Source organism: Rana temporaria, chromosome 13 (assembly GCF_905171775.1).
Source record: "Rana temporaria chromosome 13, aRanTem1.1, whole genome shotgun sequence".
In the NCBI taxonomy this organism is placed as follows: domain Eukaryota; kingdom Metazoa; phylum Chordata; class Amphibia; order Anura; family Ranidae; genus Rana; species Rana temporaria.
In genome coordinates this window covers 5,702,354-5,774,442 of record NC_053501.1, presented here as the reverse complement: position 1 = coordinate 5,774,442, position 72,089 = coordinate 5,702,354, and positions in this window count along the sequence as shown.

Genomic DNA, 72,089 nt, shown 5'->3' with positions numbered 1-72,089 from the left:
CTATCTATGCGACTGATTTATAGAATCAGTTACGCATAGATAGCCATAAGATCCGACAGGTGTAATTGTTTTACACTGTCGGATCTTAGGATGCAATACCGCGGCCGCCGCTGGGGGGAGTTCGCGTTGTAAACCAGCGTCGGGTATGCAAATTAGGAGTTACGGCGACTCCCGACGGATTTTCGCGTTCGCTACGTCGCCGCTAGTCTAGTTTCCCGTCGCAAAGTTAGTCGTTTTTTTTTGTACCCTAACTTTAGACAGCAAACGTATTGCTGTGTAAAGTATGGCCGTCGTTCCCGCGTCGAAGTTTAAAAAATAACGTCGTTTGCGTAAGCCGCCCGGGAATACGGGATTACGCTACGCGCGTCACCGTTCGAAAAAATTACGTCACGGCGCGCAAAGCACGGCGGGAGTTCGGAAACGGAGCTTGCGTGGTAGGTCCGGCGCGGGAGCGTGCCTAATTTAAATGGCACACGCCCATTTAAATTGGCCCGCCTTGCGCCGGAGGCCGCCGGCGGAGGATTTCATCGCAAGTGCTTGGTGAATCAGGCACTTGCGATGAAAACTTGCGGCGGTGTAACGTATCTACGATACGTTACGCCGCCGCAGTTATATGTGAATCTGGCCCTATGATCTTGCCACATCTTACCTCTGGGATCTTTGCCCGTTCCTCCTCCTTGCAAATTATCAGGTTTTTATTTCTGAAAAATAGCTTTATGTATTTATTTTTCTAATTTTACTTCACCAACTTAGATTATTGTGTTCTGATCCATCACATATAATTCAGATTGAAAAAAAAACATTGAACTAAACTCTGTAATGTAACAAAATAGGTAAAAAGCCAAGGGGGGGGGGGGGTGAATACTTTTGCAAGGCACTGTAGCTGTGGGGGGAAAGCACATTCCATTCCTGACTAATAGGCTGTAAGAAAGATGTTTAGAAGATCTTGGGGATTTTTTTAATTTTTTTATTTATTTCTATTTTTTTTAAAACCATTTATTACATTTTTTTCATTGTCAGTGCTTCAGTGCTATTTTTTTTTTTTGTCAATTCCCTTGAAAAGAAAGCACACAATGGAATAAAAAGCCTTTATTACATTCGTAAGTAATTTTACAATTCTTTATGCCAGAATCATAATTTAGGTGTCATTTTAAATGGAACAAGATGATCAAATAAAATGTATTATTTTTTTTTCTACAGTAACAGCGTTTGTCATTTTTACCAACATTTATCAAGGGAAAAAATAGATTTGTTGTAAAAATTTGTCTATGATTGCATTAAAAATGAAAATCATTTTTGCAACACAATTTCATTGTAGGAAAGACTTGTTTGAAAAAAAAAAAAAAGTAATATATATTATTTTATTATCTTAAGTAATGATAATATACACCCATAGGAGAAATGTAAAATTTGTTCTCATCCAAAAGAGGTAAAAAGAGTAAAAAAATAATAAAGGTTAAAAGTAACACCGTACACCCTCCCCATCCCACAGGTCCCCACTCTACCTACCAGTGAAGGCTGGTGCTCCATATTTTGTGTGTGTGTGGGGGGGGCTAGCAAACCAATGCCAACGCCATTTTATATATTTTTTTGCTTTTTAGCACTACGCTACCTTAATTGGTAATTTTTTCGGTCAATTCATTTTTATTCTATTAACCACTTAAGACCCAGACCAATATGCAGGTAAAGGACCAGGCCCCTTTTTTGCGATTCAGCACTGCGTCGCTTTTACTGACAATTGCGCGGTCGTGCGACGCGGCTCCCAAACAAAATTGGCATCCTTTTTTCCCCACAAATAGAGCTTTCTTTTGGTGGTATTTGATCACCTCTGCGGTTTTTATTTTTTTGCGCTATAAACAAAAAAAGAGCGAAAATTTTGAAAAAAATTCAATATTTTTTACTTTTTACTATAATAAATATCCCCCAAAAATATATATAAAAAAACATATTTTTTCCTCAGTTTAGGCCGATTCTTCTACCTATTTTTGGTAAAAAAATCGCAAAAAGGGTTTATCGATTGGTTTGCGCAAAATTTATAGTGTTTACAAAATAGGGGATAGTTTTATTGCATTTTTATTAATAATTTTTTTTACTACTAATGGCGGCGATCAGCGTTTTTTTTTCCGTGACTGCGACATTATGGCGGACACATCGGACAATTTTGACACATTTTTGGGACCATTGTCATTTTCACAGCAAAAAATGCTATAAAAATGCACTGTTTACTGTGAAAATGACAATGGCAGTTTGGGAGTTAACCACTAGGGGGCGCTGAAGGGGTTAAGTGTGACCTCATATGTGTTTCTAACTGCAGGGGGGCGGGGCTGGACGTGTGACGTCATTGATCGCCTTTCCCCATATAAGGGAACACACGATCAATGGCAGCGCCACAGTGAAGAACGGGGAAGGTGTGTTTACACACAGCTCTCCCCGTTCTTCAGCTCCAGGGACCGATTGCGGGACTCCGTCGGCAATTGGGTCAGCCGGTCCCGCGGTCACGGAGCTTCGTACAGGTACGTGATTGTGCCCAGCCGTGCCATTCTGCCGACGTATATTGGCGTTAGACGGTCCTTAAGTGGTTAATGAGCAATTGGAAAGGAATTGATCCATCCGAATTACAGTTTTCTAATCCAAATTACAGTTTTCTAATCCAATCAGTTGATTCTTTTGTGTTGGGGGCTGGATGGATCACAGGCACGGCGTAAATCCCACAGAGTAAGTCAAACGACTTTCCAAATTACGAATCGTTATCACTTTTATATATACATACATAAATAACGAATTCTTCAATCTGAAAACAAAACCATTAAAGCAGTGGTAGCTGGTGGTATATATGTATATTTTTTTTGGGGGGGAGGGTAAACAATCCTGTAGCCACCCTCTCTTGTTTGCTCTCGGGGTAGTTTAGGGCCTACGCTTTCCCCGACTTGTTCATTCCCCGACTTGTTCATTCCCCGACATAGTGGGGGTGTGTCAGCCACGCCCTGTGACCTTTGACCTCTGAGAACCCGCCTTCTGACCTTTGACCTTTGGGGGAGGTCCCTGTTCCAATTCCTGAGTCCTAGCCATATTATTCAATGGGAAACCTTAACCCTAACCCCCTAACCTAACCCCTAACCCTAACCCCCTAACCCACTAACCCTAACCCCTAACCCTGACCCTGACCCTAACCCCTAACCCTAAGCCAAACCCTAACACTAACCCTAAGCCAAACCCTAAACTGAACCCTAACCCTAGCTGAACTTTGACCTTTAACCCTAAGTGCATCTCCACCTAGTGATTCTCCCCACCCTAAACCCCTACCTTTCCCAGATCCCGCTCGGTTTGTTGGAAAAAAAACATAAGTGCATCTCCACTTAGTAACTCTCCCCACCCAAAACCCCTACCTTTCCCAGAACCTGCTCGGTTTGTCGGAGAAAGGGGGAAAATTTTTTTTTTAGGCTCGCTCGCTTCTCTCGCCGTGGTAGAGGTAACCCAAGTGGAAACTCATAGGACGCGTGGCTGACTCGCTTCGCTCGGCAGCTTTATAAAAAACATTTGCGTCAAGCGCGCGCAAGAAGCTTTCCCCGACTTGTTCATTCCCCGACTTGTTCATTCCCCGACTTAGTTGGGGTAGGCGGTACACTTTGAGGGTGGTGGGTCAGCAACGCCCTGTGACCTTTGACCTCTGGGAACCTGCCTTCTGACCTTTGACCTTTGGGGGGGGTCCCTGTTCCAATTCCTGAGTCCTCGCCATATTCTTCAATGGGAAACCCTAACCCCTAACCCTAACCCTAAACCCCTAACCCTAACCCCTACCCTAAACCCCTAACCCTAACCCCTAAGCCGAACCCTAACCTGAACCCTAACCCTAGCTGGCCTTTGACCTTTAACCCTAAGTGCATCTCCACTTAGTGATTCTCCCCACCCTAAACCCCTACCTTTCCCAGATCCCGCTCGGTTTGTTGGAAAAAAACATAAGTGCATCTCCACTTAGTAACTCTCCCCACCTAAAACCCCTACCTTTCCCAGAACCCGCTCGGCTTCGCTCGCCATGGTAGAGGTAACCCAAGTGGAAAGAGTAGAGGTAACCCAAGTGGCTGACTCGCTTCGCTCGGCAGCTTTATAAAAAACATTTGCGCGAAGCGCAAATGCGCACGCGAAGCGCGCGCAAGACGCTTTCCCCGACTTGTTCATTCCCCGACTTAGTTGGGGTAGGCGGTACACTTTGAGGGTGGTGGGTCAGCCACGCCCTGTGACCTTTGACCTCTGGGAACCCGCCTTCTGACCTTTGGGGGAGGTCCCTGTTCCAATTCCTGAGATGGGATTTGAAGTGCACACGACCGCATCTAATGTACATTGCTCGTTCCAAAACAAACAGAGGTAAAGGGGAAACGGAGAGGTTCAGAAGCTCATGTGTAAGGAAGGGCGAACGTGAGTTCGGACCGAACATTGGACTGTTCTTATGTTTGCCAAACACCCAAATTTGCGGGGTATTTACCCCGATGAACAACCTGCAATGCACTGAGAGCGCGGGTGTTACAATGTGTTTTAAAGCTCACCACAATGCACCAAAGCACACGTAAAATGCATAAAAACGCACGTAAAAATCTTTTAAACGTAGAGGTGTGAATGGGCCCTTAGGGGTTTATATTGGTATGACAATTGTTTTTAATGACAGGTTCACTTTAACAGCAGTCTACAATATAATGTAATAAAAAAATATTAAAAAAAAGGAACAGCAACCACAAAGAATGGCAGTAACTTGGAGCCGGGCGAAGGCGTTCTGACAAAGGAACGGCGAAAAATGTTTACTCAAGCTGATACAAAAGTTTATAAGCAGTTTTTTGTGTTATTCTTTCTCTGAGCGGTTTATGTGGTTAAGTCAACTTGCGGCGCTCTCCTCAGATCCCGGAGACTCCGGCTATTATTATACCTCAATACAATAAACACATTTAGGAAAAAAAACAAAAACAATAGGGAACCAAATATTTGCCGAGTGCCGGCGAAAAGCAAATGTCTGCCACCCCCAGGGGGGGTCTGTCGGAGGAGAAATGCAAATAATCGGCGCGCTTTGTTGCTGGCGTGCTTGTCAACACGTATCTATCTGTACAGCGTTCATCTTTATTTAAACTGTTTTGATGTGCAAAATTAATGACGGTTCTGTTAATCTTCAATTTATTTATTTGTGTCGGGATAGTTCGGAGTTACGTCTTAATCTCTTATTGGTTTAGGTAAGTCATGCATACAGAAAAATTATACATTTCACAACCGGTATGTAAGCTCCGTGAGCTGGACCCTCCTATTCCTTCTTCTTGTAAAGCGCTGTGCAAACTGTTGGCGCTGTATAAATTATCATTTGGGCCAAATGTCGCAAATACATGGACGTTAAACGCGGCACATTGCAGTGAAATCCCAGAGGTGAGATGCTCCTTGACATGTGCAATTCTTTTTGGTTCCGAATTCGTTTTTTAACGAACTTCTACAAGTTCTTTAATTTGGAAATATCCGAATTAACGAAAACCAGTTTAACCAATTTCTCCAAATACTTGTGTAGCGCCTGGCTACTTTCATAGCCGGTGCTGCTGTGAATTTAGAGGGTGGTCAGAGATAGACATGTGCAATTCGTTTAGTTTATAATTCGTTTTTTAACGGAAATTCGGAAATTCGTTAATTCCGAATTTTCGTATTAACAATATTTTTTGAATTTCCAGAATTTCCGAAAAAATAAAAAAAACGAAAATAACACAAACGAAAAAAACTAATTTTTTGGCAGTGCACATGTCTAGTCAGAGAGTTAGTTACCTCTGACCGTGTTTATTTGGCCAAATTGAGGGCCTCTGTTCCAGCTTTGGCTGTACTGTGTGTGCACACTGTCGTTGTCTGGGGAGTTGGTTCCACCCCAGACCAACAGGTGGCAGCAGTAGAGTCAGGGTAGTGTGGATATTTCTCCTCGGCAGCAAATCAGGAGGGTTGATGGCCTCACTGTGCATGCTGGGGAGGGGTATTTATTGGTTCGGGCGTCTTCACTGCCATCCGCCTGGGCAGTCGTCCCACCACCCCCGTGTGTGGTCCTCCTGGCCGGGGTGTGTGTGTTTCAGTGTTCCTGGCTCCGGGACCACGTTGGTCCAGAGCAAATAATCTACCTTGTAGGCTCAGTGGGTAGACTGAGTCTGCGGTTGCAGAGTTCTCATGTGCTGTCCGTCCCGATGAAGAACCTGTCTGAGGGAATACCGAGCACGAGGCTGGTGTCTCAGGAGAGGCCTACTGCTTCATCGAAGGACACATCGTTTCTGAGAGGCTGGACGATGGTCGCCTATCAGTGCCGAGAATACTAAAGTTGTTCAAGGGAGATCCGGGTGCTAAATCCAGTGTTGAGAAGGATTTTGGACCGAGAATATCTCCACCTTTGGGAAGGTCTGTGGCAGAGACTTTGCTAAAGTTCCGAGTGACACTCTGGCTGCTAGTCCGGTGAGAGCGGCCTATCCAGATGCACAATACCCACTCTGGCTAGAGTGGCGACAAAAGTTGTCGTTGGAAGCAGGACTGTTTCCGAAACCCAGTTATATGCCTGAATCTATTACCTACCACTTCTTCTACCTTCTCACCTAATACTACTTTTACCATTTTTACCCCGTTGGGCAATAAAGCACAGAAGAAAGATACCTACAGTGTGGACATTGACTTTCTTACAGCTCTCATCCAGTACCCTAGATGGCGGAGAATTAGAGGTAATATGCCACCCAAATCAAACCAGCAGCTCTTTCGGGGGTAGTGCTACACTTAAAAAAAGTTGTAAATTCGAAAATTTGTAGATTTTTAAATTCGTAAATTCCTAAATTCGATAATTAAAAAATGTATAAATTTGTAAAATTGGTCAATTTGAACATTCGTAAATTCAAATATTCGTGAATTTGTAAATTCGAAAATTCGTGAATTCATAAATTTGAAAATTCGTAAATTCGATAATTTGTAAATTGGGAAATACGAAAATCTGAAAACCCGTAAATTTGTAAATTCATAAATTCGAAAATGTGTAGATTTTTTAATTCGTAAACTCGAAAATCCGTAAATTCAAAAATTCATAAATTTGTAACATCGAAAATGTGTAAATTTGAACATTTGGAAATTCTTAACTTCAAACATTCGTAAATTTGTAAATTCAAAAATTCGCAAATTCATAAATTTGAAAATTCGTAAATTCGATAATTTGCAAATTTAAACATTGGGAAATACGAAAATCTGAAAACCCGGGAATTCGTAAATTCGAAAAGTCTTAAATTCGAAAAGTCAGAAATGTGCAGATTTTTTAATTTGTAGAAACGTAAATTCATAAATTTGTAAACTCGAAAATTCGTAAATTTGAACATTGGGAAAATCGAAAATCTGAAAACCCGGAAATGCAAAAATCTGAAATAATAACTAACTAATAATTACCTGACTATTACTAACTATTAAATTATAGGTATTGGAATTCCCTTTCAAATTTGGCTGTTAATGAACGTAACGAATACAAATGTATCCAAAGTTACGAATTATCCAAAAACGAATGTCGCATTTAAACAAATGGAATGGAACAAATTAATAATTAATAATAATAATAATACAACGTTTTTATTATTATTTATTATTATTAATTTATTCTAGTCCATTTGTTTAGCTACGTCATGCGCTATTTCAGAAAATGTTTAACTTCACATAACTTCATATTGTTAGGTTCATTAACAGCCAAATTTGAAAGGAAATTCCAATACATATAATTTTATAGTTAGCAATAGTTAAGTTATTATTGGTTAGTTATTATTTCAGATGTTCGAATTTCTGGATTTTAGAATTTTCAAATTACTGAATTTTCTCATTTAGAATTTCTGAATATTCAAATTTTCTAATTTAGAATTTCTGAATTTCCGGATTTTAAGATATTAGAATTTAGTAGCCACTGATAAGATGGCACTGATGGGCCCTAATGGGTGACACTGTTGGGTGGCACTGATAGGTGTCACTGATGGGCACTAATAGATGGCACTGATGGGCACTGATAGGTGGCACTTATAGGTGGCACTGATGGGCACTGGTAGGTGACACTGATGGGCACTGGTAGGTGACAATGATGGGAAGCTCTGTTGATGAGGCACTGATTGGTGACATTGATAGGTGACACTGTGGGCACTGATAGGTGGCACTGAGGGTACTGATGGGTGGCACTGTGGGCACTGGAAGATGGCGCTGGTGGGCACTGGTAGGCAGCACTGGTAGGTGGCACTGGTAGGTGGCACTGACATGGGCACATATGTCCCTGTGTCAGCCACCGGTGATCAGTTTTTTTTTCTCCTCACACTATAAGTGTGAGGAGAAAAAATGTCCGATTACCGGCTCTGTTTACATCACATGATCAGCTGTGCAAATAGGAAGAAATTCTGGACAGCCGCACTCCAAAAAAAGAGTTTTTGCCTTTATTCAAAAAAAATTGATTCAAAAATACATGCCACAGCAGATCAGAACGGACAGAAGAACTGATGCGTTTCACACTAAGTTAGTTACTTACGCTCTTCTGTCCATTCTGATCTGCTGTGGCATGTATTTTTGAATCAATTTTTTTGGAGTGCGGCTGTCCAGAATTTCATCCTATTTGCATTGCTGCATGCATTGCCTGCACCTGGGGCTTCTAATCTGGAGGAGAGGCTTTTACCTTAATTTGACCTGCCTGGAGCGGTGATATCCCTTTGTCAGGTCACCTGTGGCCAGGTGACAAGTGCACCCCGTTGGGGTCAGGGGTGCACCACAGGGTAGTGAACCTTATAGCCGACTGCTGCGGACGGACCACAGAGTGGATATGGAGGAGAGGTTCGCTGGGGCACAAACAGGAATCCTACAGGCAGCTTGAGCCCAAGATTCCCCAGGGCACGGAGTCTAAGACCCAGCTTGGTGTTCACCAGAGCCTCTAGTGGTGAGGATGGCCTTTGCTGCAGCTGGATCCAGGTTGCGGCCCCTGGAGTCCCCTAGGTCACTCTCCGTAGGGAGAGAGGGGAAGCAGCACACAGGACACAAGTGATAGTCGAGGGTAAGCCGAGGTCGGGGGAAACAAGCAGACGTGGATTAACCAAGGGACAGGACAAGGGTCAAGGTCACAGGCAAACAGGAGTAGTTGTAGACAAGCCAAAGTCGGTACACAGAGATATTAACGTAGCACACGGCAAGCAGGAACACAAAGCTAACAAACAACGTTGAACAGCAAAGCAGACCTGCAGTGCACTAGTTAATATAGAGTTCCTGGGATGGCCTGGGGTGGAGCCATACAGGGAGGAGAGATGATAAAAGGCATCCAGATAAGAGAGTTAGGCCTTCGGACGCGAAGTGGTTAAAATGAGGTTACTGTGTTAGATCTTACCTGAGATTTTAGTGCTTGGGTTCTATCTACGGGTATCTATGGGTTCATATCTACTTTAAGTAAAGAATTTGTGTAGGAGCAGTGCCTAGTCTACATGCGCCCCCCCATACACCAAGTCAACAGATCTACGCTCAGACTATTAGATCTTTCTCTATGCAGATCTATAATGTGCCCGCCAAACATGATAAATCCCCTGAATGACTTTAGAACTCCCTCCTCCAGCCCGTTCTTCAATTAGATGAAAATAACATTTCACACGGAGCGTCCTCTCTTCCTCAGATCACGGCAGTCGGGCAATTATCGTTTTTTTCCCCGACATCCCAAACTGTGAGACTAAATGACAATCAGCATTATAGAGCAAGTGTTAAGTAGACATAATATGCATTACTTAACCGCATCGCAATTCAGCGCGGGACGCGGACAGCCGATGTAATCTTGTGATTATATGTAAATTAATAATCCGATCTTTTATTCATAACAAATACTGCATTCCCAGCATGTAATGAAATCCTCGGGCTAAACTGCTGCCTGTTTATTACGATCTCTTGACCTTCTAATAAGAATGAATCCATTGTATGAGCAGCGAGGGCCCCGGGAAACTATAGTCTCCATAGAAAGTTTCTTAAGACAGGTATGCAAGGAGGCAGTGACTAGGGATGAGCCAAATGTACCTGGGGACCTGCCAAGGGTGTATGTACAGGGGTCACAGGGGTCGCAATTGCAACCCGACCCCATGCTTCAAAGGACCCCCCTGTACACCTGGATAGGAGGGGTGGTGTGGGCAGCGGCATATATAGTAACCAATCTTTCCATGCAACCACTGAATACCCGCTTCTCCTCCTCTCCCTCCTGCAGACGTTCAGCGGCTGTAGGAAGAAAATGGGGGGCATCAGTTGCTCTACCCTCCGCCGCCTCCCTATCCCTGTCCTGCTGCCCTGGGCATCTGTGTGCTCCCCTGGCTCCCGTCCAGGGGCGGACCGACAACTCATGGGGCCCCCGGCCAATAGGAGATTATGGGGCCTCCGGGCAATAGGAGATTATGGGGCCCCTAGGCAATAGATTATGGGGCCACACAGTATACACACACATACAGTATACACACACAATATACACACAATATACACAGACAGAATACACACACACTGAAAAGGTACTAGAGAGGCAGGGCAGCTATAATCTTGGGAATTTTTTAAAAAAGACAGTTTTTTACATACTGTCCCTGGTTTTACTGAGGCTGGCAACCCTGATGGGGCCTCCTAGTGGCATGGGGCCCTTGGGCACTGCCCGAATGGTCAGTCCGCCCCTGCTCCCGTAGCGCTTCCGGGTTTCCCCCTCCTACCGGCTGCCACAGGGGAATACTGTCAGGTTGGAGAGCGGGGAAGGAGCTGGCACCTTTCTTGGCTTTATAAATAGTCAGTGGTCGGTAACAATTTTTTTTCCATAGCTGAGGTATAGTAAACTGTGTTTGCTATGCTTCAGTATATGAATAAACAGGATTCCCTGTATAGAGCTATTCCTGTTCATTCATTCTGTGCAGCTGAGGCTGCAGAGATGGAGATTGAGGACTCCTCAAACTCCTTTCTGTCTCAAAGGTGAAACATCAGAGATCTGTTTAGACCAAAGTCCCCCAATGGGGGTCCAATTGTTTTTTGTTTTTATAATAAAAAATAAATTTTTAAACAAAATAATTAATAAATAAAATGGGGGGAAAAAAACTACTGACACCAGTGGTGGAACTGCCGAGGTCACAAAGAACACATTTGCGACCGGGCCTTGTTGTTCCACCACCATGGGGGGACCCCAAGGCGGTAGGAAGGGAAACCACTGCTGGACCATAATAAAGGGTCCAACGATGGGAGTAAAGGGCCTCAGGATCAGTGGGAAGGGCCCCGGCCAGGGGGGCCCTTCATGGTTTCTTGCATCAGGGCCCTGATGGTTCTAGGTATGCCTCTGGCACCTGCTGATTCCTTAACAATCATTAACAGTAGAAGAAGGAAGCTGTCATTATTGTGGTAAACAGTTCCTGCAGAGTGAGCAAATAGTTGCACCAAATCTGGTCAAAAACTGTGTGTTTTTATTTACACAGCCATGGGGGGCCCAAGACCGCAGGAAGGGGGCCCCTGGGATCAGTAGAAAGGGCCTTGAATATTCTAATTATGCCTCTGATTGGCAGGGTCTTTATCTTTGGGTATCTATATCCCAGCGACCCAATTGTGTTCTCTTATGAATATTTTTCTTCCAGAGGTGGAAGGCAGACCCAGAATCCCCTGCAGGTCATTTTGGAGTCGCGGCTCCTGGCTTGCGGTGTATATGATTGCGGTTTACTCTTTGCCAGTTTTCAGGAGCAGGGAAAGGCCAAGCCATGAAGTGGTAGATAGAGACTTTCATGCACAGTGAGGCACCTCCATAACCAATGGAGGTCAAATCTATATCCCAATCAGCCCCCCAGAAACCGCCATGTTGTGTTGATTCTGAATATCAAGGACACAAACCAGAATCATTCTGAATAAACGAGCCTCAGATGTCGCCATTTATGCAAAAAATTGTTTCATCGCTTTCCAAAGGGGGTCAGCCAACCTTGTGGGCAGATTAACCCCTCGATGGCCGCCCCCGCCGCGCTACAAAACTGTCTAATTTTATTGGATGTCACATCAGGATTTCTCGCTGAACTGTAAATCATTGGTTACCAAATCCAATTAATTTAAGTGATCGGAGAGGAGTGTTGCCACGGTAACGACGAGCTTAAACACGTCGCCATAAAGCAGAGTTTAATAGCGGCTCTCCTCTATCCAGCGCCTTCCCCTCCATCAGCCCTCAATTAGTTTTAAAATTGAAAGCTTTAGACTGTTACTTGCGATTTTTTTTTGATGATGATTTATCTAGAAGTAGAAGAATTAAATTAATATCGAACAACCCCACCCAAAAATATTCATTGTGGGGCTAATAGTGTGAAGTTTTTGAAGCCCGCTTTATCTCATTTTAAAGGGTAAGTCCATTTTAAACTGGTATTTCCTCTATAGGTGGATTCCAATGGGCTAAGTCATCTCCTGATTACATGGGGACTTCAGAGTTCCCGGCTTTGCCCATCATGGGGTTTTGGTGTTCCCATCACTCCATCTGTAGCATTCTCCATGATATAAAATAAATGATAAATTGAAACAGTATTCAAATATATATATATATATATATATATGAAAATAGTTTTACTTTTTAAAGCCTTAGGTATCTGTCTATTCAGTCCTGAGATTTACACAGCTCTGCCAGATAACAGAGCAAGCCCGGAGACCTGACTTTGCTCTACTGCAGTAAAGCAAAAGAGCTAGGTCACCTTACCACCCCCTATCCTGTGATTGGACAGTGAAGGAACAACAGAAGACCGATGAGATATGGTTCTGCTTTCTTCTCTTGTCAGAACATTACATGACTGCAGCAAAACTGATTGGCTCCCAGCTGCCCCTACTTCTGGTCAACTAATTCTGGTGATTCTGTCATTTTAAGTCCTCCCAAGTTGTAAGATTTGAGCCCTCAGGAAGGGGGATACCTTTGAACCCCCTAAATGTGTTGGGATGTCTTGGATTGTGTTGCTGAATGAATACCGTTTTTCTTTAACCCTCAGCTTTTGGTCTGTCGCTCTTGTTGGGCTTGATATACTAAGGTTTCAAACTTGAGGTTCCCCAGTTTTAGGGGCACCCTGTTTGTGTTTCACTGAAGCCCTTGAGCCCCATATGAATTTGTTTGATCCTTTGAAATCAGGATCCAGGTAGGTAGACGAGGAGCAAGTTGCAATAGTCAAGGTGGGAGATAACAAGGGAGTGAATTAGTAGCTTTGTAGTGTAGGGGTCTCCCCCTCCCTGGAATGGATTATAAAGTAAAACCCATAAAATATAAGAAAAAAAAAGCATTGGGGGGGGGCCTCCATTATCAATAGCAGACCCTTATCTGAGCATGCAGCCTGGCTGGCCTGGAAGGGGGGGGGGTTTGAACACACCAGGCTAAATTTTCTCAACATGGGGGGAACCCTCCTGGTAAGGCAGCCTGTCCCATGCTGAAGATGGCAAGAACCTACTCCTCACAACCTTAGGTAGACGAGGAGCAAGTGGCAATAGTCAAGGTGAGAGATAACAAGGAAGTGAATTAGTAGCTTTATGGTGTGGGAGACCCTCCCAAAAATATTCATACCAGGTATTTTGGATCTGGTATGGATTATAAAGGTAAACCCCTTAAAAAAACAAAAAAAAAGCTTGGGGGTCCCCACCTATATCCATACCAGACCCTTATCCAAGCATGCAGCCTGGCTGGCCTGGAAGGGGGGTGAACACATGACCCCTTCTCCTCCTGACCCATACCAGGCTACATTTTCTCAACATAGGGGGAACCCTCCCAGTAACGCACCCTGTCCCATGTTGAAGAGGGCAAGAACCTACTCCTCACAACCCTAGGTAGACGAGGAGCAAGTGGCAATAGTCAAGGTGAGAGATAACAATTAGTAGCTTTAGTAGCTTTATGGAGTGGGAGACCCCCCCAAAAAAAAAATCATACCAGGTATTTTGGATCTGGTATGGATTATAAAGGTAAACCCCATAAAAAACAAAGAAAAAAGCATGGGGGGTCCCCACCTATATTAATACCAGACCCTTATCCAAGCATGCAGCCTGGCTGGCCTAGAAAGGGGGATGAGCACGTGGTCCTCTCCTCACAACCCTGGCCAAGTGGGTCTGTTGGCGGGGGGCATATCAGATTCTGAAAGCCACCTTTGAATATGAAAGGGCCCCCCAGATACCGCCCACCTTACATAAATGAGTATGGTGTACTATGTTAATTATGATGCCCAATGCATGACTTTGCTCTTTGCTTTCTGGATGTTTTGTAGACCTCACCCTCTCTAAAAGCCTACTCTATGTCCACTACAACATGTAATATCTCTGTGCGGTTATCATATACCATGCCATATTGTGTAACTATTAACTTTAGCCCCACGGGGGAATGTATCACCAGCTTTGCTACAAATGCCATATGTCATGAAGGAACCTGAGATCTTAATAAAGAGCAGACGCCAGAGGTGGGAATCCACCTGCGAATCAGATCCTGACCTGGATCAAACGGGATGCCGAGACTTTACCTCCTAAATCTAAATGAAGATGCACTCAGACTTTGCCTGCATTATAGTATATTGAATTTCACCATCTGGATTCGCTATTATACCCCAGTGACTGCAGGGATAGCAGACAGAGTTTAGCATATGTACCAGACGGCGACAAGAGTATGACTCATCCGAAGATGTTTTGGGGCACACTGAGCAGCCAAGAAGAGTCTTGAATAATCTGACAAAACTCATGGTTCTGACGTTGCTTTTCCATGGTAGCCCAACATTTCATAAATCTCAGCCAATCCTAAAGCCTTTCTGCCCCCCACAGGATCTTCAATTGATAATAATAATGATGCTGGAACTGTCCCGAGTTCGATTCGTGAACTGTTTTATGAATCGACCAACTTGGACTTTGCGGCAACATTGAAGTCTACAGTCAGGTCTATAAATATTGGGACATCGACACAATTCTAATCTTTTTGGCTCTATACACCACCACAATGAATTTGAAATGAAACAAACAAGATGTGCTTTAACTGCAGACTTTCAGCTTTAATTTGAGGTTTTTACATCCAAATCAGGTGAACGGTGTAGGAATTACAACAGTTTGTATATGTGCCTCCCACTTTTTAAGGGACCAAAAGTAATGGGAATCAATTGGCTGCTCAGCTGTTCCCTGGCCAGGTGTGTGTTATTCCCTCATTATTCCATTTACAAGGAACAGATAAAAGGTCCAGAGTTCATTTTAAGTGTGCTATTTGCATTTGAAATCTGTTGCTGTCAACTCTCAATATGAGATCCAAAGAGCTGTCACTATCAGTGAAGCAAGCCATCATTAGGCTGAAAAAACAAAACAAACCCATCAGAGAGATAGCAAAAACATTAGGTTTGGCCAAATCAGCTGTTTGAGACAGTGAGCTAAGCAACACCAAAAGACCCGGAAAACCACGGAAAACAACTGTGGTGGATGACCGAACAATTCTTTCCCTGGTGAAGAAAACACCCTTCACAACAGCTGGCCAGATGAAGAACACTCTCCAGGAGGTAGGTGTATGTGTGTCAAAGTCAACAATCAAGAGAAGACTTCACCAGAGTGAATACAGAGGGTTCACCACAAGATGTAAACCATTGGTGAGCCTCAAAACAGGAAGGCCAGATTAGAGTTTGCCAAACAACATATAAAAAACCCTTTACAGTTCTGGAAGAACATCCTATGGACAGATGAGACCAGCGTGATGGGAAGAGAAGAGTATGGAGAAGGAAAGGAAGAACAAGCAGGAACTGAAGACAGTTGCAGTAGAGGCCTGGCAGAGCATCACCAGGGATGAAACCCAGCGTCTGGTGATGTCATTGCGTTCCAGACTTCAGGCTGGAATTGACTGCAAAGGATTTGCAACCAAGTATTAAAAAGTGAAAGTTTGATTTATGATTGTTAATCTGTTCCATTACTTTTGGTCCCTTAAAAAGTGTGAGGCACATATACAACCTGTTGTAATTCATACACCGTTCACCTGATTTGGATGTAAATACCCTCAAATTAAAGATGAACGTCTGCAGGTAAAGCATTTCATTTCAAATCTATTGTGTTGGAGTATAGAGCCAAAAAGATTAGAATTGTGTCGATGTCCCAATATTTATGGACCTGACTGTATGTATGGTAAATCCTGCTATTTATTTCTTGTCATTTGAGGGCTATATACCACCTATGTCCAATAAAGGGTATGAGAATTTTTTGTCGGCAGGTGTAGTCCACTTTTTCCACTGTAGGTGGCACTTGACCCAAGCGTTACCACAGCCTGGAGAGAAAGTCAGGAGAAACCTGGCTTCTCTATGGTTTACTGGTTGACCTCTGGTGGCCATCTTGGGTCAGCAAAGGCTTTATAAGTCCCTGTCCCCAGGTTTTGGCATGCTGCATAGTATAGAGTAGGGAAAGAGCACTAGTATGTGAGAGAAAGTATTAGCGGCAGGGAAACAATCCTGACAAGTACGGATAGGCTAGGGACATACAATTCTACTATGTAGGCCTCCCCTTTGGGACTGGACCGGCCCTGCCGGGCTGGGCCGCATTCCACCGTTCAAGACAGGTGCTTTCAGTGGATCTTTACTGCTGTATCTCTGCATTGAACAGAATTGTGAGTCTAAGGCCTCGTACACACGACCGAACATGTCTGCTGAAACTGGTCCGCAGACCAGTTTCAGCGGACGTGTTCGGTCGTCTGTACGTCCGACCGGACAATTTTCTGGCGGATCGGACAGGTTTCCAGCAGACAAATGTTTCTTAGCATGCTAAGAAACATGTCCGATGGAAGCCTGTCCGTCGGACATGTTCGGTCGTCTGTACGACTTACCGGACATGTCCGCTCGGCCGAAAGCCCTCGCATGCGTCAAAGTGATTCGACGCATGCGTGGAAGCATTGACCTTCCAGGGTCGCGCACGTCGCGGCGTCATCGACGCGGCGACGGCGCGGCCACGTCACCGCGTATCCTGTACGCGGGGATTTTGGTTTGATGGTGTGTACAACTATCAGACCAAAATCCGGCAGTGGACATGTCCGATGAAAACGGTCCGGCGGACGTGTGTACGAGGCCTTACACAAAGCAACGCTCTCCCTCTGGGGATGTTTGTAGTTGAGCGCACTCTGCAATACAAGTTGTGAGTTATCCGCAACCGGATTACTACCGCCACACCACGCTGCACCTCACCACAAGTTGGGCTCAAAAATTGCAAGAGGGCGACATTGAAAATAGGCAAATCTCTCGAATTATAGGCTTGGATCATATATTTGTTTACAGGTATTTATATGGTGCTCACAATTTACGCAGTGTTTTACATGGTATAGCACAGGATCTTTTCCTACACTGATAACTGCTCTAACACACAATGACAATATACCCTTTTATACTTATCAGCCAATAAGTGGAGATTCAGCCAGATCATGAGTCTTGGGGTTCCATCTGGATCAGAGAGCCAGACTTACTCCTATCTGTACACACTTCAGCGACTCATCAGTCATCTAGTACCACTTTAGGCACTATCAAGTGTTCTTAAGGCAAGCTAAAGTGGCCTCCTAATCAGTACTATTATAATCATTTGAGTGTTTTCTATGACAGCCTCATGTTTTGGTCGTTGACAAGGACAGGGCACTAGGTATTGCCTCTTCCTAGAGTGAAGACCCACCATTGCAGTCCAGGCCCACCAACTGATCTTGTTGTCATCCTGTGGGCAGGTGCAGTCTTTTTTCTTTACTGCAGTTGGCGCTCGTCCGCAGCGGCAATGCAGGTAGAGCAGGAAGTCGAGAGGAACCCATTTCCTGTCTGGTTTCCTCGGTCAAGGGAGGCAGCTACCTGATTGGACGCTGGCACCCCATGTGACTTTGGTGGTCATCTTGGGTCAGGCAGAGTATATTTAAGACCCTGGTTTCCACATTTTGCGAGTGGCTAGAGTACGGACAGGTCACCCGTCTGGCAGGGACAGTGCTTAGCCTTAGGTAAATGTTAGGTAAATGTTCCAGAGGAGTAGGGAAAGTGCAAGGACACACCATCCTTCCTGGATGCCTTCTTATTTGGGTGCAGACACATTCTTTCCCTCAAGACCTCTGGTCCACCACTCTTATTAATTTCCACAACAGCACCTGGGTCCCCAAAGTTACCGGAGAAATTACTGTCTAACATAGGAGTCTATAGAAGGGATGCCCGACTTTGAAAAATCGGTGCTCCCCGGCCGTAGGTCCCCCGGACAACAAACTTTGCACACTTGTAGAGAAAGAGTGGGGCTATATGTTTGCCAAGTCATGGGGACCTACGGCCGGCCGGTACTGGGTCCCCAAAGTCCGGGAGATCAGGTGCAAAAAGATGACTCGAGTATAAGCCGAGGGGGGGGGCATTATCAGCACAAAAAAAAGTGCTGAAAAACTCAGCTTATACTCGAGTATATACGGTAGTTTTATTTTTAATGAACGAGGTAACTAGTTGGAGGTGGTGGGGGGGATTTTGTTTGTTGAAGAGGTTTCCTTGTCCAGACTACAGCTTTTAAATACTTTACAGATTTTCCTCAAGAGGCAGCACACATTAGCGCACATTTAGATGTGGGGGGTTGCCTCTAGAAACCGGTAATAACAAAGTGTGCAAATTATACTGATTACCCTAACCTGTGAAATTTGCGCACATCACGTTTGGCGTAAAGGATGGTGGGAGTCATCCTGAGCATTGGGGGGGGGGCAATCTAATTTTTGTGAATTTTCACATCACGGATTCCACCTCCAGCCTCTGCCGGTGAGATTTACATAGCATTAGTCTCCTGCGGTCTCCCAGCATGCAGTGAGCTTCTTTGTTCTGACAACATGTCTCCTCCGCCTGATTGATGACCTCTTCCATTAAAAGGAATTTCAACCTGTAAAATAACGCGCCCTTTCGGGGGGGCTCCGGCAAAGCTCCGTATTGTGTAATGGATTATTATGGATTCTCGGTGCTGTCCTGCATTGTTAATCGTCCCCTGGGCGGGAATAAAAAAAATCTCCCAGGTTTATGTCGGAGCTACAACTTTCTGATTGCTGGTGCCGGAGGAAAGGAAATGCCTTTTTATTGCACATGGAAATTCAGTGTTGGCTTGTCAGGAGCAATCCCAGTCCACGGATTACAGTAACTTCTCACCGACAGGCAGCTGTGTCTGCAACAATGGCGCAGCTTTATGTTTTTCCTGTATGCAGGGACCTCCGAGGGGGCTCAGACATGAGATCGTCATTTATAGACTTATAGGGGATATATGAAAGTTATATTTATTGAGGTATTAACCACTTAAGACCTGGACCTTAAGGCAGCTAAAGGACCTGGCCAGTTTTTGCGATTCGGCACTGCGCCGCTTTAACTCACAATTGCGCGGTCGTGCGACAAGGCTCCAAAACAAAATTGGCGTCCTTTTTCCCCCACACAATAGAGCTTTCTTTTGGTGATATTTGATCACCTCTGCGGTTTTTATTTTTTGCGCTATAAACAAAAATAGAGCGACAATTTTGAAAAAAATTCAATATTTTTTACCGTTTGCTATAATAAATATCCCCCAAAAATATATAAAAACATATTTTTTTCCCTCAGTTTAGGCCGATACGTATTCTTCTACATATTTTTGGTAAAAAAAATCGCAATAAGCGCTTATCGATTGGTTTGCGCAAAATTGTATAGCGTTTACAAAATAGGGGATAGTTTTATTGCATTTTTATAAAAAAAAAATTTTTTACTACTAATGGCGGCGATCAGCGTTTTTTTTCGTGACTGCGACATTATGGCGGACACATCGGACAATTTTGACACATTTTTGGGACCATTGTCATTTTCACAGCAAAAAATGCATTTAAAATGCATTGTTTACTGTGAAAATGACAAGTGCAGTTTGGGAGTTAACCACAAGGGGGCGCTGAAGGGGTTATGTGTGACCTCATTTGTGTTTCTAACTGTAGGTGGGTGTGGCTGTAGGTGTGACGTCATTGATTGTGTTTCCCTATAAAAGTGAACACACGATCGATGACGGCGCCACAGTGAAGAACGGGGAAGCTGTGTTTACACTCACCTCTCCCCGTTCTTCAGCTCCGGGGACCGATCGCGGGACTCCAGCGGCGATCGGGTCCCCCGGTCACGGAGCTTCGGACCAGGTCGCGGGAGCGCGCCCGCGACCCACGGCTGGGCACTTAAAGAGGACGTACCTGTACGTGCCTGTGCCCAGCCGTGCCATTCTGCCGACGTATATGTGTAGGAGGTGGTCCTTAAGCGGTTAAAAAAATAAAAGAATACATTTTCATAACAAGTCATGTGGTCAGCAGTGCCGGGACAAGGTCATGTAGAGCCCAGGGCGAACATGCCAAACTGCACCCCCCCCCCCATATATTATGTGTTTGCAAAAATCCCCCCCCCCAAAAAAAAAAAACAATTGAGCACTAACCCTCTTCCATATCAACTTTTCTAGAACAAATCCTCTAAATTCCCCCTCCAAGCACAAATCATCTTATCCCATCTCCCCCAAACTACAAATCCTCCTAAATCTCCACCCCTGGCACCCCCCCTAAAATTCCCCTTCTAGAGAAATTATTACCCCCCCCCCCCTAAAAGTTTTAAAAACAGATGTTTTTTAATAATGCTTAAAGTGAAACAATACATTTCGTACCTGGGGGGTGTCTGTAGTATGCATGTAAAGTAGCGCATGTTTCCCGTGTTTATAACAGTCTCTTCACAAAGTGTAATTTCTAAAGGAAAAAGAGTAATTTAAAAATACTCGTGGCTATAATTAATTGTCGGGTCCTGTCAATACAGATAAAAGTAATTGAAAAAAAAAAACGGCATGGGTTCCTCTTAGTCCATTATCAGGCCCTTTGGGGCTTGTATGAATATTAAGAACCAGAATAAAAAAAAAAGGCGTGGGGGTCCCCCCCAAATTCCATACCAGACCCTTTAGATTCAATGGCCCAGATTCAAGTAGAATTGCGCGATATTTGCGGGGGAGCAGGGCAACGATTTTGCCCTGCGCCCCCGCAAATATTTTGCGCTGCCCTCGATTCACGGAGCAGTAGCTCCGTGAATTGCGAGGGCGCGCCGGCAAATTTGCCCGGCGTAAGCGCACGCAAGTTAAATGATCCCGCCGGGGGCGGGAATCATTTAAATTAGGCGCGCTCCCGCGCCGAGCGTACAGCGCATGCTCCGTCGGGAAACTTTCCCGACGTGCATTGCGGCAAATGACGTCGCAAGGACGTCATTTGCTTCTAAGTGAACGTGAATGGCGTCCAGCGCCATTCACGTTTCACTTACGCAAACGCCGTGAAATTAAAATTTCACGGCGCGGGAAGGCCGGCTATACTTTAGCATTGGCTGCCCCTACTATTAGAAGGGGCAGCCTTGCGCTAAAAGTAGCCGTACGGAAACTCCGTACCTGGCTTGCGCGGGGCCCGCGCAAGCTTGTGAATCAGTGGTAGTATGCAATTTGCATACTACACGCTGATACACAATGGGAGCGCCCCCTAGCGGCCCCCGCAAGAATGCAGCCTAAAATCTGCGAGGCATAAGAGCCTTATGCCGTGCAGATTTTAGCCTGCAGTCGGTGTAACGAGGTTCCTGAATCAGGAGCACTCGTTACACCGGAGCAAGTAAGCACTTGCGCTGCGTAACCTATGGTTGCGCGGGCGCAAGTGCTTCTTGAATCTGGGCCAATGTGTTGTGCGTTTAGAGATGGTATTCTACATACCTTGGGTGCATCGAGTGGTTATTTGAGTTACTGTTGTCTTTCTATCATCTGAAACCAGTCTGCCCCATTCTCCTCTGACCTCTGACATTAACAAGGCATTTTCCTCCACACAACTGCCACTCACTGGATATTTTCTCTTTTCCGGACCATTCTCTGTAAACGGCATTTCGCGGCATAAGTCCGACGGAAAAAGTCCAATGGGAAAATTCCGACTTTTTGCATCGGAAAATCCGACCGTGTGTACACAATGCAATAAGCTGCGCACACCTCTGCCTGCCAATCGCTATTTCATCGGTTCGGTTCGCTTCCTCCATGTTGTAGAGGAAATATCAATATTTTTTCTTTCCATGTAAACAGATCTTTTTCTGTTTTGTAAATGATTATTGTTTAATGAGTGAGGAATTCTCACCATCCGGCTCCCAATCTACCGTCTCCTGTGAGTACAACCCGAGATAACAAGCAGACAAACACGCCTTTCATTCGAATCATCGCGCATATTTGTTGCAGGAATAATACGGGAATAATACGGATCTCGCTAGGTCAGCCATATTTTCATGCCGAGCGCAACCCGACAGGCAATTAATCGCTGTTTACCGAACGTTCTTTTGTGAAACCCAATGAATGTTTTTTTTTTTTTTCACGCTTCATGAAAGAATAATAAGTCTGCGTGAATAAATTCTCGCAATACACAGCGACAGTGTCGTTTAAAAAAAATAAAAAAGACACCTTTTTATCAATAAAAATAAATCTTTGCGCTCCAGTCAGTGGCTTTGTCTTGGCTGAGATGATGTCATTGGTCTGCTGCGGTGAGGAGGAAGTATTTTCTCAGTCTCTCCCCCCCCCCCCCTGTGATCTGGCTGCTATATTAACTTGTATAGAAAGATAAAAGGATGTGATCTCTTAAGCAGCAATAAGTACTTGCAGCAGTAACACTTACAGTACAGGCAAAGTGAAAAAAAGATAAATAACGCTCAGCAAAAAAATTCAGACAGCTATTGCAAATAATACCCACCTGCATCTATTACAGCTTTGTCAGCTCCATCTAGTGGGGATTAATGCAGTACTTTCCTGAATTCTCTCATCAGGATAATACCACATTATGGCCACTAGATGGAGCTAGCAATCATAAGTAATCGTCATAATAGATATATATTTTTTTTTCAAGGGCTGTAGCCCACTGCCTCCCATCTCCTGGGAATCCAGCCTGCTGCAGCTTCCTTAACCTTCCACAGTGCCTCCCAGCATCATATTGCCGACTAATCTCCTAGAGTGGTGTACAGTTCCCCCAGACCCCCTGAGAGACTCTAGCCTAGCCTCCCCAGTGTGCCCTGAGGAACCCTAGCCACCAAAGTGCCCCACACCATCTCACAGCTCCCCCAGGCCCCCTGAAAACCCCCAGCCTTCATAGCGCCCCCAGGTCCCCTGAAAGTTCCTAGCCTCCACAGTGGCCCCAACTTCCCACAGTGTCCCCAGGCCCCCTGAGGGACCCTAGCCACCATAGTGCCCCCCCCCCACTTTCCCACAGTGCCCCCAGGCCCCCTGAAAGCCCCTGGCCTCCACAGTGTCCCCAGACCCCCTGAAAGCCCCTAGCCTCCACAGTGCCCCTCAACTTCCCACAATGCCCCCAGGCCCCCTTAGAGACCCTAGCCACCACAGTGCCCCCGCCTTCTCTCAATGCCCCCAGGCCCCCTGAAAGCTCCTAGCCTCCACAGTTCCCCCAGGCCACCTAAAAGCCCCATAGCCTTCACAGTGCCCCCAGACACTGTGAAAGCCCCTAGCTTCCACAGTGCCCCCCATCTTCCCACAGTTCCCCCAGGCCCCCTGAAAGCTCCTAGCCTCCACAGTACCTCCAACTTCCCACAGTGCCCCAGGCCCCCTAAGGGACCCTAGCCACCACAGTGCCCCCCATCTTCCCACAGTTCCCCCAGGTCCCCCTGAAAGCTCCTAGCCTACACAGTGCCTCCAACTTCCCACAGTGCCCCCAGGCCCCCTAAGGGACCCTAGCCACCACAGTGCCCCCATATTCCCCAGTGCCCCCAGACCCTATGTAAGCTCCTAGCCTCCACAGTGCCTCCAACTTCCCACAGTGCCCCCAGGCCCCCTATGGGACCCTAGCCACCACAGTGCCCCCCATCTTCATACAGTTCCCTCGGGCCACCTGAAAGCTCCTAGCCTCCACAGTGCCTCCAACTTCCCACAGTGCCCCCAGGCCCCCTAAGGGACCCTAGCCACCTCAGTGCCCCCATATTCCCACAGTGCCCCCTCACCTTCTGAAAGCTTCTAGCCTCCACAGTGCCTCCAACTTCCCACAGTGCCCCCAGGCCCCCTAAGGGACCCTAGACACCTCAGTGCCCCCATATTCCCACAGTGCCCCCAGACACCCTGAAAGCTCCTAGCCTTTACAGTGCCTCCAACTTCCCACAGTTCCCCCAGGCCCCCTAAGGGACCCTAGCCACCACAGTGCCCCCACCTTCCCACAGTGCCCCCAGACCCCCTGAAAGCTCCTAGCCTCCAACTTCCCACAGTGCCCCCAGGCCCCCTAAGGGACCCTAGACACCTCAGTGCCCCCATATTCCCACAGTGCCCCCAGACACCCTGAAAGCTCCTAGCCTTTACAGTGCCTCCAACTTCCCACAGTTCCCCCAGGCCCCCTATGGGACCCTAGCCACCACAGCGCCCCCCACCTTCCCACAGTGCCCCCAGACCCCTTGAAAGCTCCTAGCCTCCACAGTGACTCCAACATCCCACAGTGCCCCCAGGCCCCTTAAGAAACCCTAGCCACCACAGTGCCCCCAACCTTCCTACAGTGCCCCCAGACCCCTTGAAAGCTCCTAGCCTCCACAGTGCCTCCAACATCCCACAGTGCCCCCAGGCCCCTTAAGAAACCCTAGCCACCACAGTGCCCCCATCTTCCCACAGTTTCCCCAGGCCCACCTAAGGGACCCTAGCCACCACACTGTCCCCAGGCATTTTAGAGCTTTAAGTTTCAAGCTACAAAACGCTGAGGTGATGAATGGGGCCTAAACTAGGACGTGACGATTCATTACCATGACTATTTGCCAATTTACCCAAATGTATTCTTTAAAGACAATGCCGTTTTTAGAGACACATGACATGTTGAGTCCAACTCCTATGAATACAGTGGAGGGGTAAGGGAAAATAAAAGGAAAGAAAGCCTAAAAAAATAAATATGAACGCCGCCACCACATCTAAATGCTGGTAAAGGATAACATATTGCATCTTGTTTGCGTGTAGATACACTTTAAGTTATTTCTTCACCAGCCGCTCTTCCTCTGATATTCTATACATGAGTGACAGAACATGCCGGATGAGCTGTCAATGTGTTTTTCTTCATCCATACAAACTCCCTATAAGAGCTTCACTAAGAGACGTCCCTGCTGCTATCTGCCCTCTATTCTCTACGCGTTTCAATATTCGTCCTTGACATTAGCGCATCTCGAGCACATCTCGTGGAATTTCATTAATCACGGCTTTTATAGTCAATGAAACCTTTCAAGTAGAGCGCTGTAATAGCTCTGTAAAGAGTCGGAGAAAATATTTTATGTAAGTTCTCTGTTTATCTGTTATTAAGAAAATAATGAAAGCTTTGAAATAATAAGCTTTAGAAAAATTTTCCTGATCGGAACAGGGCTAAATTATCACCGTATTTTGGAGTTGCTCATTGTTTATCACCCAGGGAATTTACACGACGACATGGCTATACAGTGGAACCTCGGATTGTGAGTAACGCGGCTAACGAGCGCTGTATTTCCTAAAAACCTTAACTCGGTTCGCAAGTGTTGACTCGCAAAACGAGCAGGATTCAGGCCAAATCAGTGTGCAGTACCGTGTTTGGCCTGGGGTGGGAACGGCCGGAAAGGCCCGAGGACAGTTCGGCTGACCTCGGCAAACCTCGGAAAGGCTCGTGAATGGAGTCTTTACGAGGTTTGCCGAGGTCAGCCGAACTGTCTTAGGGCCTTTCTGGCCATTTCCGAAGCTCTCCGGTGCCCCCCTCGATTCTGCCCGCATGCGGTATTGCATGCCATTGAAGTCAATGCGAAACAAATTATTTTCGTTCCCATTGACTTCAATGGTGAAATTCGCTTTGCTATGCGAGTGTTTTGGATTACGAGCGTTCTCCTGGAACGGATTATGCTCGTAAATTCGAGGTTCCACTGTACCTATATTATTATTATTTATTAGGAGATATGGAAGGATGCAGCTATTTTTCTTTTTTCGCCATACAGAGTTGAACTGCCTCTATAACTCTAAATCCATCCACCTTGAGCTTTCTTGATGCTGTCAAGCTCAAGATTTGCATTCGAAAAGCCACAAATCACCACCGTCCCGTTTTTTTGCCTCCAGAAAAGATTTCTCGAGGTGGCTAATTCCTCTATTAATGAAAAGAGATTTGTGAGCAAAGGTTTCATAATTTCCTGCTGAAATTCATCAAAACTTTCATCTTAATCACTTTGTCTCTTAGGATAATGCTTAAGGTGTCGCCGTACGTGAGATATAAACCATCCAGGAGCGGATGTTGCTATTACTACAAAGGCATCAATCAGCCAAAATATCATAAAGCTTTGCCCGTGATTTGCATATCACCCCCCAGTCCCTGGCACCTCGGAGGAGACAATGAGGAAGACTTAATTAGTCACTTTCCTCCTCCGGGCCATCGAGAATGGAAGAGAGACTTGAACAGAGTCGAAGGAGGGGACATGGGTGCACACTGAGAACATAGGAGAATCTTCTAGGCCTTTAATGAATTAAATGATATCTGCTGAAACATTTTAATCTAAGGCAGGGGTGTCCAAACTTTTTTTAAAGAGGGCCAGATTTGATGAAGTGAACATGCGTGAGGGCCGACTATTTTGCCCGACATTCTTTGAACCATTAAAATTTGGTCTAAGTGTGTTCGTCGGCCCAACAAGAATTCTCTTGCCTTTGTGGCTGGGTGTGGTGAAGAGATGAGCTTGGGTGTGTTATTTGGATATACCGTATTTATCGGCGTATAATACGCACAGGCTTAGCATTGCCATGAATGCAGCCTCACCATTGCCATGAATGCAGCCTTACCATAGAAACCAATGCAACCTTGCCATAGCAACCAATGCAGCCTCTCATGTGCCATAAATGCAGCCTCACATGTGCCATAAATGAAGCCTTACCATTGCAACCAATGCAGCCTCACATGTGCCATAAATGCAGCCTTACCATTGCCATCAGTGCAGCCTGATCGATGCCCATCTGCAGCATCGAAAGGCAGAGGGAGGGGGGCGTGTCAAGTGCCGACAGATTACAAATAGGAGAATCTCTTGTTTACTCTGTGGCCTCTTTAATACAAAGTCCCGCCTCCTATTATAGACAGAACAGTCGTCCAATGGCATCCCAGGAGACAGGACTTCCAATACAGACGCTGCTGAGTAAACAGGAGATTCTCTTCATGTAATCTGATGGCGCTCGTCCTGCCCCCTCCCTGTCCCCTAAAAGGAAGCGCCGATAAATACGGTATACATCTTTTGTGACCCTGGGGGCCACAAACAATATATATCCAAATCCCCAGGGGGGCCATATTAAATTAACAGGGGGGCCACATTTGGCCCGCGGGCTGGACTTTGGACGTGCCTGATCTAAGGTGACTGGACACTTGTTTATGTAGCCCAGGGCCGATCCGCCCTATAAGCTCACTATGCAAGCCGCTTAGGGCCCCCCAAAGCTGCGGAGGGCCCCCCAAACTACTAGAGGCCCCACCTGGTGAGAAGTCATTTTTGGCCCCTCACCCCGCTTCTCAACTCGCTGGCTGCATGGGAGAAGAGGTAAGAAGTCAGCACCACCTGGCATCTCACTTTAAAGCGGAGGTTCACCCTAAAAAACATCTATATACCATTACATGCAGCATACTTCCGACATCTACAGTATGCTGGGGTTTTTTTTTTTTTTGCCGTACATACCGTTTTATTGTTATTTTCCCCCCGGCTTCCGGGTTCTGGCTCCCGCGGGAGTGGGCGTTCCTATTCAGAGGTTAGATGATTGACGTCTGGTGAAAAACTTCCCCTGGCGCGTCACGAGTTTTCCATGACTAGCCGAACTGCGATTTGGCCCTATATGGCGCCTGCGCAGTCAGCTCTACACGGCGGGCGGAGGCGCCGTATAGCGCCGTATAGAGCCAACTCGCAGGTCGGCTACTTACGGAAAACTGGTGACGCGCCTTCTCAACTTTTAATGTCACATGTCATTTTGCTTAGGGCCCCAGGGAGGTCAGGATCGGCACTGATGTAGCCAATAGGGGAGCACAACGAGGGAACCCAAACAGAAATACCTGCAGTTTGCAATGACTTTGTCTATAGAATAGACAGAGGGCTAGATTCAGATAGCCCGCCGTAAGTTTGTGCGGGCGTAGCATATCTCAGATACGCTACACGGCCGTAACTTAGTGAGGCTGGGGCTGGATTCACAAAGAACCTGCGCCCTAAGTTACGGCGGGGTAGCGTAAATCTGCCGGCGCAAGCGCGCCAAATTCAAATTGTGAAGAGGTGGGCGTGTTTTATGTAAATAAAACATGACCCCACGTAAATTACGTTTCTAACGAACGGCGCATGCACCGTCCGTGAACGTATCCCAGTGCACATGCTCCTAATCACGTTGTAAATAGTCAATGCTTTCGACGTGAACGTAATTTACGCAAAGCCCTATTCGCGAACGACTTACGCAAACGACGCAAAATTCGACGCTGTCCCGACGTCCATACTTAACATTGGATACTCCTCATATAGCAGGAGTAACCTTACGCCGGAAAAAGCCTTACGTAAACAACGTAAAAAAATCCGCCGGGAGCACGTACGTTTCTGAATCGGCGTATCTAGCTAATTTGCATATTCTACGCCGAAATTAACGGAAGCGCCACCTAGCGGCCAGCGTAAATATGCACCCAAGATACGACGGCGTAAGAGACTTACGTCGGTCGTATGTTAGCAAAATTCTGGCGTATCTTGCTTACTGAATACAGAAAAAAGATACGCCGGCGCATCCTAGAAGTTACGCGGCGTATCAACAGATACGCCGACGTAACTTCTTACTGAATCTAGCCCAATATGTGTTCCCAATCATGAACGGGGTCATTTTCTAAAAGGACTTTGACCGTATATACTCGAGTATAAGCCGAGTTTTTCAGCACATTTTTTTTGTGCTAAAAATGCCCCCCTCGGCTTATACTCGAGTCACCTTTTTGCGCCTGACTTTGGGGACCCGTACCAAACTTGGCACACATGTAGCCCTACTCTTCCTCTACAAGTGTGCAAAGTTTGTTGTCTGGGGGACCTACTGTACGTCCGGGGAGCACTGATTTTTCAAAGCCGAGCACCCCTTCCATAGACTCCCATGTTAAACGGTAATTTCTCCGGTGACTTTGGAAAGATAAAAATGGGGTTCTAAAAGTTTGCGCGAACGTTCGGTCCGTTTGAAGGTTCTGGTGCGAACCGAACAGGGGGGGGGGGTCTGTTCGGCTCATCCCTACTGCTCAGTAAGGATGAGCTCCGGCGTGTTCGCATTGAACACGTGTGGACCCCGCCAGGAAGTTGGCACTCGCGCTGCGCTAATCACAGCCAGGCATACATTTCCCGATCTCTTCACCCGAGCATCCGGAAATGTATGCCTGGCTGTGATTAGCGCAGCGCGGGTGCCGACTTCCTGGCGGGCTCCACACGTGTTCAATGCGAACACGCCGGAGCTCATCCTTACTGCTCAGTAATACATGAATGTTTGGAGCCCAGTTCTGGTTCCCACTGACTTTTCTCAATGGGACTTCAGAAATTCCGAATTTCAGAGGTTTACAAATTTTTAAGATGTTCCACAACTGATGGAAATTCACAGAGGTTTGCTCATCTCTGTTCAGTTGACTTGAATGTTAAAAACTCAGCAACACGCACGGCAGAATGCGAATGAAGCTGCGGCTTCTCCTGTTTGCACTAGACTCTAATATTCACCAATGACAATTGTTCATCTATCAGCTCGCCACCCTGCCGTGTCCCACAGGTGGGGGGCCAATCTCAACAAATTGGATACCGCAATTTGGATAATTAGCAGGATCTAAGCACTAAGCTGTCCATCGCTGCAGCTTTACAAATGCTGGGATTATGTCACCGGCCTCTAAGAGCATTGGCGTTACGCCGGATCTGAGCGCTCTAATGTAATTGCATCTGAAACGCAGATCAGACGCAGACCTTGAAGATCAATTAACGCCCAACTGGGCGTCTTCAGACAAAATCACCAAGATCTCTGCTGATCAAGTCCTTCATTTGAATTCTCCATCAATCTCAGTGCTTCTCTTTGTAGAATACCCATTCTGGGATTTGTTCTCATGAAGCTGAAGAGCTTACAATCGTACAAGGTTGTCAGGATACTAATCACCCACTGATAAAATGAGCTTGTTGTAAGTATGTGTATGTATTACACACTGAATATGTCTACAGTCCTAGGGGCAGATCCACAGAGCGAGTACGCCGGCGTATCTACTGATACGCCGGCGTACTTTCAAATTACCCGCATCGTATCTTTAGTTTGAATCCTCAAACCAAGATACGACGGCATCTGGGTTAGATCTGACAGGCGTACGGCTTTGTACGCCTTCGGATCTTAGATGCAATACTTCGGCGTCCACTGGGTGGAGTTCCCGTCGTTTTCCACGTCGAGTATGCAAATTAGCTATTTCCGACGATCTACGAACATACGAGCGGCCGTCGCATTCTTTTACGTCGTCTCTAGTCTGCTTTTTCCGGCGTATAGTTAAAGCTGCTGTTTTGTGGCGTATAGTTAAACCTGCCATGTTAAGTATGGCCGTCGTTCCCGCGTTTATTTAGAATTTTTTTTTTTCGTTTGTGTAAGTCGTCCGTGAATCGGGATGGACGTAATTTACGTCCACGTCCAAAAAAATGATGTCCTTGCGACGTCATTTAGCGCAATGCACGGCGGGAAATTAAGGGACGGCGCATGCGCAGTTCGTTCGGCGCGGGGACGCGCTTCATTTAAATGAAACACGCCCCTAATCGCCGATTTGAATTAGGCGCCGTTACGCCGCGAGAGATACACTACCAGTGACGGCTGGTGCTCAAAAATTTGGGGGGGGGCGCAAACGAAAAAAAACAATTGCAGCCTCACTGTAACTATCAATTGTCACCACTGTGCCATGCCATCAAATGCAGTCACTGTGCCATCAAAACGCAATCACTGTCCCATCAAAACGCAGCCACCGTGCCATGCCATCAAAACACAGCCACTGTGTAATACCATACTATATATATAAATACCTCTGGGCCCTTTAATAAAAAATAAAATAAAAATATATTAAAAAAAAAATATATATATTTTTTTTAAAATAAATAAAAAAAAGGGGGGTTGCCACCCGGGCCCTGGGGACCTCCGGACCCCTTACAGGTGTACTGCCTGTACCCCCCTGATGGCTGCCCTGTGCAGCCCATTTCTGCTTGTCTCAGCTTCCCCCATCCATGCCAACATGCGAGACTCACATTTTCTATGGCATTTTGTTTAAAGTGTTGGCTTGCCCTCCAGATTCGCAGGATCTCAATCCAATCAAGCATCTATGGGATGTGCTGCAAAAACATAGTCCTATACATGAAGGCAGGACCATTTTTAAGGCAAGGCAAAAGGAGAAGCTTCCCTGGGCCCCTGTCATTGTTGTGGGGCCCAAAGCAGCTGCCTCATACTTGCCAACTATCCCAGTTTAAATTCCCTCGTCCCTTGAGGTATTCGTCCTGTGCTGTGTCCTGATACCGAAGTCTGCGATGTCACCGCTGTCCCCACTGGCAGCATGCTTCCATCTTCACCCCTTTTCCTTCCGGGGGCCGCAAACTCCAGCTCTGTGACTGGCCTGAGTCGCGTGACGCAGGAGCCGCCAGTCATGGCATGACCCCTTTAGAGACGGCACGATCTACCCTTTTCTAAAGCGTGCATTCGCCGTAGACATGGTGGGTGGCTTTATTGTAAATATCTCCTATCGTGGAGGTTTAGGAGAAATTTCCAGCACCTACAGGTAAGCCTTAATACAGGCTTATCTGTAGGTAAAAGTGGTTGTACAGGATGTACAACCACTTTAACCAGAAAGACTGTCAGTACATTGTCCCTGATTATCAGTGCAGCCTATCAGTGCCACCTATCAGTGCTGTCTATCAGTACCTCCTATCTGTGCCCATCAGTGCTGCCTATCAGTGCCGTCTATCAGTGCCCATCATTGCCGCCTATCAGTGCCGCCTATCAGTGCCTCCTCAGAGGCGGCTCTCTAATTAGGCAAATTAGGCGTACTCGATCACTAATGTGGACTGACACCCTGGTTCCAGGGGCCATCTGTAAAAGGTGCACCAGGCAGACCGCAAGTCCATGTGGGGCCCTAAAGCAGCTGAGCTGCTCCTTCAGCCCACGCCGTTTACCTGGTCTCTCCATGTCTGTCCGGCTGCCCATTCGGGTCAGGAGTCGGGCCAGGTGGCTGAAACTATCCAGCTGCCCTGTGACTGTCTGTGAAAGGGAAGGAGAAGCTCCGGTGGATGGATACCATCCAGAAGCCTGGCCGACCGCCCAGAGAGAAAGTGAGTGCCCGGCCGTGCAGCCCTCCTGTGTGCTTGGATAGGAGGAGTGGGTCCTTGTGTCTAAATTTTGCCTAAGGCCTCACAGAGCCTAGAGCCGCCTCTGCCTCCTCATAAGTGCGAGCTGAGAGCATCTCTCTCATACAGCCCAGATCCTACACTGATAGTTCCCGTTCCCTCCTCCCTTGCACGGATGGTAGAGGAGAGTGCCAATCTGCTCCTTCTCCTCCCGCCCTTCTCCTCCTCTATGTGCACTCAGGGCCGCCCTATAGGTTCACTATGCAGGCCGCTTGGGGCCCTGCAAAGCTGCGGAGGGCCCCCCAAATTACTAAAGGCCCTGCCTGGTGAGAAGTCATTTTCGGCCCCTCACCCCGCTTCTCAACTCTCTGGCTGCATGGGAGAAGAGGTAAGAAGTCAGTACCCCCCGCTTCCCACTTTAATGTAAGATGTCATTTCCGACAGCAGAACACTCCCTCCCCCCGCTTCTCAACTTTAATGTCACGTGTCACTGTTGGCACTGTACATTTGCTTAGCTTCACACTTCCCATGGTGCACACAAGAGGATAGGGGCAGAGGGAGAAGGAGCAGATCGGCTCTCTCCTCTCCCATCTGTGCGAAGGAGAAAGGAGAAGGAAGAACTGTTAGTGCAGGCTCTGGGCTGTATGGGATAGAAGCTCTCAGCTCAGAGCCCTGCGGCCAGCATCCCCGCAGGGGGCCTTCAGACAGTGGTGGAACACCAGGGCCTGGTCGCAAGTACCACTTTTCAACCTTGGTAGTTCCACCACTGGTGTGTGGTCATAACGTTATGGCAGATCAGTGTATAGTCTCTGGTTTGTTTATATCGGTGCTGCAGATCAGTTATCTTCTATTGCTGCAAGATTTATATGAAAGACATCAGTACCCCATATACTGTGTGTGACTACTTCCTCCAAACACTTAATTCAGGCCCCCGCCTACACGCTATGTATAATAAACACACAAAGTGCAGACGGCGGTTAGTGTCTCTCACTCCACACCGCCGATCGGAGCAGCCAGCGTAGGCGATGCCGCATTGTTTCAAACAGCGGCTGGTGTGTTCAGGGGTTGGTGATGATTTCATGCATAGGAGGATTACACAGTGAGCAGTTTGTCAGTGTTTGATCATTTGAGGGTTTTCTCCATGTTATACTTTCCTGTACAGAGAAACATCTTGTGCGTCTCGTTTTCGGGCCTCGTCTATATAAATAGATTCCCAGCAGCTGAGCGAGCCTTCTAATTCCATCAAGGAGTGATGAGGAGTGAGGAGGCTCTAATCCTTTCACAAGCGCCTGCAACGCATCTCTGCAGGAGCTGCAATTATCCCCTGCATGCAGCTGCCGCCTCTCCTTATTAATGAATCACTGAATTCATTCTCGCCCTGTGCCCTGATATGAACGCGCGGCTTCCCGGTGTCACCCCATCGACTTTTTTTTTAAGGATCATTGTTCGAAATACAAATGGATAGAACATAATGTACACAGAGCGCAAATGTCTCATCAGTGGCGGCTGGTGCTCAACATTTTTGGGGGGGAGCAAACGTAAAAAAAGAAAAAAAAGAAAAAAATTGCAGCCTCACTGTGCCCATCAAATGCAGCCACTTTGGCATCAAATGTCACCACTGTGCCATGCCATCAAATGCAGTCACTGTGCCATGCCATCAAACGCAGCCACTCTGGCATCAATTCTCACCACTGTGCCATGCCATCAAATGCAGTCACTATGCCATCAATTCGCACCACTGTGCCATGCCATCAAACAGTCACTGTGCCATGCCATCAAATGCAGTCGCTGTGCCATGCCATCAAACGCAGTCACTGTGTCATGCCATCAAACGCAGTTGCTGTGCCATGCCATCAAACGCAGTCACTGTGCCATGCCATCAAACGCAGTCTCTGTGCCATGCCATCAAACGCATGTGCCCCAATCGTTGGTGTCTAGGGGAGAAATTGTGCCCCTCTGTGTCATTGAGAGGAATTGTGCCCCTTCATTGGTGTCATTGATAGGAATTGTGCACCGCTAGTGTCATTGCTAGGAATTGTACCCCTTAGTTGGTGTCATTGGTAGGAATTGTGCCCCATCGTATATGTAATTGGTAGGAATTGTGCCCAATTCTTGGTGTCAATGACAGGAATCGCGCCCCATTGTTTATGATATTGGGAGAAATTGTGCCGCACCCTTGGTGTCATTGATAGGAATTGTGCCCCATCCTTGGTATCTATGGTAGAAATTGTGCCCCACGGTTGGTGTCATTGGTAGGAATTGTGTCCCATCGTTGGTGTAATTGGAAGGAATTGTGCCCCTTCCTTGGTGTCATTGGGACGAATTGTGTCCCATCGTTGGTGTAATTGGAAGGAATTGTGCCCCATTGTTGGTGTCATTGTTAGGAATTGTGCTCCTTCTTTGGTGTCTATGGTAACAATTATACCCCACTGTTGGTGCCATTGGTAGGAATTGTGCCCCTTCCTTGGTGTCTATGGTAGAAATTATACCCCACGGTTGGTGCCATTGGTAGGAATTGTGCCCCTTCCTTGGTGTCAGGGCCGGATAAAAGCAAGCAAAGGGCTGCATCCAGCCCCAGGGCCACAGTTTGGAGACCATTGAGCTAGAAGATGGTTGAACATACGTAGTGTGTTTTTTGTCAATTGGGGGCATCCGGGGTGGGCAGCGAGCATATTGGCGAGTGGTGTGAGCAGAAGCTGTTGCCCGCTGGCTGTCAGCCAATGATCTTGTATTTGAAGGCAGTGATGGTCGTGTGGCTTGCAGTATGGCCCCGCCTTCCTCTACGTGACGGTACTGCACTCAGTTTGATCTACCCCTCCTGCCCCTCCATCCTTGTCCCAGCCCTGCTTCCCACCACTGAGATCTCCAAATCAAAATCTAGTTTTTGTCTTGTATCCACATATAACACTGTTGATAGTCGGTGATGTTCTATTCTTATACCTTTCATCCTTTTTCAGTCTTCTTTTAGAACATTGGGGAAGTCACACATAACGGTCAATTTGCACTCTGCTCTGCTGACACTTTGAAGCTCTTGTCTCTGATTGGATGTTAGTAAGCAACCAGGGCCTCTCAGCATTTTATCTTCTCTTCCTTTTTTGTTCCACATAAAAGTTAATAAATAAGTAAAGTGCACTCTTCTTCTTCTTCTTCTTCTTCTTCTTCTTCTTCTTCTTCTTCTTCTTCTTCTTCTTCTTCTTCTTCTTCTTCTTCTTCTTCTTCTTCTTCTTCTTCTTCTTCTTCTTCTTCTTCTTCTTCTTCTTCTTCTTCTTCTTCTTCTTCTTCTTCTTCTTCTTCTTCTTCTTCTTCTTCTTCTTCTTCTTCTTCTTCTTCTTCTTCTTCTTCTTCTTCTTCTTCTTCTTCTTCTTCTTCTTCTTCTTCTTCTTCTTCTTCTTCTTCTTCTTCTTCTTCTTCTTCTTCTTCTTCTTCTTCTTCTTCTTCTTCTTCTTCTTCTTCTTCTTCTTCTTCTTCTTCTTCTTCTTCTTCTTCTTCTTCTTCTTCTTCTTCTTCTTCTTCTTCTTCTTCTTCTTCTTCTTCTTCTTCTTCTTCTTCTTCTTCTTCTTCTTCTTCTTCTTCTTCTTCTTCTTCTTCTTCTTCTTCTTCTTCTTCTTCTTCTTCTTCTTCTTCTTCTTCTTCTTCTTCTTCTTCTTCTTCTTCTTCTTCTTCTTCTTCTTCTTCTTCTTCTTCTTCTTCTTCTTCTTCTTCTTCTTCTTCTTCTTCTTCTTCTTCTTCTTCTTCTTCTTCTTCTTCTTCTTCTTCTTCTTCTTCTTCTCTCTGATGGTAAAAAGTCGCAGACCCTGACAGGTGTTAGCACTCACGAGCTGAAGATGAGAGAATGGTGAACAGAAAGAAGAGCCTGACAGTAAATGGCTGGCCACATGTTAATATCATTCTGACAGATAGCTGAACGCTGGCCAAAGCCTTCTTCATCTACAGTTTACCGGTTGTGACTTGGTGGGGAGGAAAGTGGTTTGGTAGTTAGCACCGTGAACTTGGGTTGCTGGTTTTAGCTCCCACCCGGACTTGGAGTTTGTATGTAATTACCATGTTTGTGTAGATTTTCTCCCATTACGCCAAAACATACATGTATGTTAATTTGGTATTTCACCCATTTGTCTTTTCCATGAGCGGCTGACCATAGTGGAGACATGTACCTCCTCCGGGATAATCGTCCACGTTTGCGCCCCCCACCATAGGTGTGCGCAGCCTATTGCATTAGGGTGTGCACCCCAAAGCTCAAACATACATGCCTGTGTCTAAATATAAATAGGGCAGCAGGGCCATGGATAGTGTCAGTGGGGCAGAGGTTGGTGTCAGTAGTTTTTTTTTTATTACAATTTTATTTTTTTTACAATTTTTTTAATTATTATAATTTATTTATTTTTACATTTTTTTTAATTATTATTATTATTATTTATTTATTTTTACATTTTTTTTATTATTATTATTTATTTTTTAAATGTAGTATTATTATTATTATTTTACATTATTATTATTATTATTATTATTATTATTATTTTTATTTTTTTTAAATGTAGTATTGTTTTTTTTTTTTACATTTTATTATTATTATTATTATTATTATTATTATTATTATTATTATTATTATTTTTTATGTAGTATTGTTTTTTTTTATTTTTTTACATTTTATTATTATTATAATTATTATTATTATTTTTTTTACATTTTATTATTATTATTATTATTATTATTATTATAATTATTATTTTATTTTTTTTACATTATTGTTATTTTTTTTATTTTTATTTTTTACAAAAAAAAATTCTGAGCCCCATTGGGGGGGGGGGGCTTTGGTGAAATATCAGGAGTCTAAACAGGTCCATGATGTCTCACTTTGGAGAAAAAGAAAGGAACTGAGGACAGAGATTCTCCGGTCCCTTTTCCTTGCAGCCAAGCAGCAGGGGAAATCTGCGCAGCACAGGGTGATTAGGGTGTGCCCAGGCACACCTGGCACACCCTGTGCGCACGCCTATGGCCCCCACCAAAAGCACCTGCAAGTGACAGAGCTGTAAGGTGAGTGCAACAATATCTCACCCCTGCTAGGCTGCTACCCTATCATTTAAGGACCCATTTGGTAAGACTAGGTCTGCCACCACCTCTGTGCTAAATTCCCTGATCTACACACCTGCTGTGCCCATTATGAGGGGTTCCCACCATCCATGCTTTGATTTCCTAGGTTGGTACATTTACTGTTCCCACTATGAGGGGTTCCCACAATCCATGCATTGAGTTCCTAGGTTTGTACACCTGCTGTTCCCATTATGAGGGGGTTGTCATCATTCCCAGATTGAGTTTTTGAGACTGCACACCTCCTGTGGCTATCTCAAAGGGGGGGGGGGGGGGTTCCACCATACCTGGAGCAGCCAAAACTCCAAGGTTGACATTGGCTCTGTGTATTGGGACGCCTTCCTTTACATACACATGAACTTTAATGACACCCCAGTCTTAGTCAGCTCCATAATGTTCAATATTGAGTTTGCCCCGCCCTTTTCAGCCATAACAGCTTCACCTCTTCTGGGAAGGCCGTCCACAAGGTTTAGGAGGGTGTCTATGGGGATGTTTGACCATTCTTCCAGAAGAGCATTTGTGAGGTCAGGCACTGAGGTTGGATAAGAAGGCCTGGCTCGCAGTCTCCGATCTAATTCATCCCAAAGGTGGATGAGTGAGTTTGGGGTAAACCTTGTGGACAGCCTTCTCCCAACCCGATAGAACACCTTTGGGATGAATTAGAGCGGAGACTGTGAGCCAGGCCTTCTCGTCCATCATCAGTGCCTGACCTCACAAATGCCCTTCTGGAAGAACGGTCAAACATTCCCATAGACACCCTCCTAAACCTTGTGGACGGCCTTCCCAGAAGAGGTGAAGCTGTTATAGCTGCAAAGGGCGGAGCCAACTCAATATTGAACCCTCCGGACTAAGACTGGGATGCCATTAAAGTTTATGCATGTGTAAAGGCAGGCGTCCCAATACTTTTGGTAATATAGTGTATCTAATTTTCATTGACAGTCACGGGTTACATAGTTACATAGTTAGTCAGGTTGAAAAAAGACACAAGTCCATCCAGTTCAACCACAAAAAACAAAATAAAAAACACAGTAAAATCCTATACACCCAACTTCATACCCACAGTTGATCCAGAGGAAGGCAAAAAACCCCAGCGGAGCATGATCCAATTTGCTACAGCAGGGGAAAAAATTCCTTCCTGATCCCCCGAGAGGCAATCGGATTTACCCTGGATCAACTTTACCTACAAATCTTAGTACTCAGTTATATTCTGTACATTTAGGAAAGAATCCAGACCTTTCTTAAAGCAATCTACTGATCTGGCCAGAACCACCTCTGGAGGGAGTCTGTTCCACATTTTCACAGCTCTTACTGTGAAAAAACCTTTCCGTATTTGGAGGTGAAATCTCTTTTCCTCTAGACGTAAAGAGTGCCCCTTGTCCTCAGTGATGACCGTAAAGTGAATAACTCAACACCAAGTTCACTGTATGGACCTCTTATATATTTGTACATGTTGATCATATCCCCCCTAATTCTCCTCTTCTCAAGAGTGAATAAATCTAGTTCCTCTAATCTTTCCTCATAGCTGAGCTCCTCCATGCCTCTTATCAATTTGGTTGCTCTTCTCTGCACTTTCTCCAGTTCTCCTATATCCTTTTTGAGAACTGGTGCCCAAAACTGAACTGCATATTCCAGATGAGGTCTTACTAATGATTTGTACAGGGGCAAAATTATATCTCTGTCTCTGGAGTCCATACCTCTCTTAATACAAGAAAGGACTTTGCTCGCTTTGGAAACCGCAGCTTGGCATTGCATGCCATTATTGAGCTTATGATCAACTAAAACCCCCAGATCTTTCTCCACTACAGACCCCCCCCCAGTTGTACTCCCCCTAGTATGTATGATGCATGCATATTCTTAGCCCCCAAGTGCATAACTTTACATTTATCTACATTAAACCTCATCTGCCACTTAGTCGCCCAATCAGACAGAGCATTGAGGTCGGCTTGTAAATTGGAGACATCCTGTAAGGACGTTATTCCACTGCATAGCTTGGTGTCATCTGCAAAGACAGAAATGTTACTTTTGATCTCAGACCCAATATCATTTATAAATATATTGAAAAGTAAGGGTCCCAGCACTGAACCTTGGGGTACACCGCTGATAACCTTGGACCATTCAGAGTAAGAATCATTAACCACGACTCTCTGAATTCTGGCTTTCAGCCAGTTTTCTATCCATTTACAAACTGATATATCCAATCCTGTAGACCTTACCTTACACATGAGCTGTGTGTGCGGAACTGTATCGAACGCTTTTGCAAAATCCAAATATATCACGTCCACAGCCACGCCTCTGTCCAGGGTTTTACTTACCTCTTCATAAAAGGAAATCAGGTTTGTCTGACAACTTCTGTCTTTCATGAATCCATGTTGACTGCTGCTTAAATAGTTTTTTTCCAGCAAGAACTCATCCATGTGGTCTTTTATTAAACGTTCCAGTATCTTCCCAACTATAGAAGTTAAACTAACAGGTCTATAGTTACTTGGTAAAGACTTTGTTCCCTTTTTAAATATGGGCACCACATTGGCCCTGCGCCAATCCAGTGGTACTATTCCTGTCTTTAATGAGTCCCTAAATATTAGATACAGTGGCTTTGAAATGACAGAGCTCAACTCACCTAGGATCCGTGGATGGATGCCATCAGGTCCAGGTGCTTTATCCACCTTTATTCTGTCTAAATATTTCTGGACCATATCCCTTTTGAGCCATTGTGGATTTGGGGCTGTGTCACTCCCACCCCCATTTTGGACATGAGCTCCCCCATGCTCCATTGTATACACAGAGCTGAAGAAAACATTTAATAAATTTGCCTTCTCTTTGTCCCCAGTCACCCACTCTAGATTATTTTGTAAGGGGCCTACATGCTCAGACTTCACCTTTTTACTATTAATATATTTAAAGAATTTTTTGGGGTTTGTCCTACTATCTTTTGCAATCTGTCGTTCGTTTTGAATTTTTGCATCCTTGATTTCCTTTTTGCATATCCTGTTATATTCTTTGTAACATTTAAACAACACTAGTGTTCCTTCATTTTTATATTTTTTAAAAGCTACTTTCTTATTGTTTATAGCTTTTTTAACTTTGACCGTGAGCCACATAGGTTTTATTTTAGCCTTTTAAACTTATTGCCCATGGGAACATACTTTGCAGTGAGGTTCCACACAGTCTTTTTGAAGAATTCCCATTTCTGTTCTGTGTTCATCTGTGTCAATAGTCCCTCCCAGTCCAAGTCCTGGAGAGCAGCCCTCATCCTTGGAAAATTTGCTCTCTTAAAATTTAGTGTTTTAATATTTCCTGTATGTATTTCTTGCTTATAGTTAACATTAAATGAAATCATGTTATGATCACTGCTACCCAGGTGTTCCTTTATCTGAACATTAGTAATAAGCTCTGCATGGTTTGAGATTATCAGGTCCAACAGAGCATCATTCCTAGTTGGGGCCTCAATAAACTGCACCATAAATTGTCCTGCAATAGGTTTTTAAATTTTTGTCCTTTAACTGTCCCAGAAGTGCCATTAATCCAGTCAATTTCTGGTAGTTAAATCCCCCATTATTATCACCGTCCCAGACCTTGCAGCCCTTTCCATCTGTGCAAGGAGCTGAGTCTCCACCTCCTCATTAACATTGGGTGGTTTATAACAAACTCCAATGATTAATTTTGAACTACGCACATCTGTATGCAGTTCCACCCATAATGCTTCAGCCTCATCACACGCTCCATCAACCAGGTTCTCTTTCACGCTTGCTTTGAGGTCACTTCTCACATAGAGACAGACCCCTCCACCTTTCCTTTTTACCCTGTCTTTCCGAAAGAGAGCATAGCCAGGAATATTAATAGCCCAGTCATGTGAGGATTGAAGCCAAGTTTCAGCAATACCGATTACATCATAGCTCTCCTCATGCATCAGAGCTTCCAGCTCACCTGTTTTGCTTGGCAGACTTCTGGCATTGGTGAACAAACACTTAAATGTATTGTTACATTTTTCTCTGGTGTTTTTCATATAATTTATAGTAGTACAAATGGCACTATTATTTCCAATGGCTGTTTGCAACATGGGAACTTTCTTGTCACCTGCCATAACCCTCCCCCCATCTATCCCCATTCCACTCTCCATTAATGTCTGACCACTAACTGACCTGTCTGCTCGATGTAATTCTAATTCACCCTCCCCCCTCAATCCTAGTTTAAATACTCCTCCAGCATTCCCATAAACCTCTCCCCCAGCACAGCAGACCCCCTTCCATTCAAGTGCAAACCGTCTTTAGCATATAGGCTGCACCCCAATGAAAAGTCAGCCCAGTGCTCTAGAAACCCAAATCCCTCCTTCCTACACCAGGTCTTTAGCCATGCATTCAGCTCTCTAATCTCCCCCTGCCTTTCCTGTGTTGCGCATGGCACAGGCAATATTTCAGAGAATATCACCTTGGAGGTCCTTCCCTTCATCTTGCAGCCTAGTTCTTTAAATTGATTCTTAAGGAGCCTCCACCTTCCATGTATACTGTCATTGGTTCCAACGTGGACAAGACAGCTGGGTCATGCCCAGCCCCTCCCAGTAATTTATCCACCGGTCCACCACATGCCGAACCCTGGCACCAGGGAGACAGCAAACCATTCGGTTTGAAGCGATCCTGGCGACAAATTATTCTATCAGTCCTTCTGATTATAGAATCCCCTATTACCACCAACTGTCTAGGCCTACCTGCACTCCCCTCCCCACCTCTACTAGATGGGTTGCTCTCCCGGCTGTTAGGGGTAGCAGTAACATCTAGGGCTGCCACCTCTGTGTTTGCCACCTCCACATCATCACCCAACTTGGCAAATTTGTTTTGATGCACAAATACAGGACTGGCCTTCCCTTTCTTCACGCCCCTTCCACTCCCTCTAACTGCATTAACCCATCTCCCTATCTGATAATCCTGACTTTCCCCTCCACCCTCCACATCAACCTTACTGACCACTTGCTCAGCGAGCAGAGGACCCCTTTCAAGGTTGTCATTTCTACCCAGTGTTGCAACTTGCTCCTCCAGATCTCTAATACGAGCTTCCAGAAGGGCAACCTGCTCACATCTGTCACAGCGGTATCCATCTTGGAGCTGTTGCACCAATTTTGCATACATGTGACACACTGTGCACTGAGCAAAACCTTCAACCCTGCTAGCACTCATTTCCCAGTTACAATATAATTACTTGTATGAAGATTAAGATAATACTTACAGTTTTAGAAGACTCGTGTCTTAACTCTTGTTTTAAACTCCTGGTTATTAACTCTCCACTTGTAATCAAAAATTCCACTTCTGATCAGAAATTCCACACCAGATCTTAGCAAGGAGCCAGCTCTTATGGAGTTTTTACAGACACTTATATACTCACCTGTTAACAATTAGACACTCCCCTGTTAACAATTAAACACTCCCCTAAATTAGCAGAAAGGAAAAAAAAAGCTGTTTAAAAAGTGTCAGAGAAAAAAAGACAAACAATTGAACACTTGCAGCAGAAACAGTTAAAAGCAGCTAAAAGCAAATCCTGGTTATTAACTCTCCACTTGTAATCAAAAATTCCACTTCTGATCAGAAATTCCACACCAGATCTTAGCAAGGAGCCAGCTCTTATGGAGTTTTTTACAGACACTTATATACTCACCTGTTAACAATTAGACACTCCCCTGTTAACAATTAAACACTCCCCTAAATTAGCAGAAAGGAAAAAAAAAAGCTGTTTAAAAAGTGTCAGAGAAAAAAAGACAAACAATTGAACACTTGCAGCAGAAACAGTTAAAAGCAGCTAAAAGCAAATCCTGGTTATTAACTCTCCACTTGTAATCAAAAATTCCACTTCTGATCAGAAATTCCACACCAGATCTTAGCAAGGAGCCAGCTCTTATGGAGTTTTTACAGACACTTATATACTCACCTGTTAACAATTAGACACTCCCCTGTTAACAATTAAACACTCCCCTAAATTAGCAGAAAGGAAAAAAAAAGCTGTTTAAAAAGTGTCAGAGAAAAAAAAGACAAACAATTGAACACTTGCAGCAGAAACAGTTAAAGCAGCTAAAAGCAAATCCTGGTTATTAACTCTCCACTTGTAATCAAAAATTCCACTTCTGATCAGAAATTCCACACCAGATCTTAGCAAGGAGCGGGTGAGAAGTTCTTGGAAATAACTACATCTTCTGAGCTGGGTTGAATAAGCCCCGTTATTTTGGGAGCAGCGGCTCTCTGTGTATGTGGTGCAGGTCAGGGGTCCAGGTGTGTACGATAGACCTGTCTGCCCCCCTCCCCACTCTGTCATTTGCCCCCTCCTCTATATGCCTCCTGTAATCACCAGGTTAGCAGCCGGGACTAATCGATCTTCAGAGCTGAGATAAGGTACAATTATTGGTGGCGGTGTACAGAATTCCGCCGCCTGTTCCTGCGTTGGGGGTGAGCGGCCGTTATCTAGCACTCAATTCAGTTAATTTGCTGATGAGGCGGCGAGAATGGATTTCCGCTACCACAGAGTGTCATCTCGTAAGAAAACTGCTTGTGTCCTTTAACGTAAAACAACAAGAAATCAAATACTAAAGAAAAGTAAAGTTTCCCTCGGCGGTGACATTTGTGACAAAGTCAGGAACCCTTTATTGTAGAGCAGAATTCTCTCTCATTACTTACAAAGCCACATCACTGCGGCGCGAGAAAATCTACTTTCTTTCCCTTATGTGTCACATCAAAGCTCCGAATTCCAGATCAATCATCTGTGATTTCTTATGATGCTTCGCTTTAGTAACTACCTGATGTTTGCAATGCTCAGTGACAGCTCAAGTGTGTAGAAAATTAAAACTGTTTATTTGTTTGTTTTATAATTGAATGAAGTGGTCGGGATTTATAGCCCCTGTCATGGTTTTATAATTGTCTGGGTCCCCATTGTGAAGTGGTGTCACTCTTTTTTTTGTACTGGGCCCTCTGTGTGCTGGAGACTCTCTGTGCTGGAGACTCTGATATTGAGAAGCGGGGGGGGGGGGGGGGGCTGCCGCAAATTGAGAGCGGGGGTGGGGGCCTTTACAGCAAAAAAGAAGAAATAAAGAAAAATATATATATAAAATAAATTATAAAAAAGGGGGGCCAGGGACCTCTGGGTCCTTTAATAAAAGAGAACAGAAACCTCTGGGTCCTTTAATAAAAAAAAATATATAAAAAATAAATAAAAAAATAAACATTTATAAAAAATACATAAAATACAAAAAAGGGGGGTTGCCATCCGGGGCCCTGGGGACCTCTGGGTCTTTTAATAAAAAAAAAAAAAATATAAACAAAAAAAATAAAATAAACATTTATAAAAAAAAGTGGGGGAGGGGGTTGCCACATGGGGCCTTTAATAAAAAAAAATATATATAAATAAAAAAAAAAAAAAAAAAAAAATATATATATATATATATATATATATATATATAATATATATATATAAAAAAAGGGGGGTTGCCATCCGGGGGCCCTGGGGACCTCTGTGCCCTTTTATAATAATAATAATAATAAAAAAATATATATATATATATACTGTATATAAAAATTTAAATATATATAAAAATATATTTATTTTTTTATAAAAAAATAAATAAAAAAGGGGGGTTGCCATCCGGGGCCCTGGGGACCTCTGGGCCTTTTGATAAAAAAAAAAAAAAAATATATAAACAAAAAAAATAAATAAACATTTATAAAAAAAGGGGGGGGGGTTGCCACATGGGGCCTGGGGGCCTCTGAGCCCTTTGATAAAAAAAAAAATATATATATATATATATAAAAAATATATATATATATATATATATATATATATTATATATATATATATATATATATATATATATATATATAAAAATATATATATATATATAAAAAAAAATTTTTTTTAAAAAGGGGGGAGGGTTGCCATCCGGGGGCCCTGGGGACCTCTGTGCCCTTTATTAATAATAATAATAATAATAATAATAATAATAAAAATATATATATATATATATATATTTTTAATAAAAAAATAAATAAAAAAAGGGGGGTTGCCATCCGGGGCCCTGGGGACCTTCGGGCCCCTTACAGGTGTACTGCCTGTACCCCCCTGATGGCGGCCCTGTACGCTAAACCCCATAGCGGTTGGGCAGGCTTCTATAACAATCGCCCTTCATATGAAATAGGTTGGAGCCATATTAGATTCTCCTCCCAGATGGGCCAGTTTCCAGCTTCTCAGGGCTGTAATGAAAAATAATGTTTTTCCTCCAGTCTAGCGGTGTTAAGTGATATCCTGGATCATAACCGCCCAGGCCCACCATATCCTGCAAGCCCATGACCCTTGCTGTGCCATCAGCTGTGGGAATTCTGGAGTTTTCCTTCTATTGTTCAGTCTGGAGGTCTCATCTGATAGACCCAGAGAGGGAAAGAATGATAAGATAACTTCTTGTAAGAAAAGTTGGATGTTAAGGCGTACAGTAGAAGAACATGAAATGTTACATTAAATTTCACACCTAACAAGTGATTGTAAACATTTGGCTGGCCATTGACCGCGCCACTTTTTGCTTTAACTGACCATTGCGCGGTCACGCGACGTGGCTCCAAAACAAAATTGACGCCCTTTTTTCCCACAAATAGAGCTTTCTTTTGGTGGTATTCGATCACCATTGCGGTTTTTATTTTTTGCGCTATAAACAAAAATAGAGCGACAATTTTGAAAAAAAAAAATCTATATTTTTTACTTTTTGTTATAATAAATATCCCCCAAAAATATATAAAAAAACATAGGGCCAGATTCAGGTACAATTACGTTACGCCTCGGCGGCGTAACGTATCCCATTTACGTTACACTGCCGCAGGTTTACAGCGTAAGTGCCTGATTCACAAAGCTCTTACCTGTAAACTTGTGGCGGTGTAACGTAAATCCGCTCAGGGCAAGCCCGCCTAATTCAAATGGGGCGGGCACCATTTAAATTAGGCGCGTTCCCGCACCGAACGTACTGCGCATGCTCCGTCAAATTACCCGACGTGCATTGCGCTAAATGACGTCGCAAGGACGTCATTGGTTTCGACGTTAACGTAAATGGCGTCCACTTACGCAAACGACGTGAAATTAAAAATTTCGACACCGGAACGACGGCCATACTTAACATGGGCTACACCACCTAGAGTGCAGCCTTAGTTTTACGCGGCGTATCTCGATGGAAACACCGTAAATTTGGAGCGACGGGTAAAGCGTACGTTCGTGAATCGCCGTAACAAATCATTTGCATATTCTACGCCGACCGCAATGGAATCGCCACCTAGCGGCCGGCCTAGAATTGCATCCTAGGATCCGACGGCGTAATTCAATTACACCTGTCGGATCTTATGGCTATCTATGCGTAACTAATTCTATGAATCAGCCGCATAGTTAAGACGGGCGGATCACAGAGATGCGACGGCGTATCAGGAGATACGCCGTCGCATCTCTTTTGTGAATCTGGCCCATATTTTTTCCTCAGTTTAGGCCGATACGTATTCTTCTACATATTTTTGGTTAAAAAAATCGCAATAATAGCTTATTGATTGGTTTGCGCAGGAGTTATAGCATCTACAAATTATTATTAATAATTTATTTTTTCACTAGTAATGGCGGCGATCAGCGATTTTTATCGTGACTGCAACATCATGGCGGACACATCGGACACTTTTGACGCCATTTTGGGACCACTGTCATTTTTACAGCGATCAGTGCTATAAAAATGCACTGATTACTGTGAAAATTACACTGGCAGTGAAGGGGTTTAACCTGTAGGGGGCGCTGAAGGGCTTAATTGTGACCTAGGGAGTGATTCTAACTGTTAGGGGGCGTGGCTTGCCGTGACACATCACTGATCGCTGTTCCCAATGACAGGGAACAGACGATCAGTGATCTGTCAGGGGAAGGACAGGGAGATGTTGTGTTTACACTGACATCTCCCCGTTCTTCAGCTCTGTGACCCGATCGCAGGACACCAGAAAAGGTGAATTTAGCAAAAAAAAGGAGCATGCAGCACTTTTAGCTTTAAAGGCCCATCACTGTGCAGCATAGCTTTGCATATCAATAAAGCTATTGATCATGATGCGGGCACTTTCTTGGCAATTATATGACTTTGTCTTTGCAAAATGTATAGGTAATTGTTAAGATAAAGTTTACCTTTAGGTTAAAGCCCAACTCCGGGCAAAAAAAAACGTTTTCTCATGCAATGGGGGGCTGTGCCCGCACTGCATGGGTCAACTGCTTGTTTTTGTCTAGGGCATTGATCTCCAAACTGTGGCCCGGGGTCCAGATGCTGCCCTTTGCTTGCATTTATACAGCCCTTGGCAGTGGCGTAGCGTGGGTTGTCAGCGCCTGGGACGAGGCAAGTAATTTGCGCCCCCCTGACCTATGGACTTACCTATTTTCAGCTAGCTCCAGTCTGGTCACACGATCCACTGTGTGAGACAGCGGTGGCTGTAGGGAAGAGAAAAGCGTGCTTGATAATGACTAGTAAAGTCTGGAGTGGTGACATCATGCATATGTTCCTATGTTCCATCTGTTGTTGGTGCTCTGTCCTCTCCACACTCGTGACAGCGCCCCTCTAAATTTTGCGCTCGGGACGGTGGCCCCCCTGGCACCCCCAACGCTACGCCACTGGCCCTTGAGACACTATTTCATCCACTGATGCCAACAATGGAACCTAATTTCCCCTTTCACTAACACCAGTGAAGGGGCACAATTCATCCCAATGACACAAATGATGGGGCACAACTCCTCTCAATGACCCCTACAATTGAGCCCAATGACACAAATTATGGGGCATGATATTCCTCCCAACGACACTAACGATGGGACACAATTCCTCCCACTGTTTTTTTTCTCGCTAACGTTGGGACCTTTCCTACTCCCAATGGCCACAGTTCAGCCAATCTAAAGTCTGAAGAACAGTAAACTGGCCCCTTGTTTAGAAAGTTTGGAGACCCCTGGTCTATGGGGATTGGAGAATGGAGATATACTTACCTAAACCTCTGATCCTGGCACCTCCATCTGCAGTCTAGCAGTCTTGTGAGGTGGGCTGTTCCTGACGTCATCACGCTCATAGACCTTCTTTGGACATGAGGATTTCAGGGAACAGCCCACGGCTGGATCGTGGGGGAGAACCATTTGCAGGTGGAGCAGAGGGTTGGGTGAGTGTGTTCCCCTAGACAAAAACAGGGTTAGGGTTTCCCCTTGGAGAATAAGTTGACCCGTGCAGTGCAGGCACAGCCCCACTACATAGGAACATTTTTTGAGCCTTAAGAGTTAGCACTAGGGTGGAGTTACCTTTAGGGTTATGGCTAGGGGGAGCTGAGCTGCTGTGTCACTGCTGGGAGGTTGAGCAGAGAAAGCTGGACTTCTGAATCACTGTTTGGAAGGGGAGTGGAGTGAGTTGAGCTGCCATGCAATTGCAATTAGGGGAAGCTGGAGAAGCTGAGCTGATGAATTACTGCTGATAGAGGAAGCAGAGGGAGCTGAGTTACTGAATCACTGCTGGGGGAGAGCAGTGGAATCTGAGCTGCTGAATTACTGTTAGGAGAGGGAGCAAAGATATATGAGCAGCTAGGTCACTGCTAGGAGGCAGAGAGGGGAGCTGAGCTACTGAATTACTGCTGGGAGAGAAGCAGGGAGCTGAGCTGCTGATTTATGACTGGGGGAAGTGAGCGGGGTGGGGGGGGGGGGGCTATGCTTTTAAGTCACTGCTAGGTGGTGGAGTAGGGGAGCTGAGCTTTGGAGTTACTGCTGGAGACACAACAGAGGGATCAGAGTTGCTGAATTACTACTGGGATAGGAAGCAGGGGGAGCTGAGCTGCTGACTTACTGCTGGAAGAGGGAGCAGGGGGAGCTGAGCTACTTTATTACTGCTGGGAGAGTGCAGGGGAATCTGAGTTGCTGAATTACTGTTAGGAGAGGGAGCAAAGGTATATGAGCAGCTAGGTCACTGCTAAAAGGCAGAGTGAGGGAGCTGAGCTACTGAATTACTGCTGGGAGAGGAAGCAGGGGGAGCTAAGCTGCTGATTTATGACTGGGGGAGTGAGCGGGGTGGGGGGGGGGCTATGCTTTTTAGTCAATGCTAGGTGGTGGAGTAGGGGAGCTGAGCTTTGGAGTTACTGCTGGGAGACACAGCAGAGGGATCAGAGTTGCTGAATTACTACTGGGAGAGGAAGCAGGGGGAGCTGAGCTGCTGACTTACTGCTGGAAGAGGGAGCAGGGGGAACTGAGCTACTTAATTACTGCTGGGAGAGTGCAGGGGAATCTGAGTTGCTGAATTAGTGTTAGGAGAGGGAGCAGGGGTATCTGAGCCTCTAAGTCACTGCTAGGAGGTGGAGTGGAGGAGCTGAGCTACTTAATTTTTGCTGGGAGAGGGAGCAGGGGGAGCTAAGCTGTTGAGTCACTGCTAGGAGGTGGAGTAGGGGATCTGAGCTGCTCAGTTACTGCTGGGAGACTGATCAGAAGGATCAGAGTTGCTGAATTACTGCTGGGAGAGGAAGCAGGGAGAGTTGAGCTGCTGACTTACTGCTGGGAGAGGAAAAGGGGGAGCTGAGCTGCTGAGTCACTGCTGGAAAGTAGAGTGGGGGAGCTGAGCTTATGAATTACTGCTGCGAGAGAAAGCAGCGGGAGTTGAGCTGCCGACTTTCGGCTGGGAGAGGAAGCAGGGGAGCTGAGCTATTGAGTGATTGCTAGGAGGTGGAGTAGGGAAGCTTAGCTTCTGGGTTAATGCTGGAAGACAGAGCAGGGGGTTCAGAGTTGCTGAATTACTGCTGAGAGAGGAAGCAGGGAGAGCTGAGCTGCTGACTTTCTGCTGGGAGAGGGAGCTGAGCTGCTGAGTCACTGCTAGGAGGTGGAGTAGGGGATCTGAGCTGCTCAGTTACTGCTGGGAGACTGAGCAGAAAGATCAGAGTTGCTGAATTACTGCTTGGAGAGGAAGCAGGGAGAGTTGAGCTGCTGACTTACTGCTGGGAGAGGAAAGGGGGGAGCTGAGCTTCCGACTTATGGCTGGGAGAGGAAGCAGGGGAGCTGAGCTATTGAGTCACTGCTAGGAGGTGGAGTAGGGAAGCTTAGCTTCTGGGTTATTGCTGGAAGACAGAGCAGGGGGTTCAGAGTTGCTGAATTACTGCTGGGAGAGGAAGAAGGGAGAGCTGAGCTGCTGACTTTCTGCTGGGAGAGGGAGCAGGGAGAGCTGAGCTACATAGTCACTGCTAAGAGGTGGAATCGGGGAGCTGAGCTTCTATGTTACTGCTGGGGGAGGAAGTATGGGGAATATGTTCTGTTAAATCACTGTTAGGAGAGGGAGCTGGGTTATTTGAGATGCTAAGTCACTGCTAGGAGGTGGAGTGGCAGAGCTGAGTTTCTGAGTTACTGCTACAGAGTCATTGCTGGGAGAGGGAGCAGGGGAGCTGAGCTGCTGAGTCACTGCTAGGAGGTGGAGTAGGGGAGCTGAGTTTCTGAGTTACTGCTACAGAGTCATTGCTGGGAGAGAGGAAGAATATGAATATTTGAATGTTCATGGCCTGGCCCCAGTTCTACTTTAAGACAATGCCCACCTTTCACCATAGCCACCAATCTCTTGTGTACTCCTAGTACACCGGGAACTGCCCCGGCCAAGAAAGGGACGATTATCTGTATTTGCCTCCCAGGTAAAAATGTAACAATCTTCTCTTACCCAGCTCTGACTACTGCCTTTGGCTAGCTCCTCTGTTCATTCATCCTCCTGGCCGGTATCCCTGACTTCACTTAGTATCACATGTGCACCTTCATTCATTATTCTTCCAACCTTTAGCGGTTTCCTCGGCGCTGCAGAAGACTCAGATCACTGATATAATGAGGTGTTGCTGGGATTATTATTTCGCCAGTAAATAAAATAGTTACATCTGGTAAACAATACACAAAAAAAGAAACAGTAGAGAAAAGTGAGAACAAAAACAACCGGCAAAACAAAGTTTGCTTGTGAAAACTTTTCCTTCGAACCCTCCTAGCTAATTCGTTTTTAGGTGTGATTTTGGTTACGCAAATCAGCGATGTGTTATTTCCAGGAATAAAACAAAGCCTGCGTTCATTTGCATGCAGTCAGCGCTGCACGCAGCTCTCCTAGGATTATATATATATATGCAGAGGGTAAAATAATTATTACACACGTCACCATTTATCTAGGTAAATATATACCGTATTTATCGGGGTATACCGCGCCGGCGTATAACGCGCACCCCAAACCTAGTAAGGTAGTTTAAGGGGAAAAAAAAAACGTACATTTTTGCCCTGCGTCCATCGGCACCTTGTCCGGCGTCCGTCTGCGGCCTTGCGCGGGGTCCGTCCAGCCTTGTGGGTGTCCATCTGCAGCTTCCTTGCGCGGGGTCTGTCCAGCCTTGTGGGTGTCCGTCTGCAGCTTCCTTGCGCGGGGTCCGTCCAGACTTGTGGGTGTCCGTCTGCAGCTTCCTTGCGCGGAGTCTGTCCAGCCTTGTGGGTGTCCGTCTGCAGCTTCCTTGCGCGGGGTCCGTCCAGCCTTGTGGGTGTCCGTCTGCAGCTTCCTTGCGCGGGGTCTGTCCAGCCTTGTGGGTGTCCGTCTGCGGCTTTGGAGGTGTCCGTCTGCGGCTTCCCCCCTTGCCCGGGGTTGCAGCGGTGTTTGTTTTTGCATTTGGCGCCGAGAGGAGCCGGATTTCCTGTGTGTTCGGCTCCTCTCGGCTTCTCTCGGCTCCTCTCGCCTGGCTGAGGGCGGAGCCGAGCGTGGCCGAGCCTAGCCGAGTGCGCAGTACACTCGGCTCGGTCTATTTCGGCGCCGCTGTAACTTACTTTGCTTTTCTTTGAATCCTCAACGGACCCGCGCCATAAGTTACGGCGGCATAGCGTATCTCTCGCGGCGTAAGGGCGCGGAATTCAAATTCGGCGAGTAGGGGGGCGTGTTTCATTTAAATGAAGCGCGTCCCCGCGCCAAACAAACGGCGCATTCGCCGTCCGCAAAAACTCCCAGGGTGCATTGCTCCAAATGACGTCGCAAGGACGTCATTGTTTTCGACGTGAACGGAAATGGCGTCCAGCCCCATTCACGGACGACTTACGCAAACGACGTAAAATTTTCAAAATTATACGCGGGAACGACGGCCATACTTGACATTGAGTACGCCACCAGATAGCAGCTTTAACTATATGCCGGAAAAAGCCGAACGGAAACGACGTAAAAAAATGCGACGGCCGCTTGTACGTTCGTGGATATAGCTCATTTGCACACTCGACGCGGAATACGACTGAAACGCCACCTAGCGGCCGCCGAAAAATTGCATCTAAGATCCGACGGCGTACTAAGACGTACGCCTGTCGGATCTAACCCAGATGCCATCGTATCTTGTTTTGTGGATACCAAAACATAGATACGACGCGCAAAATTTGAAATTACGCGGCGTATCAAGAGATACGCCGACGTAATTTCTTTGAGGATCTGCCCCAATATGTGTGCATATATATACTGTATCTCTATCAGTAGGGAAATGGACAGTGTCAGTAGCGTGGTAGAGGGCATCAGTAGGGCAGAGGTTGGTGTTAGTAGTTTATTTTCATAATTTTTTCATTATTACTTTTTTTACAATAACATTTTTATATTTTTTTACAATATTTTAGGTGCCCCATTGGAGGGGCTTTAGTGAACTATCAGGGGTCTAAACAGACCCCTGATGTCTCAGTTTTGAGACAGAAAAAAGGACCGAAGGCAGAGATTCCCTAGTCCCTTTTCTCTGCAGCCAAGCAGCAGGGGAAATTTGTGAAGCACGGGGTGATTAGGGTGTGCCCAGGCACACCCGGCGCACCCTGTGCGCACGCCTATGACTACACTTGATCTTAGCCAAAAGGCTGAGACGCAAACTTTATGTACCGCTGGAATAGATGATGCTGGACATCCTCCAGCCAGGAAATGAGACGGGAGCTATAGCTAATTTAGTGCAGCTTCTAATGCACATTGGCCCAGATTCAAGAAGCAATTGCGCCCGTGTAACCATAAGTTACACAGCGCCATTGCTTACTTGCTCCGGTGTAACGAGTGCTCCCGATTCAGGAACCTCGTTACACCGGCCTGCAGCCTAAAATCTGCGCGGCATAAGGCTCTTATGCCTCGCAGATTTTAGGCTGCATTCTTGCGTGTGCCGCTAGGGGCGCTCCCATTGTGATCAGCGTGTAGTATGCAAATTGCATTCTACCAACTGATTCACAAACTTGCGCGGGCCCCGCGCAAGCCAGGTACGGAGTTTCCGTACGGCAACTTTAGCGCAAGGCTGCCCTTTCTAATAGCAGGGGCAGCCAATGCTAAAGTATAGCTGGCCTTCCCGCGCCGTGAAATTTGAATTTTACGGCGTTTGCGTAAGTGATTCGTGAATGGCGCTGGACGCCATTCACGTTCACTTTGAAGCAAATGACGTCCTCGCGACGTCATTAGCCGCAATGCACGTCGGGAAAGTTTCCCGACGGAGCATGCGCTGTACGCTCGGCGCGGGTGCGCGCCTAATTTAAATGATTCCCGCCCCCGGCGGGATCATTTACATTGCGCGCGCTTACGCCGGGCAATTTTGCTGGCGCGCCCTCGCGATTCACGGAGCTACTGCTCCGTGAATCGAGGGCAGCGCAAAATATTTGCGTGGGCGCAGGGCAAAATCGTTGCCCTGTGCCCTCGCAAATATAGCGCAATTCTACCTGAATCTGGGCCATTGTGAGAAGCTTACAGTGTTCAGTGAATTCTGAGTACGTGAATTCAGTCCTGGAGAGGAGCCGGTACAACTGTGCTAGATTAAAGGAAAGTTCTGGGGCCAGATTCACGTAGATCAGCGGATCTATAGATCCGCTCGATCTACGTGATTTAAGATCCGCTCCCGCAAGTTTGAGAGGCAAGTGGCTAATTCACAAACCACTTACCTCCAAACTTGCGGCGGCGGATCCTAAATCCCCCGGCGGAATTCAAATTCCGCGGCTAGGGGAGTGTACTATTTAAATCAGGTGCGTTCCCGCGCCGATTTAAATGCGCATGCGCCGTCCGGGGAATTTCCCGGCGTGCATTGCTCCCACTGACGTCACTAGGACGTCAGTGGTTTCGACGTGAGCGTGACTTGCGACGCGCGTGTTTGTGAATCGGCGTACGCAAACGACGTTAGAAAATTCAAATTTGACGCGGGAACGCCGGCTATACTTAACATTGGCTGCGCCTGATAAAAGCAGGGGTAAGTATACGACGGGAAAGCCGCTACGGAAACGTCGTAAGAAGACTGCGTCGGGTCCGCGTACGTTCGTGAATTTGCGTATCTCGCTGATTTACATATTATTCAAGGTAAATCAGCGGGAACGCCCCCGGCGCCATTTTTAAATCGAAAATAAGATCCGACAGTGTAACACAGTGTAACACTGTCGGATCTAGCCCCATCTATGCGTATCTGATTCTATGAATCAGGCGCATAGATAGGACTAGTGTAAGTCAGAGATACGATGGGGGATCTGTAGATACACCGTCGTATCTCTTTGTGAATCTGGCCCCTGGAGTTCAGCTTTATAAAAGACGAGCAATAAACAGATACATTTCATCACGGTGGTTTGTTTATGGATTTTATACGAGGCTCAAATCTAAGGCGATAAAACGTGAAATGATGTCTGGTTTTATATTGGATTTATAAAATAGATTTGATTTTTATTTCTGAATGGGTTGAGGTGGATTCTGTCAGGCAGCCAAGATTTACCCTTCGTTGCCCAGCAGATAATAAGACACACTGGCCCAGATTCTCAAAGGGCTTACGACGGCGCAGCTCCATGTACGCTAATCTGTCCTAATCTGGCCCGGCGTATCTATGCGACTGATTCTTAGAATCAGTCGCATAGATAACCATTAGATCCGACAGGCGTAAGTCTCTTACGCTGTCGGATCTTAAATGCATTTATTTTTTTTGCCGCTAGGTGTCGCCTCCGTCGTTTTCCCGGTCGAGTATGCAAATTAGCTAGATACGCGAATTCCCGAACGTACACGCGGTCGACGCAGTGAAGTTACGACGTTTACGTTAGGTTTGCGCGGCGTAAAGTTGCCCCTGCTATATGAGGGGCAACCTATGTTAAGTATGGCCGTCGTTCCCGCGTCGAAATTTAAAAATTTACGTCGTTTGCGTAAGTCGTCCGTGAATGGGGCTGGACGCCATTTACGTTCACGTCGAAACCAATGACGTCCTTGCAACGTCATTTGGAGCAATGCACCCTGGGATATTTTCCGGACGGCGCATGCGCAGTACGTTCGGCGCTGGGAACGCGCTTAATTTAAATGCTCCACGCCCCCCTACCCGGCTAATTTGAATTAGGCGGGCTTGCGCTGGGTGATTTACGCTACGCCGCCGCAACTTTACAGGCAAGTGCTTTGTGAATTCACAAAGCACTTGCCTGTAAAACTTGCGGCGGCGTAACGTAAATGACATACGTTACGCCGCCGCAGAGATACGCCGGATCTACGAGATTCTGGCCCATTATTATTTTTGGGCTTCTTTGAGCAGAAAAGTGACAAGTGATCCAATTTTGGGTTCTAATTCCGGTTATCGCGCCATTATTCGGTTGGCGATACTGGCCCGGATTCAGAGAGCAATTGCGCCTGCGTAACCATAGTTACGCAGCGCAATTGCTTACTTGCGCCGGCGTAACGAATGCTCCTGATTCAGGAACCTCGTTACGCCGACTGCAGCCTAAGATATGCGTGGCATAAGGCTCTTATGCCCGCATATCTTAGGCTGCATTCTTGCGATGGCCGCTAGGTGGCGTTCCCGTTGTGCTCAGCGTATAGTATGCAAATTGCGTACTAACGCCGATTCACAACGTTAGGCGAGCCCTGCGTACGCAGTTTACGTCGTTTGCGTACGGCGGTTTTCGCATAAGGCAGCCCATGTTACGTATACCCGTCGTTCCCGCGTCGCGAAATTTGAACTTTACGTAGTTTGCGTAAGTGATTCGCGAATGGCGCTGGACGCCATTCACGTTCACTTTGAAGCAAATGACGTCCTTGCGACGTCATTTGCTGCAATGCACGTCGGGAAAGTTTCCTGACGGAGCATGCGCTCTACGATCGGCGTGGGAACGCGCCTGATTTAAATGATCCCCACCCCCTACGGGATCATTTAAATTGCGCGCGCTTACGCCGGGCATTTTGCCGGAGCGCCCACGCAATTTACGGAGCTTCTGCTCCGTGAATCGCGGGTAGCGCAGAAAATTTGAGGGGGCGCAGGGCAAAAACGGTGCCCTGCGCCTACGTAAAAAAAGCGCATATCTTACTGTATCTACCCCACTGATTTTTTTTTATGATCCTGATATAATGTCACGCTACCATCGTAGCTACACGGCTCTCCATGGCGTTCTTTTTTAAGTTGCTTTAGCTCTATTTTTATTGAAGGTCAGTCGGGGAATGAGCTCTCTCCGGAGGCAGGTTGGCCGGCGTCCAGGCTCTTCTTGTCCAGATTTTCATGCCGCAGATGCTCCGAAAGATTAAGACGAAGTAAAGAAAATACAGACGTTTAACCCCTCCCATCCCGGAGGTCAAGGCCCAGAGGACAGGCGTACAGTAGCTCAGGAAACAGCCGAGGGGGCAGCGCAGGAAGTGATCGGAAATTTCTGGCGTTCGCCTGTCATGCGCCCGGGTTTCCTGCCCATTGTGTGGAGTTTGCTGTGCAGGGACAGGAACCTTTGATAGGAGAGTTATGGCTTTCCTGACGCAGCGCAGCGAGGGTGGTTGGGGGGGCAGTGAAAGTTAAGTCATAAGGCTGGGGGGGAAGTATTCCTGCTGAGACAAGGACCGGGGTATGACGCGGGGGGCTTAGTGCGGTGCGGTCTATGACAGGATGAATAATGTTACTGGAAACTACAAGAGGATACAGTTACCAAAAAATTGGAGGAAAGAGCTGACAGGTCCAGGATGTGACAACATGCGTGTAGACCACACGTGTCTTTGGGTAATTATACCCGCGCTGGATCTGACAGGCGATGGCCCTTCTAGACTTGTAATGCAACTCAATAGCTCCAGAAGGCCATGCAGGTGCAATGGGGCCCCCAACAATAAAAAAATAAAAGAACTTCCCAATCCACTAAGAGCTCAAGTTTGCTCCCTCTTGGACCCCCCTTTCAGTTTACACGCACACACCCTTAAAGTGGTTATAAACCTCAGAGATGAAATGCACTATATTGTCAAAAGTATTGGGACGCCTGCCTCTATTGGGAGCATAAGATACCCCAGAACTAAAGAACGGAACACTACGAGGACTTCTGAACTATCTTGCTGAACTGTACCAAAATGTCCCATAGAATCCCTAAAGGCATGTACACACGGTCGGACTTTCAGCCAACAAACTTCAAAATCAACAAGTTTTCACATTTGTCCGATCGTGTGTACGCTCCATCGGACCAACTTTTTCGGGTTTCATCGGACAAAAAGTTCGGTCTACAAACGGACAAACTTTTCGACAACAAAAGTCCGATGGCGCCTAGTCCGACCGTGTGTACAGCAAGCCATCGGACTTTTGTACAAAGTGCAAATACGCATGCTCAGAACCAATGTGAAAATCAACCAACAATAGCAGAAGTTAACCAAAGGGTGGCGGTAAAGAGCAGAAAAGAGCAGAAAAACCATGTGATGTTGGGAAAGTTTTAGAAAAAGTTGCAGAAATGTCCGAGCGTGTGTATGCTATGGGTGTGACCGGACAACTCACTTCGGACAAAAATCCAAGGGAAAGTTTGTCAGATGTCAGACCGTTTGTACGAGGCTTAATGCTAATGGTGACAATGAATCCTCTCAGACAACCTCCCCGGCACCCAACGATGTATCCTGGCCTAGGCCAACAAGGCCCAGGCCTAGGGCAGCACTTTGCAGGGGGGGCAGCACGAAAAGAGTCCCACCAGCTTGCGCTACACTGTTAGGCGAATTGGTCTAGCGCCACCATAAAGCGGCCGCACTGCTTCCGGTATGGAACTGGCCTGGGGGGATTATACTGGAGGACAGACCAACCTAGGGGGTAGAGGGAGTAGGATTATACGGGGGACAGGCTGACCTGGGGAGATTGTATTAAGGGGACAGACTGAGCTGGGGAGAGATTGTACTGGGGGGGCAGATTTCCCTGGGGGGGTGGATTGTACTGGGGGACAGAATAACCTGGGGGGATTTTCTGGGGGACATATTAACCTGGCAGAGATTATACTGGGGAACAGACTGACCTGGGGATAGGGGGTTGTACGGGGGGGACAGACTAACCTTGTTTGATTTAACAATGCCCTTGAAGCGCCTTCCACCAAGCCCCTCCAACCATTAGCACAATTTGGTCACACCCACTACTCGCAGCAGTGCGCTATGCACGCCATATAACTCTTCTACTTGGTGTGCCCCATGGTGTTCTAGGCCTTTTACAATCTTAGAAATACAGCTCAAATTTTGAGCTGCATTAATTTTTATTGTATATTTTGTTTGCACATTTTCTCACCCTCACTTTGTTAGTATTGGCTAGCGCTTTAGTCACCCCCTCTTTTGAATCTTAGAAATACGCCTGGCACAATGAAAACCAAATCCACTCTTCACCGTGGCTCTTCACTAAGCCAACCACATTTTTTTTTTTAGCAATGGGCCCAACGTACGATCTTGCGCACAGGTCCACTGATTTCAGTAGAAGTTGCAACTTTTTTGCTTTGGCAATCCAGGATTACACAACACTCCGACCGTTGTGTACGCCATAATCCACGTCTCCACTCATTTTTTTTTTTTTTTTTGTGGCTGAAACCCAATCCACACTAGCAATGTGGCCTCAATTTGTTTCGCTGCCCATCTATCACAGGCTAGAATTCCACGTAACGCTACCCAAGCTGAAACTCGCCAGAATGTTTTCAAAATAAACCGCCAACGCACCGACTAACCTCCAAAATCTCTCACGCTGAAAGGCAACACCCGATTTAAACACTGGAAAGAGAAAAACCTCAATTAGGCCGCGCAAGGTTTCCGACGGGGCGAATTTACATTGACGTGGATTTTTTTTTTTTTTTTTACCATGGCCCTTGTTATTTTATCCTGCGTCCAATTACCTCCACCGCTTCTCCGTGACTGCGGAATGAATAAACAGACTGTGCCGAGAAGCAGACGGAGCGAAGGCTTAGCGTTTAAAGGCCACAGCGCAAAAAAAAAAAAAAACAGATAGTATCAGCGAAGGATTGTACGCTCAAAGTATTTCCTTCACTGTTCAGCTGCGTACAACATTGCACTGGATGCTTATCAGACAGAAAACATCCGTACACGCTTGTAGATAAGGATATACATTGTATCAATAAGACAGGACATGAAGAGGTAATATAGAATAATCCTCCGTCTACAAGATGGGGCCAAGAGATTTATCCACAGCGATGGGAAAATCTCCTGTAGGTTCAACTCAATGTAGAGGTGTTCATGGAAGGATTGCGAGTAAATAGGACATGTAGCGAATGTGACTTTCCAAACATTTAGAAAGTAGCGAATGTGACTTCCCAAACATTTAGAAAGTAGCGAATGTGACTTTCCAAACATTTAGAAAGTAGCGAATGTGACTTTCCAAACATTTAGAAAGTAGCGAATGTGACTTCCCAAACATTTAGAAAGTAGCGAATGTGACTTCCCAAACATTTAGAAAGTAGCGATTGTGACTTTCCAAACATTTAGGAAGTAGCGAATGTGAATTTCCAAACATTTAGAAAGTAGCGAATGTGACTTTCCAAACATTTAGAAAGTAGCGAATGTGACTTTCCAAACATTTAGAAAGTAGCGAATGTGACTTCCCAAACATTTAGAAAGTAGCGAATGTGACTTCCCAAACATTTAGAAAGTAGCGAATGTGACTTCCCAAACATTTAGAAAGTAGCGAATGTGACTTCCCAAACATTTAGAAAGTAGCGAATGTGACTTCCCAAAGATTTAGAAAGTAGCGAATGTGACTTTCCAAACATTTAGGAAGTAGCGAATGTGAATTTCCAAACATTTAGGAAGTAGCGAATGTGACTTCCCAAACATTTAGAAAGTAGCGAATGTGACTTCCCAAACATTTAGAAAGTAGCGAATGTGACTTCCCAAACATTTAGAAAGTAGCGAATGTGACTTCCCAAACATTTAGAAAGTAGCGAATGTGACTTTCCAAAGATTTAGAAAGTAGCGAATGTGACTTTCCAAACATTTAGAAAGTAGCGAATGTGACTTTCCAAACAGTTAGAAAGTAGCGAATGTGACTTTCCAAACATTTAGAAAGTAGCGAATGTAGATTTCCAAACATTTAGAAAGGTAAAACGTTTTTGCTTGCACATCAGGAATTTTGGGGCCCCTTACACAGCTTCAGGCATGGGCCCCCTGGAGCAGAGACCCGGGGGGGGATGTGCCGTCGCCTGAAATTGAGATGCGGGGGGCTGCCGCAAATTGAGAGGGGGGCCTTTACAAAAAAAAAGAAGAAATAAAGAAAAATATATATATATAAAAAAGGGGGGTAGCCGTCCGGGGCCCTGGGGACCTCTGGGCCCTTTAATAAAAATAAACCTCTGGTCCCTTTAATAAAAAATAAATTAAAAAAACGATAAAATATAAACATTTATAAAAAGAGAGGTTGCCATCCGGGGCCCTGGGGACCTCCAAATAAATAAAAATGATTTTATAAAAATAAAAATAAAATAAAGGGTGTTGCCATCCGGTGCCCTGGGAACCCCTGGGGACCTCTGGGCCCTTTAATAAAAAGAAAATGAAAAAATATATATAAAAAAAGGGGGTCGCCATCCGGGGCCCTGGGGACCTCCGGGCCCCTGGGAACCTCTGGGCCCTTTAATAAAAACAAACAAAAAAAAATATATAAAAAAATATATATAAAAATATATTTAAAAAAAGGGAGTTGACATCCAGGGCCCTGGGGACCTCTGGGCCCTTTAATAAAAAAAACCCAAAAAAATATATATATAAAAAAAGGGGTTGCCACCCAGGGCCTTGGGGACCTCTGGGCCCTTTAATAAAAACAAACAAAAAAAATATATATATATAAAAAAAAGGGGGGTTGCCATCCGGGGCACTGGGGACCTCCGGGCCCCTGGGGCCCTCTAGGCCCTTTATTAAAAGAAAAAAAATAATATCTTAAAAATTATAAAAAAAAAAAGGGGGTTGCCATCTGGGGTGCTGGGGACCTCCTGGCCCCTTACAGGTGTACTGCCTGTACCCCCCTGATGGCGGCCCTGCAATAGGCTTAGTCATGAAGAATTATAGTGCAAAAAATAAAAACCGCAGAGGTGATCAAATACCACCGAAAGAAAGCTCTATTTGTGGGGAAAAAAACATCAATTTTGCTTGGGTACAATGTCGCACGGCCGCGCAATTATCAGTTAAAGTGACACAGTGCCGCATCGCAAAAAAATGGCCTGGTTATTAAGAGGCATTTCTTCCGGTCCTTAAGTGGTTAATATAGATTGATTTTTAGGCCAGCTTATCAGTTTGTGTCGTGCCGTACTTAGAGGATTCTGCTGGTATTGGCTTTCACTGATGCGTAGAAGAAGCCTAGCACCGAGGTTTAGCGGATAAATGAAGTGTGTACAGCTGATCCCGATTGACTTGTCGTCGCTCCCCGGACATCTCCCTTCCCCGGCGTCAGTATGTTCACGGTGCTTTAATGCGCAATAACAATTCCTCGCCCGCCGTATCAATTGTAATTACTCCAGGACTCCTTTCCCTCGGCTTGTGTGGCCAATAATTGTTCAATAACTTCCACGGGGTGTTAAAATTGTTCACCAAATAAATCAATCAGTTATGGCTGGCGGGTTCCAAAATTACACGATCAATGGTCTCTGCTCCCGGAGTCAATTGCTGTAAACAATTATAAAATTATGACTGATGGTTCTTTATAGTTAGAGTTAGGAGGACGGGATGGGGAAAAAAAATGTACAAGATGGCTGACTACACAAAAAGATCTTAATTCTTACTAATTATCTTCTATAGAAAAACCTCCAGAGCTGGCGCTGGACACACCCAGAGAGAAAAATTCCGAAACTTCTGTAGACTGCAAGCAAATAACTCACCGTATATACTCGAGTATAAGACGACCCGAATATAAGCCGAGGCTCCTAATTTTACCACAAAAAACTGGGAAAACGTATTGACTCGAGTATAAGCCTAGGGTGTCCATCTGCATGCCTCACTGGGGTAGATTCAGATAGATTAGCGGATCTTTAGATCCGCGTAATCTATCTGATTTACGATCCGCCGACGCAAGTTTTTGAGGCTTGTGCTGTATTCAGAAAGCACTTACCTCAAAACTTGCGGCGGCGTATCGTAAATCCCCCGGCGGAATTCAAATTCCGTGGCTAGGAGGCGTCTACAATTTAAATCAGGCGTGTCCCCACCCCGATCCAACAGCGCATGCTCCGTCCGCAATTTTTTCCAGCGTGCATTGCTCCAAATGACGTCGCTAGGACATCATTGGTTTCGGCGTGAGCGTAACTTGCGTCCGGCTGTATTCTGAATCGACTTACGCAAACGACGTAAAAATTAAAAACTCGGCGCGGGAACGACGGCCATACTTAAAATAGGATACCCCTCACATAGCAGGGGTAAGTATACGCCGGAAAAAGCCGAACGCGAGCGGCGTAAAAAAAAAGCGACGGGCGGGCGTTCGTTTCTGAATCGGCGGAACTCCTCATTTGCATATTCGTCGCATACAAAAAACGAAACGTCACATAGCGGCCAGCGGGAGATTGCAGCCTAAGATCCGACGGTGTAAGTCACTTACCTCTGTCGGATCTTAGGGAGATCTATGCGGAACTGATACTATGAATGAGCCGCATAGATCCGACCGTTGAAACTCAGAGATACGGCGGTGTATCAGGAGATACACCGTCGTATCTCTATCTGAATCCGGGCCACTGTGTCCATGCCTCACTTTGCCTCACTGTATCCATGCCTTACTGTGTCCATGCCTCACTGTCAGTGCTGGGACCAGGTCATCCAGCGCCCAGGGCAAAGTCCCCAAACTGCGCCCCTCCAGTCTTCATTCTCGGCTCCCATGGTTCCCTACCTCCACCCTCAACTCCCCGGTCTCCATGCCCAGCTGTCCATGCCCCGCTCGCCGCTCTCCATGCTCAGCTCTCTATGCCCGGCTCCCCGCTCTCCATGCTTGGCTCTCCATGCCCATCTCCCCGCTCTCCATGCTCGGCTCTCCATGCCCGGCTCCCCGCTCTCCATGCTCGGCTCCCGATGCTCAGCTCGCCGCTAAATTTAGAACTCCCGCTCTCTGCCTTTCTCCTGACTCCGCCCTCTGAGTTCTCTGAGCCGGAACTACAGAGAGGGCATCAGGTATCAATGTGCGCTGACTGTTCTCACTGTCAGCGCGCATTGGGAACACTAAAAAACAACATTGGATGGATATACATCCAACACAATGTTAAATCGCATCGGTACTCCTGGGGACTTCTCGCGGAACCCTAGGGTTGAGAAACACTGGTATAGGGTGACACCTGCGAGTGCGCCCCCCTCCTCCAGCAAATTGCACCACCCAGGGCATCCGCCCCTTCCTTGTACCGGCCCTGCTCACTGTGCCCATGCCTCACTGTGCCCATGCCTCACTGTGTCCATGACTAGACTGATGTTTAACATGGGAGTCTGTAGAAGGGGTGCCCAGCTTTGAAAAATCGGTGCTCCCCGGCCGTAGGTCCCCCAGACAACAAACTTTGCACACTCGTAGAGGAGAAATGGGGCTACATGTGTGCCAAGTTCTGGGTCCAGGGAACCTATGACCGGCCGGTACCAGGTCTCCAAATCACCGGAGAAATTACCATTTAACATGGGAGTCTAGGGAAGGGGTGCCCGGCTTTGAAAAATTGGTGCTCCCCGGCCGTAGGTTCCCCGGACAACAAACTTTGCACAATTGTAGAAGAGAAATGGGGCTACATGTGTGCCAAGTTCTGGGTCCAGAGGACCTACGACCGGCCGGTACCGGGTCCCCAAATGACTGGAGAAATTACCATTTAACATGGGAGTCTAGGGAAGGGGTGCCCAGTTTGAAAAATCGGTGCTCCCCGGCCGTAGATCCCCCAGACAACAAACTTTGCACACTTGTAGATGAGAAATTGGGCTACATGTGTGCCAAGTTCCGGGTCCAGGGGACCTACAACCGGCTGGTACCGGGTCCCCAAATCACTAGAGAAATGACCATTTAACATAGGAGTCTATGGAAGGGGTGCCCGGTTTTGAAAAATTGGTGCTCCTTGGCCGTAGGTCCCCCAGACAACAAACTTTGCACACTTGTAGAGGAAGAGGGGGACTACGTGTGTGCCAAGTACCGGGTCCCCAAAATCAGGTGCAAAAAGGTGACTCGAGTATAAGCCGAGGGGGACATTTACAGCACAAAAAAATTTGCTGAAAAACTTGGCTTATACTCGAGTATATATGGTAAGTAACATTTATGAATACACTATATTGTCAAAACCTGCCTTTATACACACATTAACTTTAACGGCATCCCAATCTTATGCCGCGTACTCACGATCGAAAATTCCGACAAGAAAACCGTGGATTTTTTTCTCAAAATTGTGTTGCATACACACGGTCACACCAAATTCCGACCGTCAAGATCGCAGTGACGTACAACACTACAACGAGCCGGGAAGTTCAATGATTCCGAGCATGTGTGTTTTTTTTGTGCATCGGAATTGCATACGAACGATTGGAATTTCCGACAAGAACTTTTCCCGTCAGAAAAATTTGAGGACCAGCTCTCAAATTTTTGCTGTCGGAAATTCCGACAGAAAAGGTCAGATGGGGCCTACACACGGTTGGGAATTTCCGACCAAAAGCTCACATTGAACTTTTCTTGTCGGAAATTCCGACCGTGTGTACGCGGCATACGCGGTAGGGTTCAATATTGAGTTGGCCCCGCCCCTTTGCAGCTATAATAGCTTAAATTCTTCTGGGAAGGCCGTCCACAAGGTTTAGGAGTGTGTCTTTGGGAATGTTTGATCATTTTTCCAGAAGAGCATTTGTGAGGTCAGGCACTGTGGCCTGGCTCGCAGTCTCCCAAAGGTGTTCTATCGGGTTGAGGTCAGGACTCTGTGCAGGCCAGTCAAGTTCCTTCACCCCAAACTCGCTCATCCATGTCTTTATGGACCTTGCTTTGTGATCCAAATCATTTGGTGGAGGGGGGATTATGGTGTGGGGTTGTTTTTCAGGGGTTGGGCCCCTTAGTTTCAGATGATTTGGAAAGAAACAAATTGCACATATGTAGAATTTAAGAATTTCTTGGATTTTCATCCTTATTTTTGGATTTTCGTATTTCAGAATTTCTGGGATTTTTCTGGGATTTTTAAGGTTCGAATGTCAGATTTTACCAAAATTTCGAATTTCTGAAAATAAAAATGTTCAGATTTTTCAAATATTCAGAAAAAAAAATGTTAAACAGGTTTTCCTTAATTTTTTTTTCAATTTCTTTATTCGTTTTTTTTATTTTATTTTTTTTTTAGATAAAATTTCATACAAATTTTTTCAATTTCTTTCTTTTTTTTTTACAAAATTTCATACAAGGGTTTTCCTTAATTCTGATATTTCCGAATGATAGAATTTGTTGCAAAATTCATAAAAAAAATGTATTTGGAAAGAAACAAATTGCACATATCTAGAAATAGGACTAAATTCCCCGTCAGCTCTTTAGGGGGGGTGCGCTATGATTAGATCTGACCCCCTCAGCACTCCATCTAAAAAAGAAGAAAAAAGAGTTATAATAAATAGAAAGAATGGAATTATTTAGCATTGGTCATAAAAAAAAAACAGTGAAAACATTAAACCAACAAATCCGAATCCAAACCAAATAGCGCCGGCGCTTCCAAAGTTTGTATTGGAGAGTCGGACCCCGCCGGGCCCTTGGATGATCCCCCCGCATTTCTGGGTCCTTATCGCGGGTCCTATCATGAGAACAGGGAGCGCTCCTGTTTGAACAAGTGTTTAACACTTCCGGCCTGTAATTGTATCCGCCGAATCATCCGACGTTTAATCCGGGAGAGAAGAAGATGAATTATTTAGCAGATTTGGAGAGGAATTTGGGCAAACAAATAAAACATTTCATCTTTCCTGCACTCCGGATTGATGCGTTTGGCTTTGCAAGAAAGAGAAGAAGAAGAAGCGTCTTGTCTGAGCGCATTACACGGGACGCGGGAGACGCGCCGAGATGTCAGCCGACTATTAGCAGAGAAATACAGGTGGAGCCGCGGGCGAAGGAGCGCAGATCCCCGAGATCACAAGGCGGTGGAGACATTATTGTTTTATGGAGGGATTAATAATGTAGCGAGACAAAAATATCATTCCACGGAGGAGCGCGCAACCCGCTCAGACAGAATAACAGGGGGGGAAGCTCTCAGATTTTGTCTGCAGATCCGAAGTATCGCCAGCAACTGACATTCTGCACGTCTGCCAGCGCAAGCAGGGCCGGATTTGCTCTCCCTGCCGCCCCAAGGCCAGGTTCCACAATGTACCCCCTCCCCGCCAACCGAACCCCCGCACCCCCCAAATCAACGGAGAATGTGCAGCACGGTTAGATCAAATATGTTTTGTTTGTTTTTTTACTTTTTTATCACTTTTTTTGTTTTTCTTTATTTGTAGCTTGTCGCTTACTTTCTTAAATTTCTTTAAAAAATTTAAATTAAATTTTTTACAAGTGATTTCGGCGACATCGCCGCAATCACTTGTTAACGAGTGAGCGGATTCCCCCATAACTTACCGCCCTTAATTGTATCTTCCGGGCGTCGGGAGACTCCATGCCACTGCCGCCCCTTGGAGCCCTGCTGCCCCAAGGCCTTTTTATTAAAGGGCCTGGAGGTCCCCAGGGCCTCGGATGGCTACCCCCCCCCCTTTTTTATATATATATTTTTTATATATATATATATATTCCTTTATTTCATTTTTTTGTAAAGGGCCCCCCCCCTGCTTCTGAATTTTCGCAATTAGCGGCGACACCCCCCCCACTTCTCAATTCACGATAGCCCCCCCCGCTTCTCAATTTCAAGCGGCGGCACCCCCCCGCTTCTCAATTCACGATAGCCCCCCTGCTTCTCAATTTCAAGCGGCGGCACCCCCCCCGCTTCTCAATTCACGATAGCCCCCCTGCTTCTCAATTTCAGGCAGCAGCACCCCCCCCCCCGGTTCTCTGCTCCAGGGGGCCCTGAAGCTGTGTAAGGGGCCCCATAATTCCTGATGGCGGCCCTGCTCACACCTGAGCGGCCTGCGTGCCTATACAATTCCTGCGGTATGTGTTTTGTGCCCGTAGTGCCCTCCGTTGTGCGCCCCCCCCTGTACTGTGACTGCACTGTCACCCACAGCTCCTGATCACAGAGTATCAGTAAGTGGCGGTTGGAATGGCTACAGATCACATGACTAAGGAGCCCATGAAATTCATCAAGTGTTACGGATTGATTTTCCTTCGGTATTAAAGCGTTAAATGCGATTTTCCTCCATAGAGTCCCTATGAAAATCCGATTTTCATTCCAGCATTTTGGAAGTCCAGTTCAGCGTTCTCTCTAAATGGCGGAATTGCACAAATCACATCCTCTCTCCACAGAAGGAAATCCCTGGGAAAAAAATAAAATGAAAAATTAAATCATAATGGGTTGAAATGTCGAGCTTAATAAATGGCGGCGCGGCCCGCGTATCATCGCTAAGCAGATTAATATTCTTTGATCTGGAGTAATATTTGTCTTTTGGATTTTCTTGGGAAATTTTGTTCTCTGTGGGCCGGATTCAGATACATTGCAGTATCTGTCGGCGCGGCGTAACGTATCACATATACGGTACGCCTCCGTAACTTAGGGTGCAACATCCGTATGCAGAAAGAACCTGCACCCTTAGTTACGGCGGCATAATGTATGTGTGGCGGCGTAAGCCCGCCTAATTCAAATGTGGATGATGTGGGCGTGTTTTATGTATATTAACTATGACCCCGCCTATTTGATGTTTTTTACGAACGGCGCATGCTCTATTTTTTCACTACGTTTTTAACGTTGTCGTTTTTAAGGTTGTAAAAAATGGTCGTGTGTGGGCTTTAACGACGTGAAAAATCCGCGCATGCTCAGAAGCAAGTTATGAGACGGGAGCGCTCGTTCTGGTAAAACTAGCGTTGGTAATGGAGTAAGCACATTCATCACACTGTAACAGACAGAAAAGCGCAAATCTTTTACTAACACGGAAATCAGCAAAAGCAGCCCCAAGGGTGGCGCCATCCGCATGGAACTTCCCCTTTATAGTGCCGTCGTACGTGTTGTACGTCACCGCACTTTGCTAGAGCATTTTTTTTTTCACGATTGTGTGTAGGCAAGGCCGTTTTAATGATCGGGTTGAAAAAAAGGTCGTTTTTTTCCTAGATCTTTAAAACCGTAATTTTTTAGAACCCGAAAAACGGTCATGTGTACACGGCATAAGACTTGGATGCCAGTAAAGTTCATGTAAAGGCAGGCGTCCCAATACTTTTGACAATCTCGCTCTCTCTCTTGTATTACAATATTTACATATTATATTGTATTATATTATTTACATAATATATTATAATAATTCAATAAAAAGCAGTATTATTATTATTACTATTATTATTTAACCACTTCCCGCCCGGTCAATAGTCAATTGACGTCCGGGAAGTGGTTGTGAAATCCTGACTGGACGTCTATTGACGTCCTGCAGGATTACATGGCGGCGCACGACCGTGGGGGCGCGCATCGCAGTGATCGGTGATGCGGGGTGTCAGTCTGACACCCTGCATCTCCGATCTCAGTAAAGAGCCTCTGGCAGAGGCTCTTTACCACGTGATCAGCCGTGTCCAATGACGGCTGATCACGATGTAAACAGGAAGAGCCGTTGCTCGGCTCTTCCTCACTCGCGTCTGACAGACGCGAGTAGAGGAGAGCCGATCGGCGACTCTCCTGACAGGGGGGGTTCGCGCTGATTGTTTATCAGCGCAGCCCCCCCTTGGATGCCAACACTGGACCACCAGGGAGTGCCCCCCAGTGCTCAATAGAGCAAAAATAGGAAAAAAAATTTAACACAATTGATGCCAATCAGTGCCCACAAATGGGCACTGACTGGCAACATGGGCACTGACCGAAATGATGCCCAGCAATGCCATCAGTGCCACCCCTCAGTGTCCATCAGTGCCACCCAGTGTCCATCAGTGCCACCTCTTAGTGCCCATCTATGCCCAGTGCCCACCTATCAGTGCCCATCTGTGCCACCCATAAGTACCCATCAGTGCCACCCATAAGTGCCGCCCATGAGTGCCCATCAGTGCCGCCAAAGAGTGCCCAGTGCCGCCTATGAGTGCCCATCAGTGCAGCATACCAGTGCCGCCTATCATTGCCCATCAGTGCCGCCTATCGGTGCCCATCAGTGCCACCTCATCGGTGCCCATCAGTGCCACCTCATCGGTGCCCATCAGTGCCGCCATATCAGTGCCCATAATTGAAGAAGAAAACTTACTTTTTTACAAAAAAATTAACAGAAAAAAATAAAAACTTAATTTTTTTCCAAAATTACCATCTTTTTTTAGTTGTTGCGCAAAAAATAAAAATCACAGAGGTGATCAAATACCACCAAAAGAAAGCTCTATTTGTGGGGAAAAAATGAAAAAAATTTCATTTGGGAACAGCGTAGCACAACCGCGCAATTGTCATTCAAAATGCGACAGCGCTGAAAGCTGAAAACTGGCCTGGGCAGGAAGGTGCGTAAGTGCCCCCCGGTATGGAAGTGGTTAAAAAAACGATTTGTGTGATACACAGTCCTAGGAAAGGCCCAATAATTATTCCCTGTAAGGTTCTTCGGTCCTGCATGCACAGAGCTGTATCCATATAATGACAATAAATGGAAAGATATAGGTAACACAGCGGGTCTAATGACCCCTCTTGCAGGCTCTTGTTATAAATCACCAGCCCACTTGGGCCCCTGTACATCCCTCTGCTGGGGGGCCAGGAGGATGCAGCAATATCTGGAAGCCTGTCACCCGGGCAGAGAGCTGTCACCCGGGGGAGAAGGTGACATTATTGCATTATAACATAAACCGCAAACCAACCGTCTTAACTTAGACCAGCAGAGACATCTGGGACGCGTTACGCGCTGATTTAATGAGCGCTGTGACTCCCCACTTGACATCAGTAATACTAAATCACCATGTACAAGACACAAAGCCTTATTTCCTGAGCCATTAATAATACACCAAATATTCTGTTTAAATAACTGGGATGAGACATGTATCATGAGGATCATTTTCTCCGTTCCCGCTCTCGGGGGAGGCGAAGAGGCGTTCAGACGATAGAACGCAATCTCTGGGGACGCGGAGATGCACACAATGTGCTAAGTGTCACATAAAATACGCAAGATAGATAGATAGATAGATAGATATAGATAGATAGATAGATAGATAGATAGATAGATAGATAGATAGATAGATAGATAGAGATAGATAGATAGATAGATAGATAGATAGATAGAGATAGATAGATAGATAGATAGATAGATAGATAGATAGATAGATAGATAGATAGATAGATAGATAGATAGATAGAGAGAGATAGATAGATAGATAGATAGATAGATAGATAGATAGATAGATAGATAGATACTCCCCCAACACACAACCTCTACCCATAAGGATATACAGTGCCTTGAAAAAGTATTCATACCCCTTGAAATGTTCCACATTTTGTCATACAAGATACAGCTTCCTCCACTCTGGAACCAGGGACCAATAGCTAGATTCAGAAAGACTTAGGCTGGCGTATCAGTAGATACGCCAGCCTAAGACTGAATCTGCGCCGACGCAAATTTAAGCGTATTCTGGGAAACCAGATACGATTAAATTAGGCTCAGATACGAGCGGCGTAAGTGTCTTACACGTCGTATCCTAAAGTGTAATTTTTAGGCTGACCGCTAGGTGGCGCTTCCATTGCAGTCGGCGTAGAATATGTAAATCACTAGATACGCCTATTCACGAACGCACGCCTGGCCAACGCAGTACAGATACGCCATTTACGTAACGCATTAACAGGCCTAAAGTTATTCCATCAAATAGCTGGAATAGTAATGTTAAGTATGGCCGTCGTTCCCGCGTCGAAATTTGAAAATTTTACGTTGTTTGCGTAAGTCGTCCGTGAATAGGGATTTACGTCATTTACGTCCACGTCAAAAACAATAGGACCGTGCGGCGTACTTAGCCACAATGCACACTGGGATATGTAGGCGGACGGCGCATGCGCCGTTCCAAAAAAACGTCAATCACGTCAGGTCAACCCAAATTACCATAAAACACGCCCCCTCAGCCTATTTTGAATTAGGCGCGCTTACGCCCGCCGCATTTACGCTATGCCGCCGTAACTTTGCAGGCAAGTACTTTGTGAATACAGTACTTGCCATGCAAACTTACGGCGGTGTAGTGTAAATGCCATACGCTACGCTGCCGCAACTATGCGCCCGCCATCCTGAATCCAGCTACAAGTATTATAGCTGAGATTTGCACCCAAGAACTAGAGGACACTAGCTTAGGTGCAAACTGGAACTCTCTTCATTGTAAATTCACACAGAATTTAAACCACACAAATTCAGATAACAGTTTGTTTACATTATCCTAAACAATGCAAACTTTAAACAGTAATAACAACAGAACATCTAACAGTACATCTAATGAACAGCTAACAGTGGTCTAATTCAAAGAAGGACGTGGACTA